The sequence below is a fragment of the Carya illinoinensis genome, chromosome 15 (assembly GCF_018687715.1).
Source record: "Carya illinoinensis cultivar Pawnee chromosome 15, C.illinoinensisPawnee_v1, whole genome shotgun sequence".
In the NCBI taxonomy this organism is placed as follows: domain Eukaryota; kingdom Viridiplantae; phylum Streptophyta; class Magnoliopsida; order Fagales; family Juglandaceae; genus Carya; species Carya illinoinensis.
In genome coordinates this window covers 4,119,038-4,191,126 of record NC_056766.1, presented here as the reverse complement: position 1 = coordinate 4,191,126, position 72,089 = coordinate 4,119,038, and the positions used below count along the sequence as shown (strand labels likewise).

The following is a 72,089-nucleotide window of genomic DNA, read 5'->3' as shown; positions in this document are numbered from 1 at the left end:
CAATTTTCATTTACAAACATGAACATACGTGCAATTATGCAATGTATATGATAAAACACAAATATTCAACAACCAGCACATCCCAACATGATCCAATCATACACACAACTCCATCCTCCAATCCAACTGACCCTCTTACTCCTCGGACTCAGTCCGGCACAACCAACCAATTCAGAGTAAATAATAATTAGTGTAAAAATATATTTAAATCTCAACAGTTCTTTGGAAAAATACTTACATCGCTATAAAATATTTTTCAGAGGATCATGGAGCTGCAAGAGGTAGCGGCAAAGCAACGTAACAATGCAAAATGTACTATGGCTGTTGGTCTAAAAAACTCAACTTTTGAACGGAGACAAACAAAGATTTGGGATGCCTGAGGAAAGGCTTAGGGGTGCTGGTGAAGCTAATGGTGTTGGTGGTTGGCTGTGGGTGGCGGTTGAAGGCCAAAAAGCTTAAATTGAAGATGGAGCTCGGGGCTTCAATGGTGGTGGATCAGAGCTAGGGAAGGGTGGTGGATCAGAGTTAGGGAATGGTGGTTTGGGTTGCTGGAAGGGCGGTGATGAAGTGGTGAAGAGATGGTGGCTGATGGTGGCGCGCGAGCTCAAAATCCATGAGGTTGGCAGCCGTGCATGGAGGAGTTTGGCAGTGCGAGAGGGGATGAAAATAAAGAAGTGAGGTCATCGGCTAAGGGGAAGAGAATGGGAGCAGCGGCACACGGCAATGGGTGGTGCATAGCGGTGCAACAACCTACAACCCGAATGGGTTTCGCACGGCCAACGGGGAGGAGAGGGATAGCTTGGGGAAGGGAGGTTGGGGTGGGGGAGGTCCCCAGAGTGTGGGGGAGCTAGTGGGCTGGGCTGTGTCACCGAACGACTGCGTACAATGAGGCTAGGTGGAGGAGAAGGAAACAAACGAAAGAGAAAGGTGGGTTGCGCATGGGCTGGGGGAGAAATAGGGAGGAGAAAAAGAAAAAGAAAGAAGAAAGAGAAAAGGAAAAAGAAAAAAAAAAGGAAGGGAAAGAAATATGGTGCAGTCTTTTCAATCTAAGTCTCGAAACAGATCCAACGAAAAAGATTTCAAAACGGAAAATTTAAATAAAATAATTTAAATACAGTGATTTAGTAAAATAAAATAATAAACTAATTTAAATTAAAGAGCAATTTAAATACAAAACAATAATTAATAACAAGAAAACACATCAAAATAATTTTCACAACTTAAAAATCATAAAATAAATCGAGAGAGAAATCCGATAAATTTAAAACAAAAGAATTAATATTTTAAATCAATTAAAATAATCATTCAATAAAAATACACTAAAATACGGGCTATCACAAAAGTAACTATTTACAATGAGGTGATGGTGTCACAAAAACTACCACTACAAGAAAAAACAGAATTTGCGGCTAGTTTTATTTCCGATGATATAATTATGGTCGCAAAAATATTGTTTTTTAATTTCTGGAAAATCTTTGTGTCAATCTGGAAAAGTGTCGGAAAAGCTCAATATTTTCGGGAATTTTTGGGCACCGGAAATATTCTTGCCACAAATAGGGCCGGTGAGTTTCTCTTTGAAACTTTTAGACTCCATCGATCTCTCTCTCTTTGTATCTCTCATTCGTTTCTATCTTTCACTTTTCTCTGTCCTTGAAACAAATTACAGAAAATTACAGAAATGAAGTTGAGATGATTCTCTTTGTCATTATGGTACTCTAATTTATCAAAAGTTTTAAGTTGCTTTAGCGCTGCATTAGATATTTCTGTGGGCTTGTGTACATTGACGAGGCTCTGTTGACCTCTCATTTGTAATATTAAAACCAATTGCTCTATTAAATACATTTAGTATTTTTCTAAAAACTTTGATTCCAGCATCGGTGGTAGTGTAATTGGCTTTGTACTCAGTAAATGAGTGCAAATGTAACAATAATGAGTTAGGCTACAAATGTGAAGCTGAAAGCATCTCTTCAACAACATTAGCTTTATCGTCAATAGAAAATGATATGCAAACACTTTAGAGGCAAAATATGTTGCCCTTAATGCCTTCCTTAAGAGTTGAAACTATCCGTACTATCTCAACATCCTTTTAAGCAAATCATGAAGATATCTGTACTATAGAACCAATATCAGCTAGCCAATTGATTGGACTGAGTCATTTAGTGGACATCTTATCTATTTAAGAAAATTTCAATTCAAATATAAATTTATAATTTAAGTAATTTCTCTCTACTTCCCTATAGATATCTCATTCCTTACCATGACAAGCTATGGGTATACTATATACTAAAATACTAAAAATCAATAACATATGATGTGACACCTCTACATTATTCCATATACTAAATTCCCCAACGAAAATAAAACACAACACACCAACATGCATGCGGTGTGTGTCTCTCTGACTCTCCCTCCCCCTCCATCTATGGTGTTCAAATTGGTGCACAAACAGATTGCTGTGACTGAGCAAATGACTGCCAAGGCTGTCCTAATTCTTATAATCTAAATTTTGTAGGTCTGAGTAAAAAAAACATCTTCATCATTTGAGGATGTCTTTGCATTGAATTATTTGTTGTACAAGTTCCCTTTAAATGCTTAAGTTAGACATCATTCTCACATTATGATTTGCCACTGCTTCACCCTTGAGTCTTAACTTGGGTCGGAAGGGGAGAGTTTTCAAACAAATCCCAAAGAAAGATATAAGTTGCTGTTAGATGTTTCTATGCCATTTTTTCAGCTTTCTATATGCCAATAAATTTGGATTGAAAATAAAGTAGTCGATGATTGTCAACAAAATAGTAAAGCAGAAAGACAACAAATCTCATGGTAGATGAATTAACAGGAACTGGGATATTATCTTTGAACTAGTGGAACTGGGATAATGTGTGGAAACTAATGATTTAAAACAACCTCGTCATCATTGGGTTGTATTCAAGTTTTATAATTTTGAGGTATTTTTGTTTAGTTTAATTTCAACTGTTCTTGTGCAAAGTGGTCATTCACTCTATTATATGCTTGTAGTTATAATGGAACATTACATTCATTATGCATATTTGGTCTTTATTTTGATCGGTTGCTTGATTTAATCTCATGAGGTGCTCTTGGGTACTAGCTGGAGACCACAAATTCTGAAGTTTCTTGCAACATAGAGTGAATAAAGTTTAACATATACAGCTCCACCCAAACTGTCAACTGAAGACCTTCAATAAAAATATATTTCTGCATCTACTGAAGAATTACTTAAGGTAATTTCCCTACTTAATGCTTCAGGTAATTTCAATAAAAATATATTTCTCCATCTAATGCTAGAATCATTAATCATCCATTTGAATAAATCCCATATTTCTTATTGAAAGGGAGAGATTAAAAAATATGCATAGTATGGAACTTGAAACTAGCAAATTGAGTTATTTACTCACAAGTGACTTGTGATTATCAAAAACCTAGACTGCCCATCATCATACTTTTATTAGGCTAGAATGTAATGCTATGATAGTGACAATACCAATAGGCTAGGCTAATTCTCATTCTTTTGCCTGAAGGAAAATAGTATTGGCTATGGTTGAAGAGTTTTGTGCATGGCTAGCATTGCTGATGTGTATTTTAAGTTGGATTTTTAAATATTTGACCTTGTTATCCTTTTCTTGAAACTCAGCTAAAATGGTTTTGGTTTTAGTGCTAGAATTAATTCTCTTCGTGAAATGCTGCAATGTTTTCATTTACTTGTAAAATAATGTCTCTTTGTGGCAATTTAACATGCGTTCATATGTAAACTTGGTGTGATATACTTAATCGGTGCTGGGTTTCCATGCTATTATTATATAGCTTATAATATTTGAACAAGAGGCCATTATTTTCAGATATATAAGATGACCCTTCTAGGGCTGGGCAACCGGGCCGGATTTTTTCCGGCCCGGTCCGGAACCCGGATAACCGGGTTCCGGTTACGGGCACCGGCCCGGAAAACACCCGGGGGGGTACCCGGTTTCTAAAACCCGGGTGCACCCGGGCCGGGGTACCGGATTTAAAACCCGGTACCCGGGTTTTTTTAAAATCCAAAACCAGTGCCAAAACGACGCCGTTTTGGCACTGGGTTATATGCCCTCTGGGCCTCTGGCATCCCGATTCCCCCCCCCCCAATCTGACTCTCTCTCTCTCTCTCTCTCTCTCAACGAATCTTCCCGAAACCCTAGCCTCATCCCGTCGTCGCCGTCATCCACTCATCCCGTCGTCGCCGTTATCCACTCATCCCGTCGTCACCGTCATCCTATCGGCTCTTTCATCTGGTCATCCTCAGAAATACTACAAATCAGGTTAGTTTTTGATAAACTCTTCTTCCATTTCGGTTCTTTAGTTTATGGTGTGGTTTGTTTAGTGGGTGTGATTTGTTTGGTGTGGTTTCTGATTTTGGGTGTGATTTGTTTTGGGTTTCTGATTTGGGTGTGATTTGTTTAGGGTTTCTGATTTTAATGTCCCACATGTATACTAGATAGAAAACATGGCACGTATGGTGGAAACTGGGAACTGAAAACATGGCACGTATGGTGGAAACTGTTCGATCAAGCTGGAGATTATAAACTGATGTGTTTATTTTATTTTATTCCCAGGTAAGTTTGTTTTATTTTAAGATCTTTTATTTTATTCCCTACTACGATGTGTTTTCTTTTGTTAAATATATAGAGTTTTTAAAGTATTTGGTGGGAGTGGTTTTATTAGAGTCAAATAGTTGTTATTTAAGTTTCTTCTTTCTTCCAAGCTTCCCTTGAGTTTAATGATTCTAGACTTATAGTTTGGGTTGTTGGGTTGCCCCATTCAATTTTGGTTCCTAATAATATTCTTGGTCTAAATGTAAATCAAGACTCCTAAAATTTTAGGGATCACCTTACGGACAACAACAGGCTTGAATGAGCTTGTCGTTACTTTGAAACAATATTGTGAATAGTCAGGGGCATTTTATATAGTTGGTGGTAACAGGTAAATTTTCCAATTTCATTTATCTTCCTTGTTCTTTTAATAAAACTTGTCTTTGTTCCTATGATTTATTTATTTATTTATTCTAATCAAGAATATTATAGATATATAAAACAATTACAGGATATGAGAGATTACAGAGTGAGAAGCCCCAACATTCAAAGAATATCTAAAGGGCCGTTCTTATATATTTAATGGAATATCTCATATCCGATATTTCCATTAAATACTCTTCTAACATGTTGGGCTTAGTGTTTTCGTTTCCGTGCCACTGACACTTTAAAAGGTTTTCATTCAAGTTTACTATGTAACAAGTTCCAAATTATAAGTGAAAATCACGGTGGCTAAGCTCATCTATACCTAGTAATTATTGGTAGGAGGATCTAACCTATTTGGATGGAATAAAGATATATATGATGTAATTTATTGTGCTGCAAATTGCTCATGTTGAATGGTATATTTTTTCATGTCGGCAGACTTGACTTCTTATTTTCTACTTACAGACGTGCAACTGGGTTAGCTCCCCCTTGTTCGTTGGCTAGATCTGCATACTTTGTGCTTGTTTGCTGGTTCTGGGGGGTTCCTGTTGCCACCATATCTCAGCAACTTGTGCAACCATTTGGTAATGCTTGTTGCCACTAATCATTTTACTTTGTTCACTTATGCTCGATATAGCTATTCTTCTCTGTGCTGTTGTTGAAATAAATGAAAAATTATTTACGAATTTGAGTTAGGTATCAGACAATTGTACTTAGTCCGAGAAAAGGGAAAAGAGGACAAGTTTATTGGAGAAGATTAAGATTACTTGTAACAAAAATAGAATAATTCTATTGGATGTTGTAGTAGGTAAGTAGTAACACGCATCAGTTTATAATCTCCTTATGCTGTTTTTAGGGGTGATTTTTTAGGATAAAAGTTGTATATTTTCTTTTCAATCAAGAGATATATCTGATATTTTAGTTTAAAAGGGTCAATAATTTAGTAATGATGTCAATAATTTCTCATTCATCTTTGACTGGAAAGAATATAATTATATGCCTAAACCATGCATGCATTATACATTTGGTAATGCTTTTGCATGCACAGAATATAATTATGTGCTGTTGTTTATATATTTAACCATGTATTTGCAGGTTTTTTGCTTTTGCAAATGCTGTTGCATGTGCCTTCTCTGTGCTGTCCTTGCTGTCCTTGCATCTACTACTTGTTCTTACATGATTTGGTATGCTTGTGTCTACGGATCAAGATCTGGAAGTGGACTTCTTAAGTAATTATCACTAAATTTTCTTTCTTTTTTGGGGTTTGCATTGCTCTTTTGGGCTCTGGGATGGGTACAGTTATCATTTCCTCACCAAAGTATGAAAAGCCTAGCCAGCACTAACAGTGTAGTACTGTATCTTTTTGTAAGGTGAAAAACCCATTTCAATCTTAATTAGAGCAATTGAAAAGGCTGAGTATAGAGCTCTGACCACTCTTAATAAGGAAAAGTAAATAACAGAAGAAAAGGAAATGGAGTTCGAGTTTTCAGCAACTGCAAAAGAGGAAGGTAGCAGCATTGCTTAGCTTTGGGAGGGGCTTCAGAGAACCCCATTAATGATTCGGTGGAACCCATCTGCAGGGCAAAAAATTTTTTGTTTTTTTAACAAAAATTAGCATAACATTACGTGCCACAATATTTTGAAGGAACGTTATGTGCAAGATCTGAAAAAGAAAAAAAGTGCCACAATAATTTTTTGTTAAAAAAATTTAATAATCAGGCTTTGTTTAAAAAAAAAAAAATGCGGGTATAGGCCGGAACCCGGATTTCCGGGTTGTAAAAACCCAAATCAATCCGGGTTCCAGCCCGAGTTATAACCCGGGTGTATCCGGGCCGGACTCCAGCCCGGATTTGGAATCCGGGTTCCGGGCCAGGTATACCCGAATACCCGGTCCGGTACCCGGTTGCTCAGCCCTAGACCCTTCTACAACTATGACTATTGATATACTGTGAGCCATATAGGATAGAATCTTGATTAGTCCATATCTTTCGTTTTGTTTATGTTAGGATTTATATAATATAATCTAACGTCATGTTACCATTATCACAAGGTTTACTTATAAAAAACTAATTATTTGTAGAAAGCTGGGGATTAATTGTAAGTCACACTAGAGGACATCTCAATCATATTTATACATATAAAATAAAAGCAACCAAGCATTACCCATTGCAATGGTAGGGGTGCCATACTCAAAAAACAGAGGAAAAAAAGTGATCTAGAGCCAAACATAAAGCTGCCCAAGTCTTTCTTGATGAACCAAACATGGTAAACACAAGAGTAATTACGATTGATGAAAAACCTATTCTACATTACAGGATACAATTGCCTCTTGTACAAGAATTACATGGTACCAAAAGAAACACCAAACCATATGAATTTATTCAGTTCCAGCAATCTTCTTCTTCAATGCTTCAATATCTGTGGCTAGTTCTTTTCTGCTTGACTGAAGAAAAAAGAATGGTATCATTTGTCAGCAAGAGGTGATTTTCTGCGCTAATGAAAGATAAAGCTGTTCAACAGGATCATGAAAAATCCCAGGCTTATCTTATATTTTTTTATGATGAGGAACACCTGAAACCATGTAAATGCAACATGACTATTATCCGGTTTAACCTTGGATATTTGTAGCCCGCCCACTTCACCCAAATTAAGAATAAAATGATTAAAGCTCTAATTATTCAAAGGGAAAACAAATCCTGAGCAATAGAAAATGGGCCCCATAAGGAATTAAAAAAATGCCACAGATCGAACCTATTACGTAGGATTTTTTTTGTAAACATTTTATTATTCTTCCATCATCAGTGAATGTATTCTCAATACATGATTGAGATTCCAACCCCGCTTCTATATATATACATATATATTATCAAAAGACCCCTAAACTTCTACAATGAGTTGTACATCTTTAATCCAAAATTAAACAAGTTGGTGGAGACCAATTTACCAATTAACATAGAATTCAAAGGAGTAAAGCTGCCTACCCTTTCAAACTCCAAAACAAACTTGCCTATAAAACGCCATAACCATCTCCATGTTCTCTCAAACATTAGCCTCTAATGCTCATTGCCAGAGAAAGTGTAACACTCTCAACAAACATGAAATTTCCCAATTATCCTTGTAAAATCACGAAATTGTCTACCAATTTCCTTAAACAAATAGGTTAGATCTCAATTATCAAGATTATGAAACGAATCAAATACTTTAGAATAAATAATCAACTTTGTAAGACACAACGATTGGTTACTCTTTAAAGGTAAAACCCTACAGGGCAGCCAAACCCAGGAAAGTCAATCTTATTATTTGAAGAACAATTACAAGCAATCATCAATTACAAAATCTTTGCAATTCGACTTTCTTACTTACCTAAACAAATGACACGTTTGTCTTCTACCGCAGTAGCAGCCAGAACCTCGGGCGATCTTCAAATGTTGACTTCCCTTCTGAAACTCCAGAGGCTAAAATCCAATCGATGTTACTTCACACTCAAAAAGATCATACTCAAGAAGAGATGAAAAATTCCATGAAAATTCTCAAGTGAATTTTCTCTCATAAATGCTCAGAGTATACTCTCTAGAATTCGTGGCTCAAAGTCCTTACTGAAATACAAAACCGAATCCCTTTAAATAGAAAGTTTGGAAAGAGTTCCAGTCATAGTAGGATTCTGTTGACGGTTAGCAACAGTCGCGAAGACGTGTTCTGACAGACTACTAACATTTGGCGATAACATTCTTCTGTCTTGACTAATCTATGTTCAGCTTTCTTCTGGATAAATACAGATCTACCAGGACTCGATTTTAACCTCAATGACTTATCTAAACAACACCTAAGACTTCTAGATAGACTCAATATTGTTTAGATATAAATCAATACTTATTTTACATTCATCCAACAATTTCAAATATAATTATAAGATAAGCCTTATTATATAGTCATCTAATCCTAGCAAATTTTTACCTATACAATCTCTCCCTTTTCGGATTGGTGACAAAACCAACTTGATGAATATAATATAAAGCCTGTCAAAAGCACAAACAGCAAACCAAGAAACCGAATAGGAATTCCAAGCAAATAATCAAGAATAAAAACTTATATCCAGCAAAAATAAACTTTCTCCCCCCTCAATGTCATTCTACTCCCCCTCAACAAATTCATTAAACTCCCTTTCAACAAATTCATTAAACTCCCCCTCAACAACACACTTACTAAAACTCTCCCTAAATTTCATAACACCAAAATATTTCAACATATTTCAATTTGCCCTTCCAATACTCCCCATTTTTGTCACTAATCTGACAAAACACAAAAGAGAATAAATATCACTTATGTGTGCCAAGATGAAGACACTAAGAAAGACATGATGAACAACTTCCATGTGTCTCAACTTTTCATGAATTAAATGCACCTAAGGTATTAGCATGGATGTATGTCAAACAATGAGCAAATGATTAAGACAACTTAGTTGAGACAAAAAATCAGACACTTGGTGGGCATACTATGAAAATCGAATGACAAAGGCCAAGAACCCACTCAAACATCGTTCTCAATACACGCATAAAATAATCCCATATGAACAAATATGTCAATGCCCACTTTGCCCAAACAAAATTGCAGCCTCAACATCACAAATCAACAGTCAAAATCCCAACTTTCAGATATAGAGGTGCCAAAATCTAGAACTGGAAGGAGAGAGTGATTGGAATAAACTCAAAATCTTACCGTGAATCTGTGATGGAGAGCCTTTAGTCAAGAAACTCAGAACCAAGTATTTCTCCCAAGTAGATCGTATGAGATAAGGATGCAAAGAGGAGTGCTAGGGCATGCATATAGGGAGTGCCGTGAGCTGTCTATTGGGGGATGACAGCATCTTGAGTCACTTAAGTAGCCAACGTGCTAGGCATGGGCCTCCCTTTCTCATGCTTAAGTCCCTACTAGAACTAACCCACTTCACTTGTTAAGTCACAGAATCCCACTGGGACTTATGCTATTGTTTCATAATACAATTTTCAGACTTATCCAATACCCCATACTGACCAAAAAAAACTTTATATTTTTATTCTTGTATTTATTTTATATAAACCAAAATAAATAGAGATTAGAAAAAATAAAAATAACAAAAAATTGAACCTTTTTTTTTTATATAAATAAGCAATAGAACAAGTAACATGTCTAGATGCATATTAGTTCAAACATAGTGTAACTCATAAAACAAATTCAATAGAGTATACCCTCTTATTTGCAACAATCACTATGAATGTTCACTCTTCATTAGATCATCAATGTCAAACTTTATATGAGTGTGTGAGTGATTATACTTATACAATAGCATTTTTATGAACTCCTTTCTTCAATATATTTTTGATACCTTTATTCATGAATTATTGCTTCTTATAGATGCTCACAAGAGTTTGTTGCTTCCTCTTAAAAGTCAAACTTTATGCTAGGGCTTAGATACATAAGCATCTCCTCCAAACACTAGTTTGTACACCCCCTTTTTGTGTTCATGTTTGTTGCTCATCTTTTTCCATAATGATTAGAGCAACGATTGTTTTTGTAAAAACTTAAGGTGGTAGATTCGTGTAGAGTGTTTGTCTTTTTCGGCAATGAATTAACATCGACTTTTCCTATATGGATCAACTTTTTGTGTTTGGCAAGATGAGAGTTCTTTATTGATGTACTAGGTTCAACTAGTATTAGTCAATTCAAGGCATGGACTCCCTCTTTGATGAGCATCTCATTAAATAATGTGAACTTTAATTATAAAATGCATACATATAAGTTCCTCAATGTGCATTCAAAATGAACTTTGCCAAGATAAAGTGAATCACATAAAATAGAGAGATGCATAGGTTCAAGAATTTATTAAGTAATAACATAAGTACTCAAATTTTGACATATCAAGCATGTACTTTCTTTTAAAGAAAACCTTTGAACCAAACCAGAAAAAAAAATTATATTATATTTTTCTTATTTAAAACTGAAAAACATAAACATAAAAGCAAAACAGAAAAATAAAATACATGTCCTAGACTAATGCAATAATATAAAGAATGCAAGAACATGCAAGTAGTCCTATTAATTAATGTGACATGGCATCTACTTTGACCACCCACTTTGTTTTAAATTTTAGCCTATTCTTTTCATCAACACCACTTTGTATGATCTTTTCTTTATTTTGAAAGCAAAAATCTGCTAGTTCACCAAGTTTGAGAATTAAAAAATTGATTTGTTGACTCATATCACAAACTTAATTCTCTAGACTCTTTCCTTTCCCTTTTAGATTTCTTTCACCTCCATTTTTCTTCACTTTATTCAAGTTAAATCAATTTGGCCTTATATGACTAACAACACCACAATAACAACAAGTAGGAATAAATTTACCATGCAAACTTTTTGAATAAACTGGCTTAGATTCAGCATGATTTTGAAAACTCTTACCTTGACTTCCTTTAACAAAAACAATACATTTGGAAATTGTGGCAGCGGATGATGAGACCAGTTTTTCTTCCTCCTTTGAAGTCGTGTACCCTAGGCCAGTTCTATCACTACTCATCTTTTGAACACTCAACATCTCTTCTAATTTTTGTGTTGCTGTTTTTTCTTAAACCTTTTCCAATTCCTTTTCTAGTGCAATTGTTTTATCCCTTAATCTTGCTATTTCAATACCAAAAATTTTTAATGCCTCAAACAAGTTATTTTTCTCACTCTCAATATCAGTGAATTTCTTGTACAGTTTCTTGTTGAGTTTCTTTAATTTGATTACTTCTTCACACACATCATTATAAGCTTCCTTTAAACTCAGTTCTTGATCAGCATCAACAAGTGATACATCCAAATCACTGTAATCACAACCACTTTCAGATTTTGTTAGTATAATTTCAGGCAAATCATTCACAAAAGTAGAGAAAGTCATAAAAGATTTTTCACCATCAGAAGATCAGTTTGAACTTTCAGAATCTGAACTATTGCTAAGTATGACATTCAACACTTTTCCTTTATTTTTCTTGAAATTTGGACACTCAATTCTTATATGACCATACCCAGAACATTCATGACACTGTACCTTATCCTTTTTCTCAGTTTTTTCTTTCTTCCAATTTCTAGATTCGTTTTTCTTAACAAAAATAATTTTTCCTCGTTTTTGTTTACCACTTGCCTTTTTATTAAACATAAATTTTCTGAATTTTCTCGCAAGCAGAACAATCTCCTCATCATTTAGACTTTTTTCATCAGAAAAATTCTCATGATTTTCTTCTATAGTTTTTAAGGCAATGGACTTACCTTTTCTTGCTTGAGGAAGCGAAGATTCATACGTTTGTAAAGAACCTACCAGCTCTTCTATCCTTATTGCATCCAGATCTTTACTTTCTTCAATAGCAGTAACTTTGGGTCGAAATCTTTCAGGTAAAGACCTTAGAATCTTCCTCACGATCCTTAAATCCTCCACCTTCTTGCCAAGATTAAACCTGGAATTCACAATATCATTCAGTTTAGCATAAAAATCATTAAAATTTTCGTCTTCCAACATTTTAATCTCTTCAAATTTTGAGGTTAGCATATGCAATTTCAAATTTTTTACCATTCTTGTGCCTTCATGTGTAACCTCCAAAGTATCCCAAACTTCTTTAGCAATCTCACACATAGAGATTCTTTTAAATTCTTCGAGTGATATCGCCATGAAAATAGCGTTAAGTCCTTTGCTATTCAAATTGCAATTGTTGATTTCATCTTTTGTCCAAGCATCTATAGATGTCTCGGGTTTAGTCCATTCTCATTCAATCGAATGCCATACACATTCATCCAATGACTTGAGGAAAGCCATCATACGAACTTTCCAATAAGCATAGTTTTCCCCATCAAAGTGTGGTGGAACATATAATGATGTCGACATGATCTTCAAGAGCACAAATCACACTCGAATGAGTGAACCACGCTCTGATGCCAATTGAAATTCACCAACTACCCCTGTAAAATCACGAAATCGTCTACCAATTTCCTTGAACAAATAGGTTAGATCTCAATTATCAAAATTATGAAACGAATAAAATAATTTAGAATAAATAATCAACTTTGTAAGATACAATGATTGGTTACGAAGGAAAACCCTTTAAATAACTCTTTAAAGGTAAAACCCTACGGGGCAGCCAAATTTAGGAAAGTCAATCTTATTATTTGAAGAACAATTACAAGCAATCATCAATTACAAAACCTTTGCAATTTGACTCTCTTACTTGTCTAGACAAACGACTCGTTTGTCTTCTATTGTAGTAGTAGCCAGAACCTCTGGCGATCTTCAAATGTTGACTTCCCTTCTGGAACTCCTTAGACTGAAATCCAATCGATGTTACTTCACACTAAAAAAGATCATACTCATAAATGCTCAGAATATACTCTCTAGAATTCGTGGCTCAAAGTCCTTACTGAGATACAAAATTGAATCCCTTTAAATAGAAAGTTTGGAAAGAGTTCTAGTCATAGTAGGATTCTGCGGACAGTTAGCAACAGTGGTGAAAATGTGTTCCGACGGACTACTAACATTTCGCGATAACATTCTTCTGTCTTAACTAATCTCTGTTCAGCTTTCTTCTAGATAAATACAGATCTACCAGGACTCAATTTTAACCCCAATGACTTATCTAAACAATACCAAAGACTTCTAGATAGACTCAACATTGTTTAGAGATAAATCAATACTTATTTTATATTCATCCAATAATTTTAAATATAATGATAAGATAAGCCTTATCATATAGTCATCTATTTTTTTTATTGTTCTTACTAACTGATTTAACCTCTGATCTACATGGCATTATGCTGCATTTATCCCTTACTAGACAACTTTTGCACCTCTATTTATTTCTAGATGGACAAGAGTTGGATGCAAATCACTGATAGATTTGGATATAGGGAATATGCTAAAGGAGTTAAGGAGGCTGCAACAACAATCTTTAAGGAAGAATTAAATCAGGATATGTAAGGGGGCTCGGCGAGATGGTTATTCCTGAGTTATCTAGAGAAGCAGCTGATGCCCGAATAGAAGAATTAAATGAACGTGCAAAAAGGTTTGAAAAAGCTGCTTCAGATTATAAGGGTCAGCATGATGACTTTCAAGAGAATGTCATGTTACTAATGAAAAGACAAGCCAAATACGACAAGTTTATGGAGAGATATGAGTTAGAAAGGCAGACCCAGGGAGAGTCTCATAGAGAGACTCAGCAACCTGCATAGTTAGTTACTCATTTTGGAGGATAAACAATCTTTTGTGAATTTTGGTAAGGAGATGAAGATTAAAGTAATATATTAAAACAAAATGTCTCCTACTTAGACAAAATTTTGTTCATCTGTTTGCTGGTGTGAGGTAGGTAGTGTATTGTTAGGTTTTGAGAATGTTTTGTAGCTTTTGTCAATGTACGATTCTCTTGCCACCAACTGGTCACTTGGAAGTTGTTGGTCATTTATACACACATAGGTATGTATCATGTTTTCATGACATTTTGCAGAATGATGTGTGGTGTATCGGTTGGCAGAAGAGTGGGATGTCTGAGGATGGAAGCCAAATGACTATTTTGGAAGGTGCAGTATAGAATTACATTTCCATATAAAATTTAACATATACTCTCTCATTCGCACCTAGATTTTATAATGATTTATTTATGACTGATGGTTTCTCATTCAATAAATCATAGATGGAATTGAAATTTCAGATTTGGTGCTTTCAAATAAGCTAGTAGTGTATGATCTTGTAAAATAGGCAATTGGGGATGGACTGAATACAACTGTGAGTACTATGTATTAATTTAATTTTATGTTTGCTGGTTTGGTTTTAAGTATTTATTTTGACTTGATACTTCTAATCAATTCTCACCATCTTGATTGCTCTCTCTAGTAAGAGATATAAATCTAAAACCTCATGATCTATTTTGTACTCTTGTTTCTCATAGGATTGAACCAAGGTATCAAGAAATATGGAGCAAAAACGTTTCAGAAGTTGTCACAGATGGAATCAAAGTTGAACCCATGAAGAAATAATTCCACTTGTAAATTTACATTCCATTGTGATATGTTAGATGGTATTGTGTAAAACTTAAGACTAAAAAGTGATGAATTTCAAATATGTACGTTGAGGTAATTTGAATAATGGTGGCAAGCAAATATAAATTTCTCCACATTTAGCATTTTTTAATTTTTTTTAGTAAGCAATTACCTGTCATAAAAGAAATAAATATCAGGAAAAAACACCACACACCAGGAATAAATTTTGCTGGTTCCAAAACGTCAAGAAATTATTCTAGAAAATCCAAGAGTATTTGAGGCGAAAAACTAACTATTTACGACGAATATACCCATAGCCGCAAATATGAAAATTAATTTCGGAAAATATTTTGTGACAAAATTTTATCAAATTAAAGGCTGTTGTTTTTGTCAGAAATGATGGATATTTTTGCCAATTTTTTAAATTTTTGGAAAAAAATTTTCTTGGTTCTCTAATAGCGGCTACTTTTGTGTGCCAGTAGCCGGAATTGAGCAATTGCAATTTTGGCTAGTATGTCGCCGGAAATGAATTTATTTCCTGTACTATACCGCCCCAAAAGAATGAAACATTCCCAGCATATGTATGTCGTCGCAAAAGAAATGTGTGGCCGCAGTGGAGGATCTTTTGCAATACCGTAGGTGTCCGCTTTGAGAGTACTCGATCGTTCCATCATGTGTGTTAAGTTTTTATTAATTGTGAATCATGGGTAGATTAATTGTTACTTAAATACTTGTATTTGGGGGTGAAAGAATTTATACTCACTACAAGAAATTAGCCCTTTTGCAGCGCTTAAAATCGTTGCAAATACATTCAAAAAACGCTGTAATTGATCAATTGCAGCGTTATTACCCTCCTTGCATGTTCGACAGTATAAAAGTGATATTTTTGATCAATAGCAACGTTATTGAAAAAACGCTGCAAAAGACTTCATTTGCAGCGTTTTTAAACTGCTGCAAACTCACTAATTTCACGCTGCAAAAGGCCACCCCATGTGACTGCCATGGCGCTGCATTTGATCAATTGCAGCGAAATTTTTCCTTGCTATATCATTAAATTTCGCTGCAATAGCCTCCCTACAACAGCAGCGCTACATTTGGTTCGTTCATTTTGCCATTTTTTGCAACACTTAAAATCGCTGCAATTGATTTATAAGCGCTGCAATTGTGTACGTCAAAAGCAACATACCATTCTAGCGCTGCTTTTGATACTTTTTGCAAGGATTAAAATCGCTGCAAAAAATCAAAAAGCGCTGCAAATGCGCAAAAGCAACGCTTGCTTCATTTGTTGCATGTTGCATACTTTTCAAGGACTAAAATCGCTGCAACTGATGATTTGCAACGAATTTGGCCTATTTGCATCGACTAAAAATCGCTGCAAATACTTAATTACAAAATTAAAAAAAAAAAAAAATTACTACTGAAACATACAGTTTCAGTAATTTTTTTCACTTGTATTAGAAGCAAAGTTAGTAAATCAGCTAGGATTTAATTCCCTTTACTTAATAATACAAAGGGTACATAGAAAATGTTCTACAAAGTACATTCAGTATACAACAAGTAGAAATATGTTCAGTACATTCAGTATACAACAAGTAGAAATATGTTCAGTACATAGCCAAGCAGAAACTTCAAGTCGATCCTAAGTGCACTTCATCACTTTCAACTAAAAGTAATTGCTCCCATATTCAAAGGCATACCTGTATATGAGTTTTCTCGAAAGACACAATACCAACTGATTAGTAGAACAAAAAACCTGGAAAGTGGAGCATGAAGTCATACAAACAGGAGAAAGCCTTATTATAGGTAAAGAATGCATGAAAACCTACTTTTCATAGTAGTTGTAACACATCAGCATCAATCTAATTTACTAATCTCAAAGTAGAACTTCATTCAAGTAAAGTACAACTTTAGAATCAAACCTCTTTTTATTAAAATTCTGGAAAAATGTGTATTGTTAACACTAGAAGCTCATCAATAACTATCCAAACCAAAACTCCTATACAAATTTACAAACAATTTGCTTAGATATTTATTTAGGTCTCCACTGCTTTCAAACTACACTTTTATGATCAAAGTAGAGATAATTATCCATAGGACTTGCAGCAACCAATCTAAATATATATAGATTAAGCATAAACACAAAACATTACTTGACTAAAAAACCAGTACTTCCAAACTTATATCAAAAGTTTTGTAGAGGATTAAAAACTATTATTTACATTAGCTGAACCAGGAAGTCGTTGTCATCATCCCTGAGAACATCACAATAAGAAATAATTAGCATATTGAGGACAGTGTTGGGTAAAGGATTAGTAATCTCACACAGAAACATAGACAAAAGCAAGTAAAATAAAGTGTTGCAACAAAGTAATTGCACTTTACTGCACTTGTCACAGATTCTTAGGTTAGAAAACAAGGCAGATATTGAACCACCCTGTTCTCTAATTCACTAAAGTCAAACTCAAAGAAGACAATCACCTGAAATTAATTGAAAGCAACAGGTAATATGTGAATAAGCCAAAACTTCGCTCATTGATGCATCTCTAAGGAAGGTAAGTCAAGTGCCATGATATCACTAAGATTCCAACTACAGAGAGGGTGACATACCAGTCTTTTATCTTATATGCTCTTTTCAGGTGCTCATTCTTTACACGTTTCAAAACTTCTCCAATGTGTTCAGAAGCATCCTCCAAATTTGTGACACGTACCTGGAAACAAGGAAAAATCCTTATTTTCAAAAGATAAGGATCAATAAGCCACAGAAAAACATTAATATGAAACATATACACACACAGCAGAACTCCCTGGCTTCAAAAGAATTAGGGCCCAATAAATGATTCAATAAAGATCCAATATTGCAAAAATTGGGGGAAAGCAAGGGAGAGGACCATATATAATAAAGTAAAATCGAGATGTGAGTTTGCATAAGTTTATATGACCTTTGTGTGGGGTAGCATGAGTTTAGATCGGTTTCTGTCCTAAGAAACACTAAACTAAGTGTTTGTTAGGACAGACCTTTGTGTGGAAAATCGAGATGTGAGTTTGCATAAGTTTATATAAAGAAGTACTGATGAAAGAGATCTACTCTGCCACCATTGAAAGTTTATATAAAGAAGTACTGATGAAAGAGACCTACTGATAGCCATCATGTTGACATGGATGCATACCTTCGCTCAAAGACCACAAGTAAAACTTCTTGATCAGACAAGAATACTTGGTTGAAGACGTCAGAATGTGGAACATATTAAGTTAAGAACCATTTCCTATTTTTTCTCATCAACAGAAACTTTCCAGTACTTAAGTTTGCATCTTCAGCCACATATGAGTCATCAATGCTCTGTTTCCATTTGGTTGATGATGAGTTTGCTGGTTCTGGCTTCACGACAGTAGGATCAGTTGGCCCACTGGCCATTGCAGCACTTGTGAGTGATGATTTTGGCTTTCCTTTCGGGACAGCAGTCTCCCTCCTCACTCTAACAGATGCAGGAACCTGAACTGACAAACTTCTAATGCATGATATTGGATGGATGCAGTGTTAAGTAGAGATATAAATCATTGGTGGTTTAAATGGTACCCAAAATACGGCCTGCTAGCATTACTTGACACAAAAACATATGGGAGATGAGAAAAAGTGGAAACTGAATTTAATTTTATAACCTTGCAATTGCTGCTTCATGACAGGGGGGAATTCTGGAATTTATCAGTATATAGATAGTGAGAAAGGACTAAAATCTGGTTTGCATTTAGACATTATATGCCATAAATTCAGTTTTTGTGAAAGAAACTTCACTTGTAATTGAAATTAGTCAGGACATGCTCCCTTCAATATATATATACTAATTTCATGTAATATAATTGCAATCTTGACTTAGTACACTAACAAGGTATCATTATTGTAATAATGAGACAGCAAAGCAAGAGGGACCAAAAATTGCAAACTATATTTAAGTTAGAATGTATGCCCCTGCATCTTAAGATTAAAGCCAACTAATATCTTAACATTATAACAATAGAGATGGAGAGAGATGAGTGGCTTTAATCTCAAAAAAAGCCAGGATTGACAGTAAGGCCAATCAGTACTACAGTTTCTAACATACTAGACCAGTCATTAATTACAGCCTAATTAATATATTTTGTTTAGATTTATATAGATTGATCATTTCAATTTCTAAACCAAAATGACTAAGATGCTGCTGCCATGTTCAATGGTCCCCACGGCAGAATCATCACAGGGAGCATCAGTATGCTTTCTCTCTATTGGACACAAGCTTTTACAACTAGTTTTGCAAACCTTTTGTACTAGCACCAGAATGCAGTTACAAATTTATATGAAAGGCAGAGAGGTGAGGGCTGTGGTATATGTATATAGAATGAAGACTATAAAGGAGAAAATTTAGTAGGTTAAGTCACCTAAATTAGGGTCGTGAAAATCACTGGGTTGCACCCACCAGCCATCAGGCAGGATAGTGATGGATTATCACATTTTATCATACATGTTGACTTGGGCCAATGGACAGCCACAGCTCAAATGAATATAATAAATTAACCTAGACCCCACTTTCAATTCAAACCACTACAAGTAACCCTTGCAAGAAAAGGATAGAAAACTCTGTATCATTCAATTTAGGGTATAAGAAACTCACTGCAGTGTATGTATGCAGTTTGTCTCGAGCTCCCCTATCACACAATTGATTTCTCCCCTAACAGAGTCATACCCACTATGAACCTACGTTGAATATGTAACATAAAATAGATGTCCAAGCATTCTAAAATGTAATCATATATCCCACGTAAGGGTTGGTTTAGATTTTCATGCCTAGGCACATTCACATTGGAAGAAGCAAACTTTTAAGCATCTAAGTTTAACAGAATATACAATCAGCAGAACCACTTTTTCTAGACTATTCAAAACATATCTTCACATTGGATAACTAGTCATCTAATTAGGGATTTCAACATTTTGAAAATTATGCTAATCAGAGGACACAGGTACAAATTATCACCCAAGCTCTTTTCAGCAACAATACCCTCGTCAACCCGTAGCCAAAATGCAGATAACAAAAACAAAAATGGTGCAAGAAACGAGATGCTTTCAGATTCAAACAACTGGAAATACTCTACAAACAAAAAGCTCCCATTTTTGTAAACCAACGAGAGCGGATGAAGGGGGAGAGAGAGATTCAATCGTTGCAGAGATACCTGTGGTGACGTTGGGTATGTAAACACCCAAGCGTCTCGCTCGAAAACGTTTGGCAACCGATAGTCTTGGATATATCGGCTCAAAAAGCACGCCGATAGTAACGATGGAGGAATGGAGATCGTATGGGGAGGGAAAGTTGACCGTGCCTTCCGCGGAAGGCAAATAGAGTGGAGGAGAATCTAGGGCTCGGGCCGTAGTCGACAATGAAGGTAGATGCTACGCCGTGTGTATCAGGTTCGTTTCCTGGGCATTGAAGGTAGGAAAAATGGCTTTGATCGTCGAAATGGAGAAGGAGCTCGGTAACAGAGTGGGGTAGTGTGATTTCGGGGGGAAAATCTAAAAGTATTTCCAAAAGTTGGCGCCGAGATGCAATAGCAACGATAGTAGCTGCTGTAATAAAATCCATCCTATTGCAACGCCTAGCTTCGCTGTAATAAAGGAAAAAAACGCTGTAAATATAAAGTTAAGTGACCGCCAATTTTAAAGTGGGCTATTACAACAAAATAAAGCAAGGAGTTATAAAACGTTGTAAAAAGTCATCAATTGCAGCGATTTTTTTTGCAACAAAATAAAAAACGCTGCAAAAAGCCAAATTCCTTGTAGTGACTTTCTAGACATAAAAATCACTTTTTATCTAAACATGCTTAACCACAAAACAAAAAAACATGATGCATGCGGACCGTTTTTTCATTAGTTTCCGTAAATAAAAAAAACATCTGAGATGTGAAAGATTTTTAATTTTCTCAAAACATATTTGCTAGCTAATAGCCCCAAGATGGGCGATGTGGGCATGACTAATACCATTGAATGTAGACATGATGTGAGAGCCATTACGGCTCTCCCTGATCTCACGCTCGCAACAGGAGAAGACTTGGAAATTGATGGTCTCCATCGGATTGAAAAAAATAAGGACAAAAATGTAATCTTATAAACAAGAGCGATATGGAAAAAATAGGTGGCCGGTAGCTAGCATTGTTTTTCGTAATTGATATTACCCTATGGATTAGTAATTTAATTTATTTCTGGTCTTTAAAATAAGATACTGCATGCTGCATGCGCATAGCTACAGTGGCCTATTATAGGAGCTACGGTGGGAAATGAACGAAATTCTTGAGGTTGTTTTTTATAACGATTTTAAGCAAGTTAAACCATAATATTGACTGATTCCATAGAACATAAATCAAAGATCATGATCCAAGATTCACCAATTGTCATTTATATCTCAAACTTGCATGAATCCTAACTTCTTAATTTAGCAAAATCTCTTAAAACCTGATTAAAAATATACTATAACATGAATGTATATAGAGCGCATCAAGTTTCATTAATCTTCTATCCACGTTTGATCGAGTTTAAACACACGCTCGATCTATTTGGTAATTGATAATGGCATTTTGATCTTGAACATCCATCTATCGTGTCCCAGGAGATAGTTCGGAGAAAAACTGAAGCTACCAGTTAACAATCAAGTAACACCCTAAAGGGGGGAAAAAGGAGACAAATTGATATGTCGAAGTAGAGATATCAAATGAAGGAAATGAAAGGACAAGGAGACGTACGTGCCACATCCTTTTAAATATATATATTATATATTTATTTATTTTAAAAGATTCTTTATTGGTTTTAAATCCTCGATAATTAAAATAAATATAATTGGTCATTGGGAATGAAAGTTATATTCCTTGATGGAATGAATTAAACAACACTTAGGCCCGTTTAGATTGTAAGATTTTTACATCTCATATCATCTTAATATCTAAACATCATAAACACAAACACTTTTTAATTTCAAATTTTCAATTTTTTCATCGAATCATTACAACTTTTTTAAGCTTTCAAATGAAACATAAAAAATAATTTAACTTTTTTAAATTTTAAAACAAAAATAATATTAAAAAAAATTTTCAAACGATATTTTAACTTTATAATATTTTTATTTAACATTTTCTCTCTTATCATTTCCTAAAATCTCATAAAATATCATAACTAAAATTATTTCACTTCTATTTACAAACCATTTCACTATTATTTACAGATCATCTCATCTCATTTGACTATCCAAACGAGGTCTTAGAAAGTTTTGGATAAGGATCTTGGCCTATTTATATCTAAAAGCATGTGATTCTCGATTAGCTACATTTAAAAAAAAAAAAAAAAAAAAAAAAAGACGATACTCCAATTTTATTGATTACCTTCACTTGTGGCGGAGGAAAACCGTAGTTACAATCAGATACCTGTGGGTTACAAATGAGCAAAAAATCCAAACACAGGCATCAAAAAACTAAAAAGCAAAACATTATGAAATTACATCCTAATACAATGCCATAGAGTACAAGAAAGGAACCCAACACAAAAAAGAATACCTGTAAGAAAAAGCACATGCAAAAAGGAATTTCAGAAAAATTAATACCAAAAGAATAACTTACCCGGCATTAGGGGTGGGCAGCGGGGCCCCGTTCGCCCCGCCCTCGCATAGGGCAGGGCGGGGCATCCTCACCATCAGGGTCGGGGCGGGGCCCCCCGGCCCGTATGGTGTAACCCAACGAAGGCGAGGGACGGGGACGGACCCCCCCCCGGTCCGTTTTTCCCCCGCCCCGCCCCGTATGTGATATATATAATATATAATATATTATATATATATATATATTAATAAGTTTAAGTTATACTTAAATGAAACGGTACCGTTTCATCTTAGGGGTAAGGGTTTATTAATAGACAAAACGGCGCCGTTTCATTTAGTGGGTTAAGCTGTTAACCCTAACACCCCCCCCCCCCCCCCGGCGTCTGAAACCCCCAGAAACTACCTTCTCCCGAGTCCCGACTCCCCTCCCCTCCGAAACCCCCAATCCCCTCCCCTCCGACCCTAAGTCCCCACACGCAGTGCCGCACGCCGTCCCTCCTCCCTCTCCCTAGCTGACGCACGCCGGACGCACGGTATGTATAATTTTCTCCTCCGGTCATTGATTTTCTCCGTTAAATTATATATATATATATATTTTTAGTTTTGATCGGAGATTGGAGGAAGGATGGGGTTGAATCGGAGATGGAAGATGGGATTTGTGAATTGTGTGCTGTGGATTCGTTGTTTGTGACATTGTGTGATTGTTTCGGATTTCAAGCATTTTGGATGTTTCGGATTGCCCATTTTTGTTGTAAATTTCATTGAAACCCTAACCCCTAAATTGATTTAGGGGTTTCATGATTGAAACCCCTAAATCAATTTAGGGGTTAGGGTTTCGGATTGGGACCCTAAATTAAATTAGGGTTCCAATCCGAAACCCTAATTTTTTTTTAGGGGTTTCAATGATTGAAACCCCTAAATCAATTTAGGGTTTCGGATTGGGGTTTCACCCCTACCCGGCATGGCTTTACGAAAGTCGCAAGTAAGGAAGACCACCATTAGCCACATACATTAATGAAAATAAAGAGATAGGTTGAAAACCTCTATGTAGAAATCTGTAAGGGTTCACAATTAAAAAATAATCAGTTCTTGCGAATACTTGATTAAAGATGACGAGAGGTTAGTATTCTAATAATTCTTTTATTATTAAATTTTTCTCTCAAACCTTACAGGAAAAAGTCATGAGGGAGGTGAAGGAATAGGCTAATTAATATTCCAAGAAGTTGCTCAAGAGCGTAATTAGGTGAGGATCATGGTCCATAGACCTATAAACTATGAGGGAAGTCAAGATCATAGTCCATGTATTATGATGGGGAATCTTTTGCTTAATTAATTATTCGAAGTTATAAATATGACTTGGGTCATTTGTTAAATTAGCAAACTATTAAGGCTGTATTTCGATGATTACGGACTAACTGTAGTACTCACATGTTTCAGATATTGACGAGTGCAAAGATCTTGATCGGAATCCCTGCAATGCTACTGCAACATGTACCAACACTAACGGGAGCTACGCATGTATATGTCCCAATGGATATGAAGGCGATGGGATGATGCCGCCTGGAACAGGTTGTAGTCGAAAAAGGCCAATCCAAGATCATCATTATTGCCCTGGGTATGTATAACATATATAGGAATGATGGTATTAACTACATATATACGTGCATGATGGATTTGGTTTCCCAATTACCTCACTCACTTCCCATGCAATAATTAATTTGGTCTCAAATGAACCATTTTGATTAATGCAAAAGTCTTTTAAGATGAGAAAATTAATGTTTTAAGATAACCGTTAATTTGTAGCCTTAGCTTTAGTATGAAACGCGGTTGAAATCCGCTAATGGAAGATCTTTGCTTCTCCAATAGTCACTAGCTACAGGTAGGCTTTAAATCTTTCTTCTTTTTAATCATGATCATTGGCTAAGTTAAAATTCGAAACTCGACTATACTCCTTGTAGGACATTTTTATATATTACATATTGAAATCTCAACTTTGTTGAAGTCTTTGTTAGTGACTGAAGGAGAAATTGAGATACATTCTATGTGGTTAAAACTGAAACAGAAGTTCTTCCAACAAAATGGTGGCCTAATTTTATGACAACAACTCCTGAGTCACAAAGAATCTGTTGAGTCAGCCAAAATCTTTAGTGCAGAAGAGCTTGAAAAGGCCACTAACAACTATGATAAAAGTAGAGTCCTTGGTCATGGAGGCTTTGGAACTGTTTATAAAGGAGTTTTATCAGATAACAAAGTGGTTGCTATTAAGAAGTCCAATGTTGTTAATCAAAGTCAAATCGAGCAATTTATAAATGAAGTGCTTGTGCTGACTAAAACGAACCATAAGAATGTGGTTAAGTTAATAGGTTGTTGCCTTTAGACCATGGTACCCTTACTAGTATATGAGTTCATCACAAACGGGACATTTTTTGACCATATTCATGATAAAAGCCTATCATCCTTGCTCTCATGGGAAAAGCATCTGAAGATAGCATCAGAAACTGTAGGAGCCCTAGCATACATACATTTTGAGACTTCTATGTCAATTATATATAGAGATGTGAAAACTACAAATATACTTCTGGATGATAAATACACAGCAAAAGTGTTTGACTTTAGAGCTTCAAGACTGGTTCCTCTTGACCACACACAATTAACGACCATGGTGTTGGGAACTTTGGGGTACCTGGACCCAGAATACTTCCATTCTTGCCAATTAACTGAAAAAAAGTGATGTCTATAGCTTTGGTGTTGTCATTGCAGAACTACTAACAGCTGAAAAGGCAATTTCCATGTTTAGGCTTGAAAGTGAAAGAAATCTAGCAATGTATTTTGAAACTGCAATGAAAGAGAATCGCCTACTTCAAATGATTGATGATTGCATTCTCAAAGAAGGTAACATTGATGAAATAATGGAAGTTGCTAATATAGCAAAAAATTGTTTAAAGGTAAGGGGGGAGGATAGACCTAGTATGAAGCAAGTGACAAAGGAGCTTGAGGGATTAAGACTTTTGGAAAAACACTCATTGAAAAAGGTTGATTAGCACAACAAACTAAGCACTTGCCCAATGCACCTACACAATTTTTGGGAATTGATTTTGACATCGGCGGCTCTTCTATCAATACCATTGTCGGGGATGACAACATGAGAAATCAATTACTGAAACCAACAAATAATGATGTGAGATAATTTTTTCATCCTCATCGTCGACATTCATCATGATCACCACTCATCGCTTGCCATCCACACTCGTTTTCTCCAGTTGTTCACCATGGCCTACTAGTGTTACCTTACTCTCTCTTTCTGGCTTTGGCTCTCAACCCCCTTCTTTCCTCCAATCTGATCTCTTCCCACCCCCCCTAGGTTTCTCTCTCTCTCTCTCTCTCTCTCTCTCTCTCTCTCCATAGATTCTTCACATGCTTTCTAGCTTCACCATCTTTTCTTGTCTCTCTGACCTCAAAATCTTGAACAATAACTTTTCGAAGGTTCCTCTTTTGGATTTTCTGCTCAATGAAAGGAAATTTGGTCTCCTTGTATGCATGTTTTAAGATTGAAAGAATGTGATCATCATAGCTTTATCATGTTCATGTACGACGTGGTTTGGTGCTGTGATATGTATATATTTGATATTCTCTTTTGAATGATTTCAATGTAACGCGTTCTATCTATCATATGAGATGTGCAGTACTATTGATCATGAAAGCTTTTGTGAGTGTTTAGTGAAATGAATTATTAGCCTTTTCACACTTTACAATTAAAGCTTTTAGCTAAATCCAGTATTGGTACTCCAATATAATGATATTCTTGGGGGAAATAACCTATATAGAATGGTCCTAATCGACATGACAAATTACCTCGTAACACTTTCTGACAATATTCATCATCAATACCATACACAAATTAAATACATTATATTAATTGGAATACCTTGATCTAAGAGTACTAGTACGTGTATGTGTTCATGATAACTTTTCCTTGTGGCCCATCATGAGAAAAGCATCCTTGCTCGCCAAAGACTTCATTTGTATAGTCCTTCCCTTGCTAATTTAATAATTTATTTATGGCTTAAATGGAAAGAAAACATTTTAAAAAAGAAAAATAATGAAAACGAAAAAGAAAAAAGATAAAATAGTTGCCCGTCTCTAGCTCAGTTAAAAAAGATAGATCAGCAAATTCACAGATAATAACGAAGGAACTCATAGTTTTACCGTAGCTCAAAGTTTCTCACTTATTCCCTTGGCTAAACCAATGCAGCTGTGTTTTGATGAACTAAGTCATATTTTGCATTTGATTAGGTTTTTTATCAAGCCAATGCCAATGCTCTTTGCTCTTTAATCGGCGAAAACAGAGGTTTGATGTTATTTGCAAGCTGCCAAGCATGGTTGGACGGAGGGCTTTGGTTGGCAGGCCTAGAAAGAAAACAGAAAGCTGGTTGATTCGGCTGGATCTCATGATGGTGCTTGCAGGGAGCATGAATCTTGCCGTCGGACGTGCTTAAGGTGGTGGTTCGTGTGTGCTCTGCTTTGTGTAGTGTAGAACAAAGGCTTTTGACTGGGAGGTGCAGCTCGATGGTGCTGGGTGAGTTGCTAGTCCGAGAAAGAAAAAAATAACGAGAATCAATAAGGTCGAGAAAGACAGAGTTGTTGAGAGATTCGTTGAGGGTAGGTGAGAGATTTGATGCGGACAAATTATATGCCATCGGGAGGAAAATGGAGAAGAAAAATTAAAAATTCTTCGGTTCGGCGCAAAAAAGGATTCAAAGAAATTCGTAAAGGAGGAATTCATAATCCTTTACGAACTAGATGTCCTTCTACAAAATAGTAACAGCAGAATCTGAGATTTATGCATACTCACATGATAATATGGAATGGAAACAAGCAACAAAATTAAAAATAAATAAATAAAAAGTTTAAAAAATGATTGTCAGATGCTTTATCTGTAGATGGGCCTCTCAAGGGCAGGGCCATCATAGAGTTAACGATTCGAATCAACAGTGGCAAGGAACCGAAGCTGCCGTTTGGCTGCTGCTACAAGGTCCACACTTATCTCAATGTTTTGCGCTTCATTCCACTTGAGTTCTTGCTCCAACTCCATCCTCTCAATTCTAACATAATAAATACCATCTTTCAGCAACCACATGATGTCATAAAAACTTACAATTGACAATAAGAATCAAGTACCCAACTCAAAAATAGCTCCCATGATTTGATTTAGAAGCTCATATTCATAATATATACCTACGTATGATTTTGGAAATATTTAATAAGTAGAAGAGCATTGACTAATCAGAGAAAGGAAAACAAAAAGAAAAAGGTTCCGAGTTCATTTACTTGCATATTGCATGCAAACTACGTGGAACTCAACTGGACTTGTAAAAATTTCGAAATGAAATCCAATAGAACAATAGAATCAATAGAACAGCTAAGGAGTAAGGAGTTTTTAACTTTGGACAAAAATAAAATAAGGGTACTTTTGTAATGTAATGTTAATTTTATAAGTTAATTTACAAAAATATCTCTTATTTTAAACATTGTAATGTAAGAGCACTAGTAGTGGCCTCAATAAATTTTAGCTAAAATTTAATTAGAAAATTCACTTTTATAAATTTTAACTAACTACTTTTTACTAAACCAAATAATAGACTCAATAAATCTTTCGTTATTCTTTTAAAATATTGATTTTTAACTTTCAAATTAGAAAGAGGCAAAATCAAATGATGTATGATAGGGAAAATATCAATAAATAAATTGCAAACAAAATCGCAGCGAATCAAGGAAAAAAAATCGCAGCCCACAGAAAGAAAAAAAAAATCAACCAAACAAAGAAGTGGTAAAAGAAAATAAAATCACATCATCCAGGCATAAAAGGAATCAAACAGAGAAGAATCAAACCGAATCCTAGCGTTGGCGTTTAGAAAGATAATTTTTTAGTCTAAAAATAATATTTGATCAGTCCCTTCAACTCAAATTTGGCCAGCCATATGATCTGAAATTAAAAATACTGTTTATTTATTAAGCCTACTACTATATTTTATTTGATATTTTAATTATTCTTTCACTAAAATTTAATTTTAACTAGTCTATTACTAGTGATCTAAAATGTTTTATATCATTTTCCGAGGAGAAATAACCACGTTGGGTACGGCAAACACAAGGAAGACCGAAAATTTATTACGTGTGGGTCACGGCGAGGAAATATTTAAAGTTACGTATTTCTTTACTTTAATCCAGAGGAGAGTGGAATATTTAAAGTTCTCGAGAAGCCTTGAAGGAAAAGTAGTGGGGCAGCTTATGAATGTGGCTAATATTCTAAAGAGATTCTGGACATCGAAATGCGAGGGATCATTGACCTACTCATGTGATGGAAGTCTGTGTTCCTCTAATGCAAGCAATTTTCCTGTACTTTTTCTATGCCAGTCCATCATGATGGAGAATTTTTGCTTATCCAAAATTATTAAACTGCCTTCATTCCTACTTTACTACTTTTGGCTTTCTATAAGACAATTTTTATTGGATCATTTGCTTTTTCGGTAAGCGTAGCATCACTCTTTTCAAAGTTACAAAACAGTTTTCATGTGCGAGGATCATTGACCTACTGTGATGGAAGTCTGTGTTCCTCTCATGCTTGCAATTTCCCTGCAGTTTCCTACTTTTGGCTTTCTATAAAGACAGCTTTTATTGAATCATTTGCTTTGTCGTTTATTTTTTTTTTTCTAGCCTTTTACAGACATGTGGAATAAAAGTAATTTGCGTTTACCTCTTGAGTACCCCATTTGCTGTTTTAAAAGTTCATAACTCCCTTCACTAATTTACGTACTTATCCCTAAATACTATTATTTGCTAATATACGAGCAATATTACAAAGGGTGGAATTAGTTTCTACATAAGAACAACACTCAACAATACATCCAGATCGTATAATTTCTAAAGAGTTTAGTTACGTACAAGTAAACTTACATATCAATCTGCGTACCAATATTTATGGCTTCATATTTAAAATTTAAATTGACACTATTTTTAATAAAACATACTTTCTAATCAATTATATCAGATGAGTGCACATATTAATATATAGAATTGCTTACTATTAGATTTTTTTCATTTCTAAATATAAAAAAATTCAAAAATTTATTATTCGAAAACTTTAAACCGGTGAAAAAATATAAATTTAATTAGTTGTACTGTATTATATTATTAATTAGAAAAAAGCTTCAAACCGGTCCAGAGTCCGTTTCACTCTTAGACCCACCAGTCAAATTGTAACACCTAGAGGACTAAGCAATGTTTTGAATACCGTACCGGATGCCGTACCGGTCAAGGCACTGGAACGAAATATTTCGGTACCGGTACCGTTTCGTGTACCGTTTCGGGATAGTCGATATATAAATAAATTATATATATAAATATATATATATTAATTATATTTCAAAATAATAATTTATATATAAATAAATTATACATAAATACATATATCTATATAAATTATAAATAGTTTAGTCTAAATTGGGGGTAAAAAAATAAATTTGTAGTTTGAAAAAATGACAAAAAAAAAAAAAAAAGGAAACCGAAATACCGGCCGGTACGGGCCGGTACATAGGCCGGTACAGGCCGAAATCTCGGCCGGTACCGGCCGGTACGGCCGGTATTTGAACCGGTACGAAATTACAAAATTTCTGTACCGGTCCGGTGGCCGGTACGGAATATACCGGCCGTACCGGCCGGTACGGTACGATTTTAAAAACACTGAGGTTGGTTTTGATAATGTGTAAGATGAAAATTTAAAATATTATTTTTTTAATATTATTATTATTTTAAAATTTAAAAAAATTAAATTATTTATTATATTTTGTGTTAGAAATGAAAAAAAATTATAATGATTAGATAAAATGAATTGAATTGAATTGGATTAGCTAACCAAACGCAGCATTAAACTTACGGTGGCTGCCTCTATTTACCCCTCTTCTCCCTTCTTCTCCTTTTCTCTGCCCTCTCCTCCCCGAAGCTCTCCCATCTTCGTCTCCTTCTGTTATGAACCTCATCGTTTCGCATCACCTTCGTAACAATCTTCAAGAGATATTCCCTTTCTCCCCGTCTCTGTTGAACCCATCTCCGTCAAAAGATTAATTTGGATCTGGAACCCACTCGAACCCACTTGATCTGTAAGTTGTTTATTTGTTTATTCTACATATAAAGTTATTTATCTTGTGATATATTGTATGGTTTATTCTGCTTCTAGTCAGTGAGTGGAAGGAGGTTATCTTGCCTGGATTGAGAGTGGGTATCTTGTGCAAAAGCCAGAAACTCAAAATGTATCTCTGGTGCCAAAGCCAGAAGCTGAGCTCTGATTGTATATTAAAACCACAATTTTCCATAAGATTTGATGCTTGCCAGTAATTGTTAATCATTGAGACAAAGGCATTCTGAAATTGATTTTTCGTCTTTCATCCACATGCATGCCTATTATGGGTTTTTTCATTGATGCTGCTATGTACATCACATCCTATAAATGCATACAACTGGATTTCAATTTGAAGGAAGAACTATGCAAATCATATATGGATATTTACATGTTCTGAGATAGTAGAAGCTGCCAGTATTTTTCTATCACCACAAATCGTATTCTAGAGGGAGAGAAAGAGAGCGACAGAGGGTGGGGGCAGAGCAGGTGACGGGGTGGGGGGAGGGAGGGAGAGGGGAAAAGAGCTGTCAAAATAAGATATTCACCTGTATGCGAGTGTAGATTGTAATTTGCTGGAACGCCTACGTGGCATCTTGTCATTGGCTTGTATAAATGAAGCGAAACACCCGACCGGCCTGGAGGCTCCTCTATTAACTAATAAAACACTTAAATTTGAGGTTGTTTTGTTTTTTGAAACGCGTGTTTTTCTATTATTTAAAAAAAGAAAAAATTTATATTGATAGCTGTGGAATGGTAGGCCCCTTCGGCCAGTAAGGGGGAAAAAGAAGAATAAATTGGCTGGAGGACACACAAGTATTGCTAGTTATATATCTTCGTTCTTATTTAATGAAACTGGGTTAATGTATAAAGTTCTTGAAAAAAACGTAGAGCGAAAGATCAAGAGAAAGCGTGGCAGCTGAAGGAAGCGTAGTGGCTCATGATAATCCAACGAGTTGCTCAAGAGCGAGAGGTGAGTATCATAGATCACCTGCTATGGAGAAAGTTATCTGATTCCCTGGAATTAATGACTTTTTCCTTTTATTGCTCAGAAAAAGACTCCGTTTTACTTTCCTGAAAATGAGGAGTCAAATAATCTAAAGGCTAAAGTATCTATTCATGAGAACACTGCCCCTTGCAGTCTTTCTCAGGTCTTGCTCTCTGTGTTCAATGTGTCAAAAGTGCAATGATTTGTTTATGGTTAGTCTGAAGTTATAACTGCTTGTTTTTGTCTGTTTCTCTCTTCTGCAACTCGAGCTGCTTCTTGTCAACATCATACAATTCTTCAATCTCAAATTCATGTTGTCAAGTACATCAATATCATTCTTCTTAGGTTGTGCAAGGTTAGATGTTTACAGCTAGCCATGGCGCCCTGCTTATCATGCTGCTGCCTGAATACTGCTGTTCTGGTTGTGGGGATGTACATGACCTGTTCTGCTGTCCTAGTCTTGTGCACGTCTAGTTGTATACTATTTAAGTATTGAGATATATATCTTGATCCATGAATAAATGTATAGCTTATAAATGTTTCTTTTGAAAATATTTTTTAAATTTGGAAATTTGATAAGCTTATTAAGGATACAAATCAAACATCAAAGCGAAATTAATCAACCCTCTAATAATAATAGAAAAGCTCGAGTTTTTCAACTTTTACTTTGGCTGAAGAAATAAGTTAAGCTTTCTTTTATATAATAAATCCTCCTACCAACCTACCTATCAAAAATAAATAAATCCTCCTACCAACCTGAAAATAATTTTATTGATTTATGTATTTTTAATGCTTCTTATTATCTACCTTAGGTCCTTTCTAACTGTTCATCAGCCAGACTTAAAGTCTCTCCACATCAGCTTCTTTTATAAGAGGGAGGCGCATAGAAAGATAAATTTATTTCAAATCGAAGCACAGAAAGACATAAAAGGAGGTAGGCCATGGCTTTGCATGGAAAGCTTTTGCAACAAGTAGTGCTGCTACTGCTAATTGCTGGGGTCCTAGTTTTAGCAGCATCTCAACCCAATAATCCGAGCTGCAACCGCACATGCGGATCTTTTAATATCCCCTACCCATTTGGCACAGGCGAGGGCTGCTACCTTGATCCATCTTTTCTCATTATCTGTAACCACTCTTTCCAGCCCCCAAAACCATTTCTGGGCGTTGACAATATAGATGTCCTCAACATCTCTCTTGATGATGGTGAGCTTCGAGTCTCAAACTTGGTATTCCGTCTTTGCAAATATAATAATTATCCGTATCAAGATGATGGGCCTAGTCTCCGCCGGCGCTTCTCTACCTTGCTCAACTTGCCGAGTTTTCGCATCTCACCTGAGAAGAACAGTATCTCTGCCGTCGGTTGTAGCTTTTTTGCCTCCATAAGTGGCTCGCAGGGACAACAATCAACGTTCATGGCCGGATGCGTATCATTCTGTGACAACGGTACCACTTTGGTTAACGGCTCTTGCTCCGGCCTTGGCTGTTGCCATTCTGCTATCCCCAAAGGAGCAACGAACTATAATTTGAATTTTGAGAGCATTTCCATTAATGGAACCATGTATAACGAATCGTGTGGTTTCAGTTTCATTGGGGAAACAGAGGCATACAACTTTTCCACCTTGGATTTTGAAAATTTAACAAACAGGAAGACTATACCCCTGGTGCTTGATTGGGCAATTGGAAATAAGACGTGCAAAGATGCTCGGGAAAATATGAGAAGCTATTTATGCAACGCAACGTATAGTAATTGTATCGAATCCAGCAAAGGTATTGGGTATATTTGCAAGTGCACCCCAGGTTATCAAGGGAACCCATACCTTCCTGATGGGCATGATGACAGTTGCCAAGGTAATTAATTAATGTTGTACTCATTCAGTTTACTTTATAAGTCTCTCTCTCTCTCTCTCTCTCTCTCTCAATTTTGAACTCATTTTGGATGAGAAAATTAATCAGTTGTTGTATTTGTTAAATGAGCAAACTATTAAGGCTGTATTTCGATGATGACGGGCTAGTTGTGGTGCTCATGTGTTTCAGATATTGATGAGTGCAAAGATAGTCCGAATCCCTGCAATGCTACTGCAACATGTACCAACACTAACGGGAGCTACAAATGTACTACTCGTGGAAAACTCAGTCAATCCATGAGCATCATTATTGCCCTGGGTATGTATAACATATATAGGAATGGTGCTATTACAGTACTACTCGTCTCTTTTATTTTCTTTTTTCTTGTTAATTTACTAACTACATATATACATGCATGATGGATTTGGTTTCCCAATTACCTCACTCACTTCCCATGCAATAATTATAATTTGGTCTAAAATGAACTATTTTGATTAATGCAAAAGTCTTTTAAGATAAGAAAATTAATGTTTTAAGATGGGTAAGTTAATTTGTAACCTTAGCTTTAGTATGAAACGTGGTTGAAATCCGCTAATGGAAGATATATCTTTGCTTCTCCAACAGTAACTAGCTACAACTAGGCTTTAAATCTTTCTTCTTTTTAATCATGATCACTAGCTAAGTACTTAAAACTCGAAACTCAACTATACTCCTTGTAGAACATTTTTATATATTACATATTGAAATACTTATCAAAGAAAATATATTACATATTGAAATCTTAACTTTGTTGAAGTCTTTGTTACTGATTGAAGGAGAAATTGAGATACATTCTATGTGGTTGAAATGCATGCTTGAACATTTACAGGTGTCAGCTTGATAAGCCTCTTGATCCTGGTTGTGGGAAGTTCATGGGTATATTCAGTAAGGCAAAGAAAAAAGCAAATAAAACTGAAACAGAAGTTCTTCCAACAAAATGGTGGCCTAATCTTACGACAACAACTCTTGAGTCACAAAGAATCTGTTGAGCCAACCAAAATCTTTAGCGCAGAAGAGCTTGAAAAGGCCACTAACAACTATGATAAAAGTAGAGTCCTAGGTCATGGAGGCTTTGGAACTGTTTATAAAGGAGTTTTATCAGATGATAAAGTGGTTGCCATTAAGAAATCCAATGTTGTTGATGAGAGCCAGATAGAGCAATTTATAAATGAAGTGCTTGTGCTTACTAAAACTAACCATAAGAATGTGGTTAAGTTAATAGGTTGTTGCCTTGAGACTGAAGTACCCTTACTAGTATATGAATTCATCACAAATGGGACACTTTATGACCACATTCATGATAAAAACCTATCATCCTCGCTCTCATGGGAAAAGCGTATAAAGATAGCATCAGAAACTGCGGGAGCCCTAGCATACATATATTTTGAGACTTCTATGTCAATTATACATAGAGATGTGAAAACTACAAATATACTTCTGGATGATAAACACACAGCAAAAGTGTCTGACTTTGGAGCTTCAAGATTGGTTCCTCTTGACCACACACAATTAACAACTGTGGTGTTGGGAACTTTGGGGTACCTAGACCCAGAATACTTCCATACTAGCCAATTAACTGAAAAAAGTGATGTCTATAGTTTTGGTGTTGTCATGGCAGAGCTACTAACAGGTGAGAAGGCGGTTTCCATGTTTAGGCCTGAAAGTGAAAGAAATCTTGCGATGTATTTTGAAACTGCAATGAAAGAGGATCGCCTACTTCAAATTATTGATGATCGCATTCTCAATGAAGGTAATTTTGAGGAAATAATGGAAGTTGCTAATATAGCAAAAAATTGTTTAAAGGTAAGAGGGGAGGATAGACCTAGTATGAAGCAAGTAACAAACGAGCTGGAGGGATTAAGACTTTCAGAAAAACACTCATTGAAAAAGGTTGATCCCGACACACAACAGACTAAACACTTGCCAAATGCACCTACACATTCTTTGGGAATTGATGTTGACATCGGTAGCTCTTCTATCAATACCACTGTTGCGGATGACAGCATGAGAAATCAAGTGGTGAAACCAATAGATAATGATGCTAGATAATTTGTTCACCCTCATCGAAGGCTAGCATAGCCTATCTCTTGTCGACATTCATCATGATCACCACTCATCGATAGCCATCCCCACTCATTTTCTCTGGTTGCTTATTTGCCCCTCACCACGGCCAACTAGTGCTACCTTACTTTCTCTTTCTGGCTCTCAACCCCCTTCTTTCTTCCAATCCGATCTCTTCCCAACCCCTAGGTCTCTCTCTCTCTCTCTCTCTCTCTCTCTCTCTCTCTCTCTCTCTCTCTCTCTCTCTCTCTCTCTCTCTCTCTCTCTCTCTCTCTCTAAGATTCTTCACATGCTTTCTAGCTTCACCATCTTTTCTTATCTCTCTAACCTGAACAATAACTTTCTAGACGTTCCTCTTTTGGGTTTTCTGCTCAATGAAAGGAAATTCGATCGGTCTCCTTGTATGCATGTTTTAAGATTGAAAGAATGTGATCATCATAGCTTTATCAGGCATGTTCATGTACGACGTGGTTCAATGCTGTGATATGTATATATTTGATATTCTCTTTTGAGTGATTTCAATGTAATGTACGTGTTCTATCTATTGATCCTTAAAGCTTTTCATGTGAGTATTTAGTGAAATGAATTATTAGCCTTTTCACACTTTACAATTAAAGCTTTTAGCTAAATCCTGTATTGGATTTTGTACCAGTACTGGATTTTATCTCTAGTGTTCATGTTTTTGTAGTTTGCTTTTTCCTTGGCGAAGTAGTGGAATCTAATTAATTAGGTAATTGCCTTATTTAAGGGTTCATAATTAATTTATATATATTCCAATAGAGCATGAATATTTCATACTTATAATATACGAGTCAATTGATCGAGAAAGGGCGCTTGCCGCTTTGGAGTGGTCCCGCCCCTAGCTAGTAGATACTCCATGAGTAAGGCACGATAAAAGTTACGCTCTATACGTGCATGCGACCACCGCCAGTGCCTACCATTGGCCTACTATGAATTTATAAGTATTTGAGAAACCTATATGTTGAAGATCTGTCAAGTTTTGTTTTTTTTTTTTTTTTTAAGTGAATGGGTGTATATGAAGATGTCGTTTATGGAGCACGACATTGCCCTTTTCATTATATTTGTATTTCAGTAATGGCATTTTTGTAAATATTTGATTAATGGCAAATTTGTAAATATGTATTTCTATATAAGGCAAGTGTGCCTTCGTGAATCAATGAGTGCAAGTTACTTTACTAAATTGAAGCCACAATCCTGGAAAAGAAACAGAAGGGGTTTTCAAACCCTAGTCTTACCAAAATCAAATTGGAGCTTGAGGAGAAGATTAAGTCTGTTTTATGGTATGGTTTCGTTAGAGGATAATACGATGAAGTCAATCCATATGTTGTGCGGTGATCAACGGTTGTAAGTGATTGTAAACTCAAGTTTTGATGCATTCTTCAATAATAAAGGTTCCTAGACTGTTTGTGTCGTGAATATAGACCATTACGGTCAAACCACGTAATTTCTTATGTTGATTTCGCATTTTTTTTTTTATTATTCTTGCTTTTATTTTGATCTTGCATGAGTATATAATGTGGTTTCAAGTATCTAACGTGTTTAAAATAGAAAACTAAATCAATCACATTAATCATATATTTTATTGGTGTTTTGGTTGTTTGTTGTTCAATATTAACTGTATATTACAATCAGTTACGTTAATTTGATTCTTTAAGTATTTATTTGTGAGAGGTCTGAAATTATAACACTATATATAACGAATGAAGAAAAAGTGGATCGTTAGACCTTATTAAATTAACAAAAGGGCTAAACTAATTAATATTCCAAAGTGGTGTGATGCTCAGCTAAAGGTTAGGTATAACGTAGGATGATAGATTATGGCCTACTATGAATGAAGTCACCCTCCTCTCTGTAATTTCCCATTTTAGTGCAATTTTTTATTTCAATTGATCTTGATTAATTATGGGAAATCTTTTGCTTTTTCAAAGTTATAAACATGATTTCTGACGTTATTCCTACTTTTGCCTTTGGGTAAGGGATCATCTTTTGACGGATAATTTACTTTCTCCTTTATTTTTATTTAGCTAGCCTTTTCCACAGTCCTTGAGTCTTAGGATTCTTTACAAGCTAGTTTGGATACTGAGTTTAGATCAGATGAATTGAGATAGTTTATGAATAGTAATGAGATGATTTGTAAATTATAGTGATCAGATGATGTGTGAATAGTAGTGAAATGGTTTGAGTTAAAATATTTTATGGGTTTTTGATAAATGAAAAAGAAAAAGTTGAATAAAAATATTATAAAATTAAAATATTGTTAGAATATAATTTTTGTTTTAGGATTTATAAAAGTTGAATTATGTTTTGTTTTTTTTTTTTTTTTGAAAGTTTGGAAAAGTTGTAATAATTAAATAATATTAAAAGAAAAGTATTTGTGTTTGTGGTGTTTATAAAAGTTATTGTAATTAAGTGATATTAGATTAAAAGTGCTTGTCCCTTTTATCTCAAGCCTTGTGGTTTGATTTATGTCTGTAATGTCCTTTTTATTAATAAAGTTCTTGGTTTGCTATAAAAAAAAATTAAAAGTGTTTGTATTTGTAATGTTTGGATATTGAGATGAAATGAGTTAGAAGCATCTCTTTATCCAAATCAAGCTAAGAGAGTTTTCTATTCTTAGTTTCATTGTTTCAAATTAACGCCGTCAATTCTTAGTATTCTCGATCATTTTTCACGTGAAGAAGATAAATCGATACCTAGGGCTATTGACGGAGTTGTAAAAGTAACTGTGTTGCCTTACATGCGTAGCTTCCCTTATTTGTCTTTGCAACCTCTCATGTCTTGTTCCAACTGCCTAATCAAGCACCAAGGGTACAATCTCTTTATTCTTTAATCTTCGAAAATCAAGGTAGGACAATTTGTATGCTTGTTCATCAAGATAAAATCGTAATCATTTTCATCTATGATCTTTGGTACAAAGCTGTCACTCCAGCTCTAAACATTTAAATTAAACTCCTTCACTCCTTTAGGGACAGAAGCCTGGCAAGAGCCAATACCAGAGAAAGAAATGTTGATGGTATCGTTGGCACTGTTGTTACAGAAAGTTAAGCATCCAGTTAAGAAGTATTTTTCGTGTTCAGTATTACCTCCTGTATAGACAACCGCTGCAGACAGATGTGATCTTGTTTTCCCTTTCTAAGATCCAAGAATTTGGTCGCTTTAACAAGGCAGAAATCTGAGCGTAGCTGATAGTTACAAAGACCTAGGATGCGCTTGAAATGCATCTTGAGTAGGGAGTAAGGCCCAGCCCGTTTCAGCCAAGACCCTTTAAGAGAGGTCCAGCCCACCCCTCCCAAAGCAACATCATTTTTGGCCCCTGAAACCAAACCCTAAAAATCACTCTTTGCCTCTTATCTTTCTTTTCCTCCTCTCTCTCATTCTCTACTCACTATCTCCCATTCTTTCTTGTGAAGTCCTCTGAACCTCCCATGGTCGGCAACCACCATTTTTATTGATCAAGCTGAATTGAATTAATGATTAGTCACATCACGCATGCATCCAACTTCCTCAAGGAAATCCATTACGATCGAGCTTGGATTATCATAGGTCCCATAACAAGAGCGCATTTAATGATAAAGAATATAAACTTTTAGAAGTAATATATATAGTTCTCCTTCAAGCCTAAAAGTTCAAGAATAAACTTCGCTTGCTCATACTTTATTCATGGTGGTGTAGGCACTTAAGTAGATTAAAATACATTATCACTTTCTAAAACACTAATTAGTGAGATTAAGATTTTCCTATTAATCAATTGCTTAATTACTCCCAACAATCCTAAGACTCTAGGACTTGGAAAAAGCTAGCTAGCATATATAATAAGAAACAAGAAAGCAAATGATCCGTCAAAAGATCCCTTACCCCAAAGCCAAAAGTAGGATCGAACAACGGAAATCATGTTTAGGACAATGCTGCTTATCGATGCAATAGACCGATCGCTATTTGTAATTTTCTTCTTTCAAATATTTTTTAAACATCTTCAAATGTTTTAAAAAATACAGAAATTTATTAATAATAACTTCCTTTTAAAAAAATAAAAATCAAATAACATCGGTTGGTACGTTTATCGGTTTGTTAAGCATTATGTATCATGTTTATAATTATGGAAATTAAAAGCAAAAGATCGATTTCCCATCATGAAGATCTGAGATAAAACAATATTGCACTAAAATGGGAAAAGCAAAAAATTCCCCATCATGATCCTACATAACCTTTCCCTCATGAGCACCACTTTGCAATTAATACTGGCCCTTTTCATGTTAAAGGTGCTCCGATCCACTTTTTCTTCATTCGCTATAGGTTTCTCAAATGCTTCAAAATTCAAATGAGTAATCATATGATTAGATAGTTGGGTAAAAGAATACAATGAAATTAATATTTCTCTCAATTATTAAATAATTTTAATATACAGACTAGCGGATGTCATGTGATTAGTAATTGAGAAATGATATTTACAATCGTTGAGTTGACAAATATTACGCAATCACTTTTAAAAAAAGTGAGTAAATACATGAAGACTTACATGAAGAAAATTAGTTTTTTAATTATAGATCTCATTATTTTTTAAAATAATTACGTAATATTTGTACATTTCATAATTATATATAGTATTATTTTTAAAAATTAATATTTAAATAAGTAATTGTAATGACATGGCATATATCGCGACCATAATCAAGCATTAATTGGGAATACTCTTTAAAGCTCACTCATGTTAGACTTTAATGACTATAAGGATGCCAAAACGACATGAGCTATATATTAATTAACATCATGCGTTGCACGACATGATCTCCAAATACTCCTTAACGCAATTTCGAATATTCGTTTTCGTTTAAATAATTCATTTCACCTTCCTTAATTAAATTGTTAATCCAATAAGGACATGAGCTATATCTCTTCATCCTATTTAGCATGGGGCAAGTAGGGTTTTCTTATTTTCAAAAAATTCTTATCTCATCTCATTTTAATCATTATAATTTTTTTAAATTTATATACAAAATAAAATAAATAATTCAAATTTTTTTAATTTTAATAATATTTTATTCAACTATTAATTTTAATCTCAACTTATCTCATTTTCAAAATTAAATAACGAATTGATAAAGATTTTATCATTTTTTCCAATTGGATCAGTACTGATTACATTTATCTTTGAACCTACTTGAACTCTTTAAAATCCATAAAAGGAGTGCAGCCGGGAGACTCTTAAGAAAAAGAGAGAGAAGAAAGAATTTTTTTAAGAATCATTTTATGATTGAACTCTTATTGGCGTAGGTGAGAAGCTGCTTTAATTTGGTCTGTCAGTCATAAATTCACATGATGGCCTACATGTTGTTGAATAATTTGCTTTTTATTCCACTGATCTTTAAAAGCCATAGTACCGCTAGAGGGAGACTTCTTAGGAAAAGAAAGAAAGACTTCTTTTGTTGTCATTATTAAACATTTAAATTATTGTTATACGTCGAAATCTATTGCCCTACCAGTCATAATCATTGCATTTATTTTTTTCTGTTTTTTTTCTACTTTTTCATTATGAGCATTTAAATTATTGTTATACATCGAAATCTGTTGCCCTACCGGTCATAAACATTGCATTCATTTTTTTCTGTTTTTTTTCTACTTTTTTTCTTTGGACAAGATATCTCCTATCGGATTAAAATTATTTGCATTTTTTTACGCCTCGTGATGTGTTTCCCTTCCTGATTTTGTGTTTTTTTTCATTTTTCTTTCACTTCGGAAAATATTTATTTGGTATATTTTAAATAGTACTAAAAGTTTTAGGTCTGGATTGATTACATAATATTAAAAATCTCAACTCAATTTATTATTATAATTTTTTAAAATTTTTATATAAAATATAATAAAAAATTTAATTTTTTCAAATCTCAATACAAAATTAATATTAAAAAATTATATTATAATAATATTTTATTCATTATTATTCAAAATATTTCATATTATCTCATATCATCTGTATAACCAAACGGGACCTTACACTTGTGGTCTAACAGCTAGGGGTGCTACCCGCACCATACGGTGCGGGGTAGCCCCCCCCCCCCCCCCCCCCCCCCCCCGCCCCCGCATGGGGCGGATGGGGAAAATCCCCTCTGTCCCCCGCCCCCAGTGTGCGGGGGCGGGGTACCCCGTCCCGCATGACGGGGTACGGGGTGGGGGGGGCAATCCGTCCGGCCCCCCGTACACGTCTTGTGGGATCTCGAATCTCGGCGGCCCACTCCTCGGAACTTCTTGCAATTCGACGGAGCCACCTTCAGTGGCCTCCGGCTGGCCGGACTCGATGTTGATCTCCTCGACTGCTGCCGCTGCGGCTGTTTCCCTCTGGTTGATGCCCACCGAGAGAGCAATCGGCATACAGAAGACCCACAATAAATAGCCCTTTTTTTAGGGTTAAAAATGACAAATTAAAAAGCAGAAATGGTTGGAACTTGGAACGGAACAGAAGCCCAGGAGTTTAAAGTCGGTCTTGGTGGAATCCCAGGTACCGCTTCACACGTTGCCGGCCCAAGAAATCATCGTCCTCATCGCTGGACGAGTCCGTGGCATCAGCGTCAGGGTGAGTCATGGGGATCGGAGTACGAAGGTAGGCGAGAGGGGCGGGGCGGGGGAAAAACGGACCGGGGGGGGTCCGTCCCCGTCCCCCGCCTCCGCTGGGGAAAAACCATACGGGCCGGGGGGCCCCGCCCCGGCCCTGACGGTGCGGATGCCCCTCCCCGCCCTATGCGGGGGCGGGGTGAACGGGGCGGGGCAGCGGGTAACGGGGCCCCGCTGCCCACCCCTACTAACAGCATCCTCAATAAGATTAATCAAATACTAAATTCATCTCCTATTTAGTTATTATACCTCAAAATATCATCACAATAGATTAATCAGAATCTAAATATTTAGACTTTTACTACAATAAACACCAAATCTATTTCTAAATTTGATTGCTACTGTAGTTTCATCAAATATTTATTTTATCTATTATTTCTCTCTCTTCATCATTCCCTTCGCCATTCTACTCAACTCCAACCATTGTTTTCATGAAAACTTTACTGCATACAACTCAATTAAAATAAATAATAAAAGGGTAAAAAGTGAGAACATAAAATAAATTAATATATATTTAGAAAATATTAAATATTTTTTTAATTATTAATTATTTTATTACTATATAATAAATAAATATAGAGATTTAATGTGAATAGTCAAAGTAAAATTTATTTTATATTATTTTATTATTATATAATGAAAAAATAGCTATTCCAATGTGACTTATGTGAATGGAATAACCAAAAGTTAAAATTTATCTAACATTCATCAAAAGTGTCATTTGGTTAATCCACTAAGGATGCTTTAAGGCTTTGTTCACTTTTATAAAATATCTCATCTTATTTAATCATTATAATTTTTTCAAATTTTCATACAAAATAAAATAAATAATTTAATTTTTTCAAATTTTAATTAAAAATAATATTAAATTAATATATTTTACACATCACAGACAAAACACCAAACAAACATAATAAATAAATATGCAAATGCATGCAGATAGTATATTGGATGACATGGCATAACACACCTTAGATAAAATAAATCAATAAAACAGTCATAAAGAGCTAAATTTTACAAACCAATTCCACAAGTAAACTTATCCTCCAATCAGGCCCAAAGCCCAACATCCGAATCAACTACATTTATTTTTATAACACTTCACGAAACTAAGGCCCATCACAACTAATCAGATTGCATAAACAAGCTAGTGTAAAAATAAATTTACATTTTAAGAAAATTCTTTGAAAATTTACTTACAACAACGAAAAGAGAAACTCTAGAAGATCAAAATGCGCAAGCACACAGTTAATGCCAAAGGTGACAGAGCAGCGGTGGACATTGTTTCCAAGGGCTGGCTGTGGGTTTCAAAGCATGGAAAATGAAGGAGGAGCTAAGGGGTGGTCGTGGCTAGGCATGGAGGGGATTAGGTCGCAGGTTGATAGAGCTGGTGGTAGCGGCTGGAGGCCATGGGTGGCGACAGATAGAGATCGTGAGAGGCAAACCTATGTGAGAGAGGGAGGGCATGCGTGAGAAGGGGATTGGGGCTTTGGGTGGCTAGGTTCGATGGAGGGAAAGGTCGCCGGTGAGATAGTGGTGCGGTGGCCGGAGGATGGTGGATGGCGGCGCTGGGTGAAGATCCATGGGTTCTTAAGTGCTATGAAGAGAGAGAGAGAGCTACGTCGTGGGATTGGGTTTGGTGGAGGTGAATAGCCGACATGAGGGGTAGCTAGTGGTGGTGGTCGGCGGGGCCTGGTGGCTCATAGCAGTGTGGGGTTGGGCTGCCGAACGAAAACACAAAGGGAGGTTCGAACAGGGAGGAAGGAGAGAGAGGGAAAAGGAAAAATGGAAAAAAAAAAACTTAAGGGCTTGGGTAATTAATCTCGACCCTTCATCCTAGGGTTCCCAATCTAATCCAATGGTGAGGAAAAAAACATAGAGTTAATTAACTCACAATAGATGAAAAGATGAGTAAAACACAACAACTTAGAAATATTAAAATAAAATAGTAAAACCCAACCATAAATATAATTTGAAATAAAAAGTAAATAAATAATAGACAATAATTAATAACAAAAAAGGGTACATTAAAATAAATTACACAAGTTAAGCAGTGATAACAATAAAATACTCTAACCAAAATAATAACAAATAATTTAAAATAAAAGAACCAATAAAAATAATTAGTAAAATAACATTTAAAAACACAAGGAAATTAGGGATATCACTCAAATGCCTTGTGATAGTACAGTACTTGTATTAGTTGTATCAAATACGTGTCACATAGTGATTTACTGAGAGAGTATAAATACATAGAAAAATAACATAAATGTTATGAAATCATAGAAAGAGAAAGCCATAACGTATTATAAAACTTTTAAAAGGAGAGAGAAAGAGATAGAGCTCAGAAAGGTTATGAAACTTATAAATTTCTTAAAGAATTCAACGATATATATAGGCGTACAAAGGGAACTATGCTAGCTTACTATGCTGCACTATGCTAACACTATGCACTATGCATATGTCGGCCAACTCACTATGCTAGTACTATGCTAGCACTATGCACTATGCATATGTCGGTCAATTTACTATGCTAGTACTATGCTAGCACTATGCACTATGCATATGTCGACCAACTCACTATGCTAGCACTATGCACTATGCATTTGACGACTAGATAAATGTGGTCATACAATTCAAGATAGTTTATAACACTTCCCCTTTGGATGACCATATTTAAAGAATATGCCTCGTTAAAACCTTGCCAAGGAAAAACCCTGTGGGAAAAAACCAATGGCGAAGGAAAAAGAGTACAGTATTCATGTGTATCGCCTAGTGCTTTAGGATTGCCTCATTAAAACCTTGCAAAGGAAAACCCAGTGGGATAAAACCTTAGCGAAGGAAAAAGAGTACAATCAGCACAAGTCTTCAAGACATTATTTCCCCTGAAAAGTGCATGATAACAGATCTTCAAACCTCCGCATTCCAATGTTCTGCATAATCTTCTTAAATGTTGCAGTTGGTAGTGCATGATAACAGGTCTTCAAACCTCCGCATTCCAATGTTCTGCATAATCTTCTTAAATGTTGCAGTTGGTAATGCTTTAGTGAATAAATCTGCCAGATTTTTACTTGACCGTACCTTCTTGATATCAATTTCAACTTTCTTCTCATGAATTGCAATGATCTTCTTGTGTGTATCTGAAAGATAACTCACATCTATACATCCAACTAACTATGGACTTGATCCATGTTGATAAAATAATCACAACTGGATCTTTCTGCTCATCACTACTCTTCTGGAGTTGTACTCTTCTAGAGTTCTTGTAAATAACACAGTTAGTAGAGAATTCATCAACATTAAACCGCTAACCTCATTTTTTAATAAAAACGGTGGCCAGCCTTTTAAGATCAGACAAGCACCGCGGATTTTCAACTCCTCTGTAGGTGTCAGGCGTGCTGTCAGGCACCGCAGCTGTCAGGCGTGCTGTCAGGCGCCGCAGAGCTATGAAGCTATATTTCATCTCTTTTCTCTTGCTTCACGAGAGATGCTGTATCATAATTTTCTCTATAAAAGAGATATTCAGCTCATCTTCATTCGCATCTCATCTTCTTCAATTTTCTGTAATCATACTGCATTTTTACTCTGCAATCTCTTTCTGCATTCTTATCCTATAATGGCTCAACGATCTTCTCATGGCCAATATATGAGGTACTTTGCACCTCGTTCATCAGCTGTACCTGCTTCTACCACAGGTGCTATTATGCAATATAATGATATGACTCATAGGTCAGATAATGAAGCTATCTATGAGCTTGTGAGTCTCGGTACCCGATACTCATCATCCATTGTCGCATTTTCTCAGCGACTGCAATCCAGAACTTGTGGAGTTAACAATCTCCACGAGAATATTTCTATACTTCAGCGACTTCTTCTGGAGTCAAACATGAAGATAGAATCAATAAAGCAAGAGAATAGGAATTTAAAATCCTTGCTTAAATCTTCTTTTCGATTGCCCACCCCTTTAGATAGGGATGCCATGCATATTCTTGAAGAACAAGAGCGTTTAAAGAATGAGGCAAAGTGCCTCAAATTTCTATAATTCTTGCTTCAAGATAATAAAATAATATTTCACAAATATTCATATTTGTGTTTCTATCTTTTGGTAGATGTTCTGTGTGCTCCCTTTTATTTCTTCTTTAATAATGCACACTTCATATCAAACCCATAATATGAATCTGAAATACTAATTGTATTAAAAGATGGTATTGCATGACTAATAACATCATCCATCTTCCCCTTGAAGCCGCAAGGGTTTCAGATTTATATTTCAAATATATGCAGTTTTTATGAGCTCTTCTGGAGCCTCAATGACATTTAAATCATATATATAAACTGCAATAATAGCTTGTTTTCATTTGAGTTTGGATTGCTTTAGATCATATAAGGATCTTTGAAACTTGATAGAATACATATTTCCAGATGTATTCATATTAGAAGCTTCAGACATTTTCTATCCTTCAGAGATTTTCATATAAATATCATGATCCAATGATCCATATAAATATGCAGTTAATCATGCATATCCAAACTCTCGGTAACTTTCAAGCTAATAAAAATCTCAATATGATTTCAACCACTTTAAAATCATATCAATACTGTTTCTTCGAGAAACTAACTTGTGATTTCTATATCACATTTTCATATTAAAAGTTTCAGGCTTTTTATATCATGTATATAAATATCCACTGATATTTAACAAAAATCACCTCTTTAGGTGTTTGGACTTCAAGTCCATATTTATCACATTTTACTTAGTGATATCAATTCTGCAGGAATTGAGAAACTGACTCGTGATTTATATATCACATTTTTATTTCCTTTCCATAAATACCCACTGACATTCAACAAGCATCACCTCTTTAGGTGTTTGGACTATAAGTCCCGATGCATCATATTTTACTAGTGAATCAATTCCGCAGGAATTGTTTCTTTCAAATTTGGCCAATATTTTACGTCGTATTCTTCGACGATTCTTGATTCACTTTCATCATTACTTCTGGTAATGTCAATTGCCATCTCATATGGAAATATATTGTCGACAACAATTTTATTTCTATCCATAATTTCTCCATTATTCATGAAATGTAACAAGATCTCGTTATTTTCAGGTACCTGTCCCTCTTCAAGGGAAGACATTTTCATGAAAAACCTCTTTAGGAGGTACTCTTCAAGAGTTTATATAGGAGAATTTTATACAGAGAATTTGGATGGACTTTATTGCTTGTTTTGTGGGTATGGCCTCTTCAAGAGCACCAAATTATTTGTGTCTTTCTCTTTTGAGATACTCTATCTTTTGTATCGATAAGTCTCACATGCCTTTATACATGTTTTTAGACTGCTGAATTTCTTAATTATCCTACAGGGACTTCAATCCTCGCTGGGATTTTAGCAGCTAGAATATGAGACATTTTTATTTTATTGTATCCAAAATTTAATTATCATCTGAACTTCTGGTTCACATATGATAATCAAGATAACGTCGAATAATTTCATCTTATTTGCTTCAAGCAAATTTTTCTTTTCATTTCTGGTGGTAAAACTTTATAGTAGAAGAATCTTCTGGTTCTTTTATGGACGTCCATATGAAAATCATTCGATTTATCGTAATTGATTTTGGATGATCAAGATAATCATGAAAAGATACAAATATTTTGAATCATATCACCTTTTGATGCATCATAATATTTGATTCAATAATTTGTATAATAACATCTCAAAGAGAAAGCTTACAGCTTTTCCAATACGAGCTTCTGGCCCAAAAAGATATTCATTATCACGTCCAATCTCTTAGTTTCTTTGAATGAAACGCATCATTCTTTTCACTTCAGGGAATATAATGATATAAATTCATTATCATTCAATTCAGGGAATGATGTAGATCTAGTAAGACGTGAATAATGATTCTTATCAAAAGCTTATTATTTTGCTCAGTCACTGATACAGATTTAGAATATATTGTGAACGTTTGTATTTCATATTGCTACTTCAGGAGCATACTGATATTGCTACTTCAGGAGCACATTCGAGACGTTCATTCAAATATATATTCTTTCCACAATTTCAATTATGCAACTTCAGGTGCATAAATCATAATGAGTTTTTGGTACAAGTATCACTCATATGAGATGCTCAATAAAATTATTGATTTAGGGCGATCCTTCAGGGATGCTCCATTTCCATTCTCAGATAAATCATATCATCAATAATTTATAACAAGTATAAAAGAATAAATAAAACTTTCATTACTACAAAACATTGCAGAATATAAAAATATTTTATAATAAGATAAAGGAAATACATTAATTAAAAAGGAACACTTTCATGATCAACTCTACCACTAGAATCCTCAAAAAAATCAGAAACATCAAGACTTGTAATATCTTCTCCATCTATAGAATCTAAAGCATATGATGGTTCAGTAAAATTTGTTTCAAATTTCTTTGTTTTTTCTTTTATAGAAGATTGATATAAGTCAACCAAGTGCTTATCTGTACGACAGATACGAGCCCAATGTCCAGTCATACCACATCTATGGCATCCATCTTCATCTTTCTTTAAAGATTTGTTTTGGGGACCTTTGCACTTCTCTGAGTTGAACCACTTTTGGTGGTATGGTGTATATCTATTATTGTCCCTTTTAGTGTGGTCACTTCTAGGACCTCCACTTCCATAGTTTTTCCTACCACGTCCACGCCCTCGTTTTCTTTGAAAAGATGCACCATTCGCTTCTGGGAATGATGTAAATCTAGTACCATTCACTTCAGGGAATGATATAGAACCAGTAGGACGTGACTGGTGATTTTTTAACAAAAGCTCATTATTTTGCTCAGCTAATAGAAGACAAGATATAAGTTCAGAATATTTTTTGAACTTTCGCTCTCGATACTGCTGCTGCAGGAGCACATTCGAGGCATGAAAAGTAGTATATGTCTTCTCTAACAAGTCATCATCAGTGACTTTTTCACCACATAATTTCAATAGCGAGCTAATTTTAAAGAGTGCAGAGTTATACTCACTAACACTCTTGAAGTCTTGCAACCTCAGGTGTATCCAATCATGACGAGCTTTTGGGAGGATTACAGTTTTCTGGTGTTCATATCTCCCCCTTAAATCATTCCACAAAATAAGTGGATCTTTCACCGTTAGATACTCAGTTTTTAATTCTTCATGAAGATGGTGCCGAAGGAAAATCATTGCCTTAACACGGTCCTGCAGGGACCCTTGATTTCCTTCTTTAATTGTATCTCCCAGGTTCATCGCATCCAGATGGATCTCAACATCAAGGATCCAAGATAAATAATTTTTTCCAGAAATGTCAAGAGCAACGAATTCCAATTTTGTAAGATTTGACATTTTTTACATATATAAATCAGGAATATAAAAATATATTGAAAAACTTACTTGAAGTTGAGGACTACTAGCTTCAAAATCGTCAGAACTTTCGTGCTGATAACGTGTTATGAAATCATAGAAAAGAGAGAGCCATAACGTATTATAAAACTTTTAAAAGGAGAGAGAAAGAGATAGAGCTCAGAAAGGTTATGAAACTTATAAATTTCTTAAAGAATTCAACGATATATATAGGCGTACAAAGGGAACTATGCTAGCTTACTATACTGCACTATGCTAGTACTATGCACTATGCATATGTCGGCCAACTCACTATGCTAGTACTATGCTAGCACTATGCACTATGTATATGTCGGCCAACTCACTATGCTAATACTATGCTAGCACTATACACTGTGCATATGTCGACCAACTCACTATGCTAGTACTATGCACTATGCATTTGACGACTAGATAAATGTGGTCATACAATTCAAGATAGTTTATAACAATAAAAGTATATTTTATTTCTATCGTGTCCACTCTCGTTCTTTCTCTTTCTCTGAACTTTCGTTTCTCCTCTCAATCTCAAGTACGGAGATTCACATTTCATGGTATCAGATAGTATCTTTCTATTTTTATTTCCACGTTTTCCACAATTTCTCAAGATTTCAATTTCTTGAAGAATCTTGATTTAGGTTTTTTTTTTTTTTTTTTTTTTTTTAGACATGATGTCTAATTCCTCCCATTCAAATCCTTGTGTTGATTCCTCTAGTCCTTATTTTCTTCATGATGGAGAAAATTCAGGATCTATGTTGGTTATATTGCTGCTTACGGGGGATAATTTTCATACATGGAAGAGATCCATGTCCATGGCCATTAGTGCGAAGAACAAAACCCCTCTATGAATGGTAGTCTCCTCAAATCAGCTAATGATGATCCTTGCTTGGTTGCCTGGATACACTGCAATGACATGGTAATTTCTTGACTTATCAATTCTCTTTCTCCAGACATTGCTTCAACAATTTTATTCATGGACACTACTTCTGATGTATGGAAAGAGTTGCATATGCGTTTTGCTCAAAGTAATCGCTCTAGGATTTCAATTAAGGAAAGATCTTTCAACTTTAATGCAAGAAAATCATTATGTTAGTGTATATTATTCTCAATTGAAGGGTTTCTAGGATGAACTATCGATTCTTAAACCATTAGGGGCATGTCATTGCAAACCAACGTGTGTTTGCATTGCCACAAAGTCCTCACTCAAAAATCAACAAGAAGACTATGTTCTTCAATTTTTAATAGGGTTGAATGATAGCTACTCTCAATTTAGAGAATAGATTTTACTAATGGAGCCATTTCCTAGCATTAGTAAAGTTTTCTCCCTAACTTTACAAGAAGAGAAACAGAGAGGTGTTTCTATGAGTAACACACAACATCTCAACACTTCTGCTGCCTTATACACTAAGGTTAGTGCTCCTGCTTCTATGTCCAAGAATGGTGGTAAATCTTTTGCTCGCAAATATAAAGTGATTTGCAGTCATTGTGGTTATAATGGTCACATTGTAGATAAATATTATAAGATTCACAGTTATCCCCCTAATTGGAAGTCTACCAAAGCCAAGAATTTCTCTTTTGGAGTTGTGAATCAAGTTAGTGCTTCTGTTCTGGACGCTGGCTCGATTGATCGTGCATAACTTTCAACTATACAACAGTAATGCCAGTAGTTGCTTGCCTCACTTCAAAATTAGGCTAATTTACTACCAACAACCATTTTAGATATCCAAAATCATGCTAATCTGTTAGGTAAAGCTTCTAATTCTTATTATTCTCATTTCTCTTCTCACGAATGGATCATTAATAGTGGAGCAACTAACCATATGGTATGTTCCACTTCTTTGCTTACTTCTTCTTCTTCACCTCTCAATCACTTAGTTAAACTCCCTAATGGAGCTATTGCACATGTAGCTCATATAGGTATTGTGCATCTTTCAGATTCCTTAGTACCAAAGAATGTACTATGTGTTCATGCCTTTTCCTTCAACCTCATTTCAGTTCATTGTCATGCTATCAATTCATCTTGTTCTTTCATATTCTTACCCAATATCTATCTTATTCAGGACCTACACTCTTGAAAGATTATTGGGATAGGTGAGCAAAAAGCTGGTCTATATTACTTGCTACAGGATTTTCTAGCTAGCTCAAAGATTGATGTCATTTCCTTTGGTTTGACACCCAAAGTTGCTTTTATCAACTTCTCTTCTTTTGATTTGTGGCACTATAAGCTAGATCACCTTTCTTTACCTCAATTACTTCTTCTTAATAAAACTATTCCTTCCATAAAGCTATCCAAGTCAACAATTCTCCTTGTACAGTCTGTCCCTTAGCAAAACAACACAGACTTCAATTTCCTTCAAGTCAAAGTGTATCTCATTTTCCTTTTGAAATAATACACTGTGATATATGGGGTCTCTTTTCGATATCTTCTATTAATGGCTTTAGATATTTTTTAACTATTGTGGATGATTATTCTAAGTGCACATGGGTCTATCTCATGTGTCATAAAAGTCAAACAAGGCATTTTTAACTTTCCTTCTTCGCCTTAACAGAGAATCAGTTCAATAGAACAATTAAACACATTCAGTCTGACAATGGTCTTGAGTTTCATATGCCTGAATTTTATGCTTCTAAGGGAGTTATAAATCAAAAGACCTGTGTATAAGAAACACCACAGCAAAATGGGGTCGTAGAGAGGAAACATCAACACTTATTAAATGTAGCTAGATCTTTAAGGTTTCAAGCATTTCTACCTCTTAAATTCTGGGGTGAATGCATCTTGACAGCTACATATTTGATAAATAGAACTCCTACACCTCTTCTTTCCAATAAATCTCCATATGAAGTCTTGTTTTCTAAAACACCTTCTTATTCCTATTTACGAGTGTGGGTTGTCTCTACTTTGTTTCCTCCATATTCAACCATAGACATAAACTTGATCCTCGTGCTAAGAAATGTCTATTTCTTGGATATCCTTTTGGTGTCAAAGGGTATAAAGTATTTAATCTAAATACTAATTCTTTGTCTATCTCAATATATGTATTCTTTCATGAGAATATCTTCCCTTTTCAGCTTGGTTCTTTTTCCACTCCAATTTCTTCTTCTTCACATAGATCTCTTGTTTTACCACATCCTATCCTTGACATTTCCTCATCTTCTCTTACTCCTGCATATATTCCTAATTCTAATTCATCTGCAGATTTTGTCTATTCCATAGAAAATGTTACATCTTTTTCTTCTTTTCCTTCTTAAGTTATCGGACAATCTTCTAGAGTTTGTAAGCAACCATCTTTCTTGCAAGATTATCACTACAGACTAGTTAACACTCATGCCTTTTCCAATCCACCAAATGCAAGACATGGTAAGACAGCTTCAATTGCTTACACACTCAACTTTATTTTGTCATATAACAAACTTTCTCATTCTTATAAGTCTTTAGTACTTTCAATTTCCTCTTATTTTGATCCCAAAACTTTTAGACAAGCTATTCAGCATGCTCATTGTCGTGATGCCATGGCTGCAGAAATCTATGCCTTAGAAAACATTCATACTTGGTCTCTTACTTCTTTACCTAATGGAAAGCAAGTGATATGCAGTATAAAATCAAATATAAGTCTAATGGCAGCATTGAGAGGTAGCAGGCAAGATTGGTAGCTAAGGCTATACTCAAATTGAAGGTCTTGATTTCCAAAAATTTTTTTCTCCCTTGGCCAAGCTAGTGAGTGTTCGCTGTCTCTTGGTTGTTCCAGCTTCAAAGAATTGGTTATTTCATCGATTAGATGTTAATAACGCCTTTCTTCATGGCCATTTGGATGAAGAAGTTTACATGAAAATTCCTCCTAATTTTTCTAGACAGGGGAAGCACAGTGTATGTAAACTGAATAAATCCTTGTATGTCATCGACACAACTATTATGTCATCGACATAAATCCATGCCAAGTTGTCTTTTGCCTTACTTTCTTATGGATTTGTTCAATCTCAAGCCTATTCTCTCTTCACTCTTCAAACTTGAACAACTTTTATTGTTCTTCTAGTTTATGTCGATGACATAATAGTTGCTGGAGATCATTTGTAGTCCATTTTGGATTTAAAATTGTTTCTTGATCAAAAATTTAAGATTAAAGATCTTTTAGATTTGAAGATTATTCTTGGCCTAGAAGTGGCATGTTCAGTTAAGGGAATTGTTTTGAACCAAAGAGAATATGTTGTTGATATTTTGGAAGAATCTGGTTTTCTTGGCTCTAAGCCTTTAAGTTTCCCAATGCAGCGAAATATCAGATTAAGCAAGGATGATGGTCCCCTTTGGACAAATGCTTCTCTTTATCAAAGACTTATAGGTCGTTTGGTTTATTTTACTATTACTCGACCTAATCTAGCATACTTTGTGCAAGTGCTTAGTTAGTTTATGGATAAGCTGAGACAACCTCATTTAGATGTTGTGCACTGAGTTCTCATATACAAATAATCTCCTGGTCAAGGTTTATTTTTTTCAGCACATACTTCACTTCATCTTAAGGCTTTTACTAATTTGGATTGGGCGAGATGTCCTAATTCTCGTAGATCAGCAACTGGATATTGTGTTTTCTTGGGAGATAATCTTATTTCCTGGAAATCTAAGAAGCAACCGACTGTTTCACGCTCTTTTGAAGAAGTTGAATACAAGGCGATGGCATCAGCTACATGTGAATTGACTTGGCTCCTTTTTCTACTTGCTATCTTATGTATTTCTCATTCACAGCTTGCCCTTTTGTTTTGTGATAACCAGGCAGCCCTTCATATTACTTTTGATCCGGTCTTTTATGAAAGGATTAAGCACATAGAGATCAATTGTCACCTGGTTCATAAGAAAATTCAAGCTGGCAACATTAAAACTCTACAAGTTCCAAGTCCTCATCAGCTAAGTGATCTTCTTACTACGCCTCTTGGATCGGTGCAGTTTCATTTTTTACTTTCTAATATGGGTGTTATTGATCTATACACTCCATCTTGAGGAAGAGTATCGGTTGTATAAAAGACGTGTCACATAGTAATTTATTGAGAGAATATAAATACATGTATCTGTACATGAAGACATGTCAACAATAGAAAAATAATAGAAATGTATATTTTCTTTCTATCGTATTCACCCTCTTTCTTTCTCTTTCTCTGAACCTCTCTTTCTCCTCTTGATCTTGAGTATGGAGATTCACATTTAAAAAAATACTTGTAGAATATAATATGGATAATAAGAGAGAGCTGGTTGTCTGACACTTTCTAATACATGTTTTTCTTTTGATAAAATAAAAACATAAATACAAAGAATAGTGGGATAGAAGTCTAAGATCAAAAGGGGGTGATATGTTGGATATAATATTTAGGCAAGGGAGCATGGTCCATGGATTCCTCCTCCTTTTGCTCTATGTATTCAAGTGGGTTATTATATCTTAAAAAGAAAACCTAGTTAGTTATTAAAGAAATTAAGATAAAAATCTAGAAAACATGCAAAATCAACTTTATATATATACACTACAAGAAATTTAATTTTTAGGGACGAAATTTCTTTGGGACGAAATTAATTTCGTCCCTAAAAGTACTTTTCTGAGACGAAATTTTAATTTCGTCTCAAAACATGGAAAACCTTATAAATCCGTTCGAACTAAAAAAAATTAGTTCGAACTTGAGATTCTGAGACGAATTAGGTCGTCTCCAAAAATCTATGCCGTTCGAACTAATTAAATTTAATTCGAACAGAAAATTAATTAATTCGAATGCAATATTATTTGTTCGAATTAGTATTAACGTGTTCGAACGGTATTATTTAATTGAAAAGATATATTGTTAAAATTGTAAGAATACATATTTTTTCTATTAATTTTTTATCATTTCCAAAGTAAATAAAAAGTTCTATATATTATATATTATGATTTACAATGAATTAAAATATTTACAAATTCATAAATAATTAATTTTATGTAATTAATTTAAAAATATTTTAGTTAACTAAATATTAATTTAAAGATAGTGTCATTTTTTCAATTATCGTGAACACTAAGTATAATGAGAAGAAATGTGTTATTAACAATAAAGAGGCTAGCAAACACTAAAAATAAAAACTATACTGCATTAATTACATTCCAAAATGAGTTAGACGTTCTATACAATATAAAAAAGTAAAAAAATTACTAACAATATTTATTTATTATATAAATCAAAATCCTCCTGTAAAGTTTGCAACCGTCCTTCTAGGTCCTTAAGCTTCTCCATCATGGGCTGAATGAAGTCCCTCAATAAAATGTCGCGGTGGTCCGCCAATATAGCTCGTACCTCATCTAGAGTAGCCCCAGCAGGGTGTCTCTCAATAGGGGCAGCAGCAGTAGAAGCTGGATCAGTAGGCGGAGGCTGATCCTGTAGGACTGGACGAGTCTTCGACAAGTGACCCTTGCTCTTACTGAATGTGATCTTGTTAACGGGCCCCATCTGTGGCGACCTCCGCTCAGTCAAAGTCACTGCAACCCCTGAATGGAGTAAGAGGTTAGATATCAAAAGCGCAAATGGTAGACTACCTCCACCCGAATAGCGTGACTCTGTGCGAATGCGGAGGAAGAAATATAATGCCAGATCAATCGGCTCCCCCTGTGCTAACCGTAACAAAAATCTGGCCCGCTCGATCCCGAAATCAGTCTTGTGTTTTTTCGGATCAATGTTATACCCAACAATCAAATTAAGCATTCTGAAAAATGCTATACAGTCGGCCTGTCGGATCACTTTACCGCCATCATATGGAGGAGCCTCAGGGTCTCGCACTAGGTCACGAACCTGATCGTCTGTGAGACCATCATCAGGTACCTCATCACCGCTCTCGCTATCATCCGAGCTAGCATCCAGCTCTGCGGTCTGTCTATCCGGCACTGGCGATGAGGATGCGACTGTAGTGTCCTCTCCAGATGGTGCAGTCGCTGATCTCGCTGCTGCTCTCGCTGCTGCTGCTGCAGGATAGGCACCGGGCTCTCGCCGCAAATCTAGGAACTCAGCAATAACGCTGGGAGAGAATATAATACTCACTCCCCGGACTACTAAGTTATAGCATAGAGCATCACCAGGCTGCTCACCCATGGCACGGTAAAACTCACCGACCATCTCAGGATATGCTGTGCCCCTCTGTTGACAGATCGGGGTCCATCCACGATCGGTGATGATGTCATATATGCTCCGCCCCTCCCAAGTGAGGTCACGGAAGTCACCTAAAATGATCTCCCGCTCAACTAGTATAGGCCTGACGGCCGGCTGAGAAGGAGATGCGGAGGTACTTTCTACTGTCTGGGGTCTGGAACGTTTTCTTCCGCTGCTGCATTCCATTAGTATACTGTTGATGTATAAAGAAATTAAGATAAAAATCTAAAAAACATGCAAAATCAACTTTATATATATATAAATTGTTCTATGGTGGATTCTGTTTAAAGAAATTAATTTTTGATAAAGATTAGATTCTGATTAAAGATCAGATTAATTTTTGAGAATGATGGTTGAATCATATCAAAGAATTTTAATAAAAAATAATATATTTACTTATAAAAATTCTTAAATTAAAGAATTGTGTTAATAGTATAAAAAAATAAAAAACATTCCACTGGGCATAACATCTTCATCCGGTTTTTCTTCTCTTTATTCGAGTTACTTATTTTTTTTATATTCCACTGGGATACGGGAGGCCACTGCAGAAAACCGAGAAAGCCAGAGTCTTAGGATCCGTTTGGATTCAAAAAGATTTAATCTTATTTTATTTCATTTTATTATTATAATTTTTTTAAATTTATATATAAAATATAATAAGAAATTCAATTTTTTTTAATCTCATTTTATTTTATTTTAATTTAAAATTAATAATAATATTTTATTTTATTTTTATTTTTCATTTAAAATTATTTTATCTCATCTGTTATCAAACCAGGCCGCGTGCCCGTAACCCATGCTGTGTTGTGCGCCTTCCAAAAGCCTGCGTACTTGTTGAACGAAAGGCTTGGTTTTTTTTGTGAAATGACCTATTATTATTCTAAAATTTAAGCTGATAAAAAAATATAGGTTTAATTTCTTGTATTATATTATTAACTAGTATAACATGTAAATTTGGATTGTTTACAAGTTTAAAACACTTAAATTTGAGGTTGTTTTGTTTTTTGAAACGCGTGTTTTTCTAAATATATATATATATATATATATATGATATTGATATCTTCCGAATGCTCGGCCCCTACGGCCAGTAAGGGGGAAAACGAAGTCTTATTTAATGAAAGTTAGTTGTTTAAAGTTCTTAAGAAAACGTAGAGCGAAAGATCAAGAGAAAGCGTGGCAGCTGAAGGAAGCATAGTGGCACATGATATTCCAAAGAGTTGCTCAACAGCGAGAGGTGAGGATAATAAATCACCTGCTATGGTGAAAGTTAATCTGATTCCCTGCAATTAATGACTTTTTCCTTTTAGTGCTCAGAAAAAGACTCCGTTTTGCTTTCCTGAAAATGGGGAGTCAAATAATCTAAAGGCTAAAGTATCTATTCATGAGAACACTGCCCCTTGCAGTCTTTCTCAGGTCTTGCTCTCTATGTTCAATGTGTCAAAAGTTCACTGATTTGTTTGTGGTTAGTCTGAAGTTATAACTGCTTGTTTTTCTCTGTTTCTCTCTTCTGCAACTCGAGCTGCTTATTGTGAACATCATACACTTCTTCAATCCCAAATTCATTTTGTCAAAATCAGTATCATTCTTCTTAGGTTGTGCAAGGTTAGATGTTTACAGCTAGTCATGGCGCCCTGCTTATTATTCTGCTCCATGAATACTGCTGTTCTGGTTTTGGGGATGTTCATGACCTGTTCTGCTGTCCTAGTCTAGTGCCCTCAAATGTACACGTCTAGTTGTACAACTATTAAGTATTGAGATATATATCTTGATCATGAATAAATGTATAGTTTATAAATGTTTCTTTTGAAAATATTTTTTAAATTTGGAAGTTTGATAAGCTCTTTAAGGATACAAATCAAACATCAAAGTGAAATTAATTAACCCTCTAATAATAATAGAAAAGCTAGATTTTTTCAACTTTTACTTTGGCTGGAGAAATAAGTTAAGTTTTCTTTTATATAATAAATCCTCCTACCAATATTTTTAATGCTTCTTATTATCTACCTTTGGTCCTTTCTAACTGTTCATCAGGCCAGACTTAAAGTCTCCCTATATCAGCTTGTTTTATAAGAGGGAGGCGCATAGAAAGATAAATTTATTTCGGATCGAAGCACAGAAAGACATAAAAGGAGGTAAGCCATGGCTTTGCATGGAAAGCTTTTGCAACAAGTAGTGCTGCTACTGCTAATTATTGGGGTCGTAGTTTTAGCAGCATCTCAACCCAATAAACCGAGCTGCAACCGCACATGCGGATCTTTTGATATCCCCTACCCATTTGGCACAGGCGAGGGCTGCTACCTTGATCCATCTTTTCTCATTATCTGTAACCACTCTTTCCAGCCCCCAAAACCATTTCTGGGCGTTGATAATATAGATGTCCTCAACATCTCTCTTGATGAAGGTGAACTCCGAGTCTCAAACTTGGTATTCCGTCTTTGCAAATATAATAATTATCGGTATCAAGATGATGGGCCAAGTCTCCGCCGGCACATCTCTACCTTGCTCAACTTTTCGAGTTTTCGCATCTCACCTGAGAAGAACAGTATCTCTGCCGTCGGTTGCAGCTTTTTTGCCCACATAAGTGGCTCGCAGGGACAACGATCTATGTTCATGGCCGGATGCGTATCATTCTGTGACTACGGTACCATTTTGGTTAACGGCTCCTGCTCCGGCCTTGGCTGTTGCCATTCTGCCATCCCGAAAGGAGCAACGAACTATAATTTGAATTTTGAGAGCATTTCCATTAATGGAACCATCAATAACGAATCATGTGGTTTCGGTTTTATAGGGGAAACACAGGCATACAACTTTTCCACCTTAGATTTTGAAAATTTAACAAACAGGGCGACTGTACCCCTGGTGCTTGATTGGGCAATTGGAAATAAGACGTGCAAAGATGCTCGGAAAAATATGAGAAGCTATTTATGCAACGCAACGTATAGTAATTGTTCCGAATCCAGCAACGGTCTTGGGTATATTTGCAAGTGCTCCCCAGGTTATCAAGGGAACCCATACCTTCCTGATGGGCATGATGATAGTTGCCAAGGTAATTAATTAATGTTGTACTCATTCAGTTTAAATCCTCTCTCTCTCTCTCTCTCTCAATTTGAACTCATTTTGGATGAGAAAATTAATCAATTGTTGTACTTGTTAAATGAGCAAACTATCAACTATCAAGGCTGTATTTCGATGATGAGGGGCAAGTTGTGGTGCTCATGTGTTTCAGATATTGATGAGTGCAAAGATAGTCCGAATCCCTGCCATGCTACTGCAACATGTACCAACACTGACGGGAGCTACAGATGTACTACTCGTGGAAAACTCGGTCAATCCATGACCATCATTATTGCCCTCGGTATGTATAACATATATCGGAATGGTGCTATTACAGTACTACTCGTCTCTTTTACTTTCTTCTTTTCTTGTTAATTTACTAACTACATATATACATGCATGATGGATTCGGTTTCCCAATTACCTCACTCACTTCCCATGCAATAATTATAATTTGGTCTAAAATGAACCATTTTGATTAAGATAAGAAAATTAATCTTTTAAGATGGGTAAGTTAATTTGTAACCTTAGCTTTAGTATGAAACGTGGTTGAAATCCGCTAATGGAAGATATATCATTGCTTCTCCAACAGTCACTAGCTACAGCTAGGCTTTAAATCTTTCTTCCTTTTAATCATGATCGCTAAGTAAGTACTTAAAACTCGAAACTCAACTATACTCCTTGTAGGACATTTTTATATATTACATATTGAAATCTTAACTTTGTTGAAGTCTTTGTTACTGACTGAAGGAGAAATTGAGATACATTCTATGTTGTCGAAATGCATGCTTGAACATTTACAGGTGTCAGCTTGATAAGCCTCTTAATCCTGGTTGTGGGAAGTTCATGGGTATATTCAGTAAGGCAAAGAAAAAAGCAAATAAAACTGAAACAGAAGTTCTTCCAACAAAATGGTGGCCTAATCTTACGACAACAACTCTTGAGTCACAAAGAATCTGTTGAGCCAACCAAAATCTTTAGTGTAGAAGAGCTTGAAAAGGCCACTAACAACTATGATAAAAGTAGAGTCCTTGGTCATGGAGGCTTTGGAACTGTTTATAAAGGAGTTTTATCATATGACAAAGTGGTTGCCATTAAGAAGTCCAATGTTGTTGATGAGAGCCAAATAGAGCAACTTATAAATGAAGTGCTTGTGCTTACTAAAACTAACCATAAGAATGTAGTTAAGTTAATAGGTTGTTGCCTTGAGACCGAAGTACCCTTACTAGTATATGAATTCATCACAAATGGTACACTTTATGACCATATTCATGATAAAAACCTATCATCCTCGCTCTCATGGGAAAAGCGTCTGAAGATAGCATCAGAAACTGCAGGAGCCCTAGCATACATACATTTTGAGACTTATATGTCAATTATACATAGAGATGTGAAAACTACAAATATACTTTTGGATGATAAACACACAACAAAAGTGTCTGACTTTGGAGCTTCAAGACTAGTTCCTCTTGACCACACACAATTAACGACCGTGGTGTTGGGAACTTTGGGGTACCTGGACCCAGAATACTTCCATACTAGCCAATTAACTGAAAAAAGTGATGTCTATAGTTTTGGTGTTGTCATGGCAGAGCTACTAACAGGTGAGAAGGCAGTTTCCATGTTTAGGCCTGAAAGTGAAAGAAATCTTGCGATGTATTTTGAAATTGCAATGAAAGAGGATCGCCTACTTCAAATTATTGATGATCGCATTCTCAATGAAGGTAATTTTGAGGAAATAATGGAAGTTGCTAATATAGCAAAAAATTGTTTAAAGGTAAAAGGGGAGGATAGACCTAGTATGAAGCAAGTAACAATGGAGCTGGAGAGATTAAGACTTTCGGAAAAACACTTGTTGAAAAAAGTTGATTCCGACACACAACAGACTAAACACTTGCCAAATGCACCTACACATTCTTTGGGAATTGATGTTGACATCGGCAGCTCTTCTATCAGTACCACTGTTGCGGATGACAGCATGAGAAATCAAGTAGTGGAACCAACAGATAATGATGCTAGATAATTTGTTCATCCTCATCGAAGGCTAGCATAGCCTATCTCTTGTCGACATTCATCATGATCACCACTCATCGATAGGCATCCACACTCATTTTCTCCAGTTGTTTATTTGCCCCTGACCACGGCCTACTAGTGCTACCTTACTCTCTCTTTCTGGCTCAGAACTCCCTTCTTTCCTCCAATCCGACCTCTTCGCACCCCCTAGGTCTCTCTCGGTCTCCTTGTATGCATGTTTTAAGATTGAAAGAATGTGATCATCATAGCTTTATCATGCATGTTCATGTACGACGTGGTTCAGTGCTGTGATATGTATATATTTGATATTCTCTTTTGAGTGATTTCAATGTAACATACGTGTTCTATCTATTGATCCTTAAAGCTATTCATGTGAGTATTTAATGAAATGAAGTATTAGCCTTTTCACACTTTACAATTAAAGCTTTTAGCTAAATCCAGCATTGGTACTCCAGTATTGGTTTTTATCTTTAGTGTCCATGTTTTTGTAGTTTGCTTTTTCCTTGGCAGAGTAGTGGAATCTAATTAATTAGTTAAATGCCTTTTTTTAAGGGTTCATAATTAATTTATATATATATGTATGTATATATTCCAATAGAGCATGAACATTATATACTTATAGGAAAATGCTAGGGATCCCACTGGGGGATCCCGTTCACTTGTCCCGCTGCATTATTTTTTTTTTTGAATTTTTTTTTAACAGAAAGATTAAGAAAATTATATTTAATTATATTGTGAATTTTATTCATTTTTTCAAAATATTTAAAAGTGTTAAAAAATGATTTGAAAAAAGTATTTAAAAGTGTTTTGTTTTTTTTGTTTTTTTCATATCATTTTTTTAACACTTTTAAATATTTTGAAAAAATGAATAAAATTCACAATATAATTAATATAATTTTCTTAATCTTTCTGTAAAAAAAAATTTTAAAAAAAAAATACAGCTGGACAAGTGAACGGGATCCCCAGCGGGATCCCTAGCACTGTCCATACTTATAATATACAAGTCAATTGAACGAGAAAAGGCGCTTGCCTCTTTGGAGTGGCCCCGCCCCTAGCTAGTAGATACTCCATGAGTAAGGCACGATAAAAGTTACGCTTTATACGTGCATGCGACCACCGCCAATGTGTCTACCACTGGCCTTCGAACGTGTCTAAACCAAATCATTAGTTTTCCTTAGACAATCATTCGAACGTAATGACTGTTTGTTCGAACCATAATTTATTTTAGTAGAAAATTAAAAAGATAATAGGCATTTCTATTTCAAAAATATGTTCAATACAAATAAAACTAGTCTAAAAATTCCGCACTAAAAAAATAAAATAAAATAGTAATAATACTAATATTGTTATCAGTACAGAATTTTGTAAATCTTAAAATCTATGCAAAACAAGAAAATTAGTTGCTTGGAAGCCTAAATTGTTTCATCTCTCAATTGAACTCTTGTTGTTTTTCTTCATTATGTTTCATGCGCATCTTCATGTCTGCATATTTCGCCAATTGTGCCTCTAATTCTTGATGTCTTGCAATTAATTGTTTGATAGTGAAATTTGCATCATCTAAGCTTTTAGAGGCAATACTTGACGTTGATGAAGAGCTTGAAGGCTTTACACAATGACCCAAACCCCTCAAATATCTTGAATGTTGACCCAAAATTTGTGTTAAAATATCAACATCACTTGTTCATGAATTCTCATTTGACTTAGCTTCAACATGGAGGGCAACCATTTTATCCTACACAAAATATTAAAAATTAATATTGTGACAAAAGTTAAAATATTTTTGATTGAAACAAATTATAATACTTACATAATTTTCATGAGCATCTGGATGAGTCCACTCCATTACGATCTGTATATGATGTAGCATATAATTTTGTCAGATTATAATTAGTGTCTAACTCTTTCTACAAGAGACACTATTAACATATGAAGTGAATATTAAAATAATTACCTCTAAAAAATAAACTATATCGAATAAAAAAAATAATAATAAGTAGGTTACCAATTTCAGAGAGAGGCAATGGAAAGATTTTGAACCTACATGATGATGAATCTTCAACTTCAATTTATTTGTCTTGTTTATAGAACTTCGCTCTTGCATAGAAGTTATAAACATTATTAGTAATAGAAAATTATAAATAGGAAACATGAAGAATTCATTTAATTTACCTTTTATGATTGATATTCAAATATGTCGCAAAGTTTTTTCCAATCGAAAGGTCGAACATCTTGGAAAGGATGACGGTGTGCATCTTCCATGTCCTCATACTTCTTGTAATGCTCATGATACCTTATCCTATACTTGCAGAATGTATTACTCATAAGCTCATTGACAGTCTTACACTCCTCTCCTCAACCAAAATTTAGTTCGAAGTTATCCTTGAAAAGGTATATACACAAAGCTATTGTCAATTTAAAAATTAAATAATATAAATATAAATTTATTATTTGAATATTACGTACCAAACAACGCTTCTTTATAAGCTCTTTTCACATCTTTCGGGACCTTATGCCATAAACTTGTAGCCAAGGTGCATAAGTTCGTGTAAGTGCACCCACATGTGATGCAACCCAAGCTACTTGTTGTCCCTAGTCTCCGATATGGTCGTCAGAATATTAATCTTAATCTTACCTACTTTACAATAATTCTCTAAAGTCACGCCTCTGGTAGTACCTCGACCTTGACGAGATTGTACTGTTAACTCTCTAAAATATTTAGTTATTTACTTTATATCATTTATCAATTATCTTAATTGAAAAAAAAAATGAGTATTAACTATTTACCTTGTTCTGTAGAGTTAGTTTCTAGTAGTAAGTCGGACGGAGAGCTAGGAACTGGTGGAGATGGGATGCGAACTTCCTTTATTTTTGGTGACATAATTTCAAGATACTGCATAATGTGAACACAAAACCGGTCAATCATCTATATCAGTTTCATTTTTAGATTCGCTCCCATCATCTGTAGATACATCAGATAACGCAACATTTTGCTCAACTATCGTATCAACTATTTCAGCCTCAATATCTTTCCTATGTAATGAGATCATCTCATACTGGCTCAAATCGACAAATAAGTTAAAGATGGGTTGACTCCCTTGATATGCTTCTTGAGTAGAGCAATCATCTTCTTGATCTTCATCTTGTCCCTCTGCCTCGGGGATAATGTAATATATATTTCTTGGAGAAAAATTCTGTATTACTTGTTATTGATTTCCTAACTTAGGATCGTCTAAGTAGAATACTTGAAATGCTTGAGAAGCCTAAATAAAAAAAAATTATCTTCATACCATTTTTTTTTATGTATTAATATTAAAAAAAATATTCATCATGGTGTTTTCCGCTTCGAGGATTGCTTAAATCTCACCAATAGCACTTAAACAAATATACCACAAGCTCTCCCAAATATTTCATTCCAATTATATCGATGATAACTCCTTATAAATCAACGTTCTCTCCGTCTTGACTCCTTTCAACAAGGACACCACTATTTTGTATTTTCCTATAGCATGATCCATTGCGTGATATCTACTTCTTTGAGAAATACATACAACATATCGAGTAGCTCGTCTCGAGGGGCCATGTGCCAGTGCATACAGTTCGTCCGATACATCATTCGGATTACTCACATGTATTTGTACAACCTACATATTAGTTAAAACGTGTTTAGATTTTGAATGTATTGATTTCAATTTTGCCGTAAAGATTATGTGCTGGATAAAGGAACTTTCTCACGTATTGATTGCTCGGGTTTTGAATTCAACTTCCTCTGCTCTATTATGAATTATTTATACCCTATTGCAAATTTTATTTTCCCTTTTATACTGTGTTTGAAAAGGATATTGGGTGTCTGCCAAAAAAAACAAAAAGACCATTTAAGCTGCTGCATGTTCTTGGAGTATTGAAAAGCCACTGGGTGTGGGGCAGGGCACTGTGTATGGTGGTCAGTGGCTTAACAAGCCGGTGGTATAAAGGAGGTGGCCGGCGGCATGGTGGGACTGTGAAGTCCCGAATGGGTGCCGCCCCTACCTATTAATGGTTCTCGTCGGCTACGTATGGTGAGGTCGGCACTGGGAGGAGGAGTGAACCTCCTCGCCGGCATCTCTGTAGTGGTGGCAAGGGGTTGTCCAGCCCACTAGTCGCGGCAGTTAATGGCAAGAACAATAAAAAAAAAAAAAAAAAAAAAAAAAAAAAAAAAAAAGTGGAGAGGAGGTGGACCTCGGCGGCGGGTGGAGGCTGGGGATGCCTTGCCGTTCTCCTCCTCGCCGGAGAGGACCACTGTGAGTTGCTGTGAGATGAAGTGCTGCAAGCTTGTTGAGGGAAGAAGGAATTACCTGTGCGGCGCTCTCACAATCTGATGAAGAAGGAGAAGTAGTTTAGGGTTTTATTAAGTGTGTAAAGGGTTTGGGCTTCGACCATGGGTTTTGGCCCAGCCCAACCCATTTTGCTTAATGTACAAATTCTTCTGAAAAAAAGGTTATTATGTGGGCTGACTGGGCTTAGTCCAGTCCAAGACCAAGAAAGCAACGGGCCTTTGGGCCACGGATGTGGCCCAGCCCAATAAAAGAACAAAAAAGAGGAATGAATGGGCCTGTACAGTAGATTCAGCCCAAGTCAACACATCCAGTTGACTTGGGTCTCGGTCAGGTTTGTTGAACCAGTCAGGTTTGTTGAACCAGTCCGGTTCAGACCCGAACCAGTAAGATTATTTTATTATTATTTATTAAAAAAATATTAAATAAAAAAAAACTTGAAATTTTATTTTCTTTTATGTGCATGTATTCACTATTAAATACATGTACGAATTGTTTAAATTTATGATTCTTATTTAAATTATTATTATATACATATTATTATTGTTATTTACATGTATGAAAATTTTATTAGAAACATGTTATTATGTACATATATGAAAATTTTATTAATTCCTAAATACATGTTATTATGTACATGTATGAAAAGTTTATTAAATTTTGTATACATGTTATTATTGTTATTTACATGTATGGAAATTATTAAATTTATATACATGTTATTATTGTTATCTACATATATGCATGCTATTATTGTCAAATACATGTATTAAATGTCATATGCATGCTATTATTTACGAGCATTAAATCTTATGTACATATTATTATTATTAAATACATGTATGAATTGTTTATTTTGGTTCTTATTATCATGCCATATATATATATATATATATATTATTCAATATGGATCAAATGATTCATATTAAAATTAAAGAAAAGATTGGTTGCCCAAAGGTAAAAGACTTTCTTAAATTTTGGTGAAAAATCATTAAATTTCATAATAAGGTAGATATGATGGAATGAATAATTTTGTGTATCAAGATTCACTCCCAAAGGAGGGCCTTGATGATACTACTTGTTCATCCATTAAAGAAAGGTTGGAGGAAACATTTTGTATGTCAGAGTTTACTCCCAAAGGAAAATTATAATGATACAGCTAGTTCATCCACAGAATTTAATATTGAAGGGAACACTTTGTATGTTAGAGTTTACTCCCAAAGGAGAATTCTAATGATACAGCTAGTTCATCCATGGAATTTAATATTGGAGGGAACGCTTTGTGTGTTGGGGCTCATTCCCAAAGGAAGGACCTCAATGACACTAGTAGTTCATTCATAATAGTTTAAATTCTTGATAATGCATGGTTTAAATTCTGAAATTAAAATTAGAGGAAACATTTTGTGCGTTGGGATCCACTTCTAAAATGAGGGATTTCGATGACACTGTTAGTTCATCTATAGTGGTTTAAATTTTGTTATTGTTTATGAGTGTCAAACTCAAATCATTAAAGTGATTAAAATGCTTTTCTTGTAGTAAGTATATGAATATCATTAGAAGTTTCATGTATAGAATTGACTCTAATATAGAGAAACATGAGCATATCAAATTTACACTACGATTTTTTTTTTTTTTTTTTATGTTTAAACATCAATTATCATTGAGAATAGTGATAAAGATCAGAAAAGTACAAAATTTAACTACTTACATATTAAACTGTATGAATTGTTTGTACATAATTGTTTACTTTAAAGGCATTATTATTTCATTAAAATAATGAGATATGAACAAATTAGTAGCATGGTTGTTAGTTAGATATAAATTCATTTTGCTAATTTGTATCTTTTGGGAAAGGAATGAAATGATTGTAATGAAAATATAAGAATTATATCAATTGAGGTTTGAAAGAAATAGTGACACATGAAGGTTTATGTGCCCTAAGCATAAAACATGATTTGAAGGAAAGGGTAAACCAAGTAAGTTTGTTTTGAATCATATCTTATACATGTTTATACATACTTTTAGGTTAAACTCGAGTACAAAAGTTTTATTTTGTCTGTATAAGTTTCACTCTATAAATGTTGATACTTATTTTTATGTGGTTCTTTTTTTTTTTCCTTCCAATAAAATTTTATTGGTCATACCTTCATAATAATATTTTTGTTAAAAGTTTTTTTTTTCACTCATGAGATATGTACAGGAGCCAAAGGAAAAAAAAATGATTTATGAAAATTTTTACAATTTATGGCATAGAATTTAAAAAATAATTTGTGGCATAAAAGTTTGGACAATATCTTCAAGAAAAGTTAAAAAGATTAGTAAATAAAACATTTTCTGCATTTAGGTTTTCTAATCTCAGGATGTGTGTTGATTTGTATAAAAGGAAAATAAATCAAACATATCAATAAAAGATGCCACAAAGAAATGGAGATTTTCTTAAGATAATGCATATAGACGCATGTAAATCTTTTTCCCTATAATATTTGATATAAGTATTTCATTATTTTTATAGATGATTTTCATGATATGAATATATCTATCTGCTACATGAGAAGTCTCAAGCCATTAATAATTCTTGTAGTACTTCTCATGGGGAGGAATTGCAGTTAGATAGAAATGTGAAATTCATTGAATTGGATTGAAATAGTGTCATGAAAAATATTAAGAGTTGGACTATAATGGTTTAGAACTTATATCATAATGCTTTAGAATTTATATTGTGTTTTTAGCCTTAATGATTTATTTATTTATTTTAATGTATGAATTGTTTTAAGGCATATTCATGTATGGGTAGTCAAATTAAAGTAATAATTTATAACCCAAATGAAAGATTGTTGAATCGTTATTGGGTACATTATTATTACTGATTACTTAAGGAAATTCAAATGATCTAGGCTGTATTGTTTCTACTTATGGTTTGAATTTTGAGAAAATTGAAATATCAAATTTCTTATGGTTGGCAAAATCAGTGGGGATATGGAAACTAGAAATGTGATTATTGTGAAGTGCATTCTCGTACTTTTGAAAATTTGTGTAGTTTCCTTTTAATATTATCTTAATGATAATATGGAACAACAAGCAAATGATCATCATCAGAGAAACACCACTAAAGAATTAGCCATAGAGACATCATAACAGGTAACCTCATGCAATCTTCTTGATTTGTTATTTGGTTAAGTTATGTGGTGTATCTTCAAAATTTGAATGTGATATAGAAATAAATAAAAGTTTACGTATGTTTTCACAAATTATAGAAATAAGTGATTATATAAAAGATTGATGCATAAAAGAGTGATTGAAATCCATGGATCAATGTAAAGTCTGCAATTTCGTTTAAGTTGTCTGAAATGTATGAAAAGTCGAATGGAAATGGGTTTTGGAGACAAAATCTTGACTTCAAGGGCAATGTTGAACAATATAAAGTTAAACTTGTAATTAAGGATTTCACTCAGAAATGAGTATTGATTAGAGTTTTTTTTTGTTGTTGTTAAATCTGAAAGAACTCATTGAGGATCACTATAACATTAGTAACTCATTATAGTCTAGAGTTACATCAAATGAATGTGAAAAATAATTGTAGAGTAAAAGTCTGAAGTCTACAAGAAATGAATAAAAGGATTACCTAGAAGAGGTAACAGTTTTAAAAAAAAAATTGGTATATGAAATTTAATAATACCAATACTGTTTTGAGATTAAGAAAAATATTTATTATTAATGTATATACCCGTAAGTCAGTGGGAGTATATTTGCATTTTGGTCATGCATGTATATGACTTTTTGGCAAGTATGAATCATCGTTAGTAGTATGACATTAAAGTTACATCTCTAAATGAAATTTATAAATGAGACATTATTCATAATTGAGATTGAATTTAATACCAAGATCATGACTGTTAAGATTGCCTCAGTATAGTTGCATAAAGTTTAAAAAGATTTTGAATGAAAAATTACGGGTAAATGGATACTTTAAAAATAAATGTTACATGTTCAGTATTTATAGTGTTCTCGAATTGATTAGGTTGTTAAAGAAATTTGTATAAGATGGTTATAAGGAACTTGGTGGTTGCACAAATTTGTGTACAGCTGAACATCGGTTTATCGTTAACATCCTTGGTTGTTGCTAAAGTAACCCAAGGATACTTGACCCAAAAGTTGTGGAAAGAGTACAATGTTATATGTAAGAAATTAAAGATTATATTATTGTCTTAAGAAGAACTGATATTCTTAAGGTAACTGAATATTCAGACCCTATTTTATGTGATTACTCTAATGATAGAAAATACAGTTATGGTTATGTATTTTGCTATCAAGTAGAGTTATTTATGGAAAAATATGATGCAAATCTTTTACTGCTTCATGTGCAATGGGGACAGAGTTTGTGGTATGTTTTGAGGGCACAGTTTATAGTATCTGACTGAGGAAATTTATCTTAGAACTTGGAATTGTCGACTTATAGCCAAGCTACTAAGAATGTATGGCAAGTATTCCTCAGAGTATTTTTCTCCGAATGATGAGTATTTAATGAAATTTTAAATACCCAAGTGTTAAGGAGAAAGTATAGAAACAAATATGTCCATATCAATAGTGTGTAAATGATTATAATTTAAAAACATGTTGAAAAGATGGGTTCAATGCTTATACCCATAATGTGAACATATTATATAGATCATTGATATGCTGAGTATTTTGTTACTGGACATTGAAATATATCTATTATGGTTGTTTCTGTTTTCTTGTCTTTTCACTTATTTGTACATTGAATAGTTTGGAAGAATGATGACAAGATAATATTTGCAACAGACATGAAATGGAACCCAAGGCAGCACGGTATTAGCCTTAATTATCCCAATTAAAGATCATATAAAATTAGTTACTAGTGTTGTGATACATGGAAGGGAATTTGTTGATTATATAACAAAGGACCGCCATGACTCGCATCGGTAGTTGATTTGACCTTGATATTACGGAACTCATGTAATGTACTTTAAGCTATGAAAGTTTCAGGAAATGAATTTGCACAGTATGGTTAATTTCCTGTAATAAACCCATGAACAGAAAATATTATTTTATGGGCCAAGTGGGAGAATGTAAGAGTTTTATTTAAACTCTATGTCCCACACACCCATCTTAACATAATTTGAAATAGCTCAAATCTTATCAGTTAAAAGATGAGTAATAATGAGATAAAAAAATTCTTAAGAGATAAGATTAAAACTCTATATCTCTAATTATAGTCAGACACAAACTCTGAAATTTCTTGATGGTCAGAAATCTATAAATAGCACTAAGGGGTTAAAGAGTTCTCACCTACAACATTATTGTGCCTCTAGCTATCGGGAGATACTTTGAGGTAAAGTTACTAGGGTGATCCTTTTCTCATAGTCACATCTAATTTTTCATCAAACTGATGAAAAAATGTACATGTTTATTTATTATTATTTTATTATTGTGGGTCATAGAAAATCTAAGATCTAATTATTAATATTCATGTTAAAATATCTAACACATCCCTCTCTAATGAAGGATATCTGGCAATCGGATCCCCCTTCCCCCATAATTCCCTTATAAAAAATTTATTAGTTCATCACCATATATAGTGGTAGTTGGCATCATGCAAGAAAAGCCTCTCAAAAGCAGAATACAAATGTATTTTCTGAAATCTTTCCCTATAAAGTTGTTCTGTTATGAATGCAACTCTCTGCCATCTTTACAACAGAGTACGTACTACTCAGTTATTTTTCGTTTGAATAACTGATTTTGAATCGGCACCCTAGCTAGCTTCCT

General features: G+C 34.8%; 2 protein-coding genes, 1 long non-coding RNA gene and 1 pseudogene across 5 annotated transcripts; all 4 read left to right on the top strand.

Annotated features, from left to right (window-relative positions):
- The first annotated feature begins 23,745 nt into the window (after positions 1-23,745).
- On the top strand, positions 23,746-25,677 carry LOC122296130 (annotated as a pseudogene).
- Positions 25,678-30,560: 4,883 nt separating this feature from the next.
- LOC122297203 (putative wall-associated receptor kinase-like 16) lies at positions 30,561-37,164 on the top strand. Of its 2 annotated transcripts, XM_043107183.1 has the most exons (5): positions 30,561-30,792; positions 31,701-31,782; positions 32,610-33,645; positions 33,832-33,960; positions 34,511-37,164. In XM_043107183.1, the coding sequence occupies exons 3-5, from the start codon at positions 32,739-32,741 to the stop codon at positions 35,728-35,730; spliced, it is 2,256 nt and encodes a 751-aa protein (XP_042963117.1). In that variant the 5' UTR covers positions 30,561-30,792; positions 31,701-31,782; positions 32,610-32,738; the 3' UTR covers positions 35,731-37,164. The 2 variants fall into 2 exon arrangements, with proteins under 2 accessions (XP_042963117.1, XP_042963118.1); XM_043107184.1 differs by lacking the exon at positions 31,701-31,782.
- A 13,230-nt stretch (positions 37,165-50,394) lies between these two features.
- On the top strand, positions 50,395-54,879 carry LOC122297204. Its single transcript, XR_006238687.1, has 2 exons — positions 50,395-50,677; positions 54,408-54,879. It is a non-coding gene; the product is annotated as an uncharacterized LOC122297204 (long non-coding RNA).
- Positions 54,880-57,991: 3,112 nt separating this feature from the next.
- Positions 57,992-62,413, top strand: LOC122297202 (wall-associated receptor kinase 2-like). 2 transcript variants are annotated; one of them, XM_043107181.1, is made up of 4 exons: positions 57,992-58,141; positions 58,939-59,953; positions 60,134-60,262; positions 60,765-62,413. In XM_043107181.1, the coding sequence occupies exons 2-4, from the start codon at positions 59,047-59,049 to the stop codon at positions 61,982-61,984; spliced, it is 2,256 nt and encodes a 751-aa protein (XP_042963115.1). In that variant the 5' UTR covers positions 57,992-58,141; positions 58,939-59,046; the 3' UTR covers positions 61,985-62,413. The 2 variants fall into 2 exon arrangements, with proteins under 2 accessions (XP_042963115.1, XP_042963116.1); XM_043107182.1 differs by lacking the exon at positions 57,992-58,141 and having other exon boundaries at positions 58,184-59,953.
- Positions 62,414-72,089: the final 9,676 nt, after the last annotated feature.

Bases quoted from the DNA above. Each gene is read 5' to 3' on its own strand.
- LOC122297203 (XM_043107184.1), top strand. From the start codon at position 32,739: ATGGCTTTGCATGGAAAGCTTTTGCAACAAGTAGTGCTGCTACTGCTA. The intron at 33,646-33,831 runs GTAATTAATTAA...CATGTGTTTCAG, and splicing joins GCATGATGACAGTTGCCAAG to ATATTGATGAGTGCAAAGAT. The intron at 33,961-34,510 runs GTATGTATAACA...GAACATTTACAG, and splicing joins GAGCATCATTATTGCCCTGG to GTGTCAGCTTGATAAGCCTC.
- LOC122297202 (XM_043107181.1), top strand. From the start codon at position 59,047: ATGGCTTTGCATGGAAAGCTTTTGCAACAAGTAGTGCTGCTACTGCTA. The intron at 59,954-60,133 runs GTAATTAATTAA...CATGTGTTTCAG, and splicing joins GCATGATGATAGTTGCCAAG to ATATTGATGAGTGCAAAGAT. The intron at 60,263-60,764 runs GTATGTATAACA...GAACATTTACAG, and splicing joins GACCATCATTATTGCCCTCG to GTGTCAGCTTGATAAGCCTC.